General features: G+C 32.1%; 5 protein-coding genes across 8 annotated transcripts in view; 1 reads left to right on the top strand and 4 right to left on the bottom strand.

Moving 5' to 3' along the window:
- LOC103492655 (late embryogenesis abundant protein D-34) overlaps positions 1 to 941 on the bottom strand; it is a 2,142-nt gene extending 1,201 nt beyond the window's left edge. Inside the window, exon 1 of the mRNA XM_008453111.3 lies at positions 587 to 941. Within this exon, the coding sequence (XP_008451333.1) occupies positions 587 to 913 (327 nt within the window). The 5' untranslated portion in view covers positions 914 to 941. The remainder of the gene's footprint in view (positions 1 to 586) is intronic.
- Positions 942 to 27,698: 26,757 nt separating this feature from the next.
- Positions 27,699 to 29,035, top strand: LOC103492654 (uncharacterized). Of its 2 annotated transcripts, none has more exons than XM_008453110.3 (2): positions 27,699 to 27,868; positions 27,972 to 29,035. In XM_008453110.3, the coding sequence occupies exon 2, from the start codon at positions 28,012 to 28,014 to the stop codon at positions 28,573 to 28,575; it is 564 nt and encodes a 187-aa protein (XP_008451332.1). In that variant the 5' UTR covers positions 27,699 to 27,868; positions 27,972 to 28,011; the 3' UTR covers positions 28,576 to 29,035. The 2 variants fall into 2 exon arrangements, with proteins under 2 accessions (XP_008451332.1, XP_008451331.1); XM_008453109.3 differs by having other exon boundaries at positions 27,968 to 29,035.
- Positions 29,036 to 39,949: 10,914 nt separating this feature from the next.
- On the bottom strand, positions 39,950 to 42,298 carry LOC103503283 (FCS-Like Zinc finger 8-like). Its single transcript, XM_008467421.3, has 3 exons — positions 41,674 to 42,298; positions 40,815 to 41,589; positions 39,950 to 40,202 (listed from the first exon to the last, which is right to left on the bottom strand). The coding sequence occupies exons 2-3, from the start codon at positions 41,546 to 41,548 to the stop codon at positions 40,124 to 40,126; spliced, it is 813 nt and encodes a 270-aa protein (XP_008465643.2). The 5' UTR covers positions 41,549 to 41,589; positions 41,674 to 42,298; the 3' UTR covers positions 39,950 to 40,123.
- A 3,328-nt stretch (positions 42,299 to 45,626) lies between these two features.
- LOC103492652 (uncharacterized) lies at positions 45,627 to 57,883 on the bottom strand. Of its 2 annotated transcripts, XM_008453108.3 has the most exons (10): positions 57,657 to 57,883; positions 57,309 to 57,473; positions 56,899 to 57,082; positions 47,951 to 48,007; positions 47,801 to 47,871; positions 47,597 to 47,675; positions 47,460 to 47,519; positions 46,834 to 46,934; positions 46,649 to 46,709; positions 45,627 to 46,178 (listed from the first exon to the last, which is right to left on the bottom strand). In XM_008453108.3, the coding sequence occupies exons 1-10, from the start codon at positions 57,788 to 57,790 to the stop codon at positions 45,795 to 45,797; spliced, it is 1,296 nt and encodes a 431-aa protein (XP_008451330.1). In that variant the 5' UTR covers positions 57,791 to 57,883; the 3' UTR covers positions 45,627 to 45,794. The 2 variants fall into 2 exon arrangements, 1 of the variants encoding a protein (XP_008451330.1); XR_007823260.1 differs by lacking the exons at positions 45,627 to 46,178; positions 46,649 to 46,709; positions 46,834 to 46,934; ... (1 more) ...; positions 57,309 to 57,473; positions 57,657 to 57,883 and adding exons at positions 52,173 to 53,360; positions 54,524 to 54,588; positions 54,661 to 54,736; positions 54,835 to 56,214 and having other exon boundaries at positions 56,899 to 57,046.
- A 3,217-nt stretch (positions 57,884 to 61,100) lies between these two features.
- On the bottom strand, positions 61,101 to 63,808 carry LOC103492651 (F-box/kelch-repeat protein SKIP30-like). Of its 2 annotated transcripts, none has more exons than XM_008453103.3 (2): positions 63,636 to 63,808; positions 61,101 to 62,381 (listed from the first exon to the last, which is right to left on the bottom strand). In XM_008453103.3, the coding sequence occupies exon 2, from the start codon at positions 62,306 to 62,308 to the stop codon at positions 61,280 to 61,282; it is 1,029 nt and encodes a 342-aa protein (XP_008451325.1). In that variant the 5' UTR covers positions 62,309 to 62,381; positions 63,636 to 63,808; the 3' UTR covers positions 61,101 to 61,279. The 2 variants fall into 2 exon arrangements, with proteins under 2 accessions (XP_008451325.1, XP_008451326.1); XM_008453104.3 differs by having other exon boundaries at positions 61,101 to 62,356.
- Positions 63,809 to 72,089: the final 8,281 nt, after the last annotated feature.

The following is a 72,089-nucleotide window of genomic DNA, read 5'->3' as shown; positions in this document are numbered from 1 at the left end:
TATTCAATTTTAGTTTGAGGTTAATTTTTATTCAAAATTGACCAAATAATTATAACAAATTTCATGCGCAAAGAAAAACCCAACATGGGAGTGAAAATGTGAATAAAAAATAAAAAATAAAAAATAATGAATAAAGCTACAATAAAGTACGTAAATTAAGGGCGGGGACTAAATTTAAAATTTATAGATAATTAAAAATTTTAAATTGAATATTTACTAAAATTGAATAAATTATTAAAATTTATGTGCGATTCAAGGACTTAGTAAATATTAATAAATTGAATATATGAAAATATAATGATTAAAATTGAATGAATTCTAAATCAAAATAACTAAATGATATTTTAACCAATAGAATAAAAAAGGTTGAAAATACTACTAAACAAAAAAAAAAAAAAGAAAATCGTTACATAATTCAAATATAATCAAATCAATTGTTAATCGGAGTGGAAGTGCCATAACACTGCAAACCACATCCAATTAAATTTCTTCAGAAGATAACCCAATCAATATGTTAATACACATAATTAAAATCACGTTAATCAAATACTTAAAATTAAAATAAAAATCAAAACCTAAAATTTACCTGCCCGCCCACCGACTCAACCACGAATCGTTGACCGTCAACGACTGTTTCAGTCACATTCACACCTTCGTTTACAGCAACATCGGTCACGTCGGAGTGACCAACAAGCCCAGCACGTTCGTTGAGATTGGCAGCGGACTGCATAACCGCAGCAGGGCCGCCACGAGGAGTCTGGCCGAGGACCATATTCTCAGCGGCCTGCAAGGTGGCAGCATCACGAGGGGCAATGGGCTTGGAGGCCAACTCGCCGGAGACGTCAAAAACGTCGCCGTATTTGATCGGATCCTGGTTATCTTCGGCAGGCCTTTGAGGCTGTGCTTGACTCATTTCTTTTCTTTTTTTTTTTTTTTTTTTTTTTTTTTTGTTTATTGGAAGTAATGATTAATTTAATGAGTTTAGTATAATATATATACACACATGAGAGTGTGAGAGAGGAAAGGGTCTTACAAGTGTTGAAAGGAAAATGAGAAGCTTTTAGAGAATGGTTGGAAGAATTTACATGTGGATATGAGAACTATAAATGGCAACATGGCTAATTGACACTTGGAATTGATGAAGAGGTTAAACCATGGAATAATCTACATGTGTTTGTGTGTGATTCTTTTAAATATAAAATTGAAATGAATTGAAAATTGTATTCAATTTTATAATATTTTTGAAAGATTAGTTTAACATAATTGTTACTCAGTTATTAATGACTATAAATATGAATGTATAATCTAAAGAGGAGAGTTTAAATAACACCGTTCATTCTTTAAGTCAATCCACGTGGATAGTTTTTGTTAGACGTATTTAAATAATTCGTATAATTAGAATATGAAATATGTATATAAATTAATACTTTATCACATTAGATTATTTTATTTAATTAGGTCTGTTATATGATTTATTTAATTAAGACCTATGATTCTTAATTGAGTATGAACGAAATGGATAGAAGCCTATTCCTAGGATTTAATGAGATCCTAATTAAACTAGTATAACCTAGAGCCATGGTCCCCAATATACCAAAACAATAAGCGTCCAGTCTTTCTTTTATTCCATTGGGAGAAATATCCCATTAAAGACATTCAAGGTTTTGGTTGAGGAAGATAATAGTCATTTTATATTCATCAGTTTATAACCATCATCAATTCAAGGAGATAGATACTGGTATGTAATTTATTCTTAACAATAAAATCTGGTAGGTAACTTATTTTTGACAATTTGGCATGAATGATCTTGGGTTAATCTATTATATAGATTTAAAATATTTTATTCTAACAAGTGGTGTTGGAGCATGAATTTCATGTAAAATTATTGGAACTTGTTTGTTTTCTATTGGGTTCTTGATTCAAGATTTGATTAATCTTGTTGGGATTATGTTGTAGTTTTCAGATTTGATTAATCATATTGTAGTTTTAAGTTTAATTGATCTTGATTCAAGATTTGATTAATCATGTTGTGATCATGTTGTAGTTTCAAGATTAAATTAATCATATTGTGGTTTGACGTTTAATTATTCTTAATTCAAGATATGATTAAGATATAGTGGTTTCAAAGATTTGATTAATCATATCGTGGTTTTAAGTTTAATCATTCTAGATTCAAGATTTGATTAATCATATTGGGTTTTTTTTTTTTTTTTTAAGTTTATTTATTCTAGATTGAAAGATTTGATTACTTAATCATGTTGTGAATTTAAGTTTAATTGATCATGTTGTATATTCAAGATTTGATTAATTATCATTATGTTGTATTCACAAGTTTAATTGATCATATTGTTGATTCAAGGTTAATAGACCTATGGATTAAACTTGAATTATGAATATTTTTAGGATATTCACATGTTTATGTTGCATTAATTCAAGGATCCTTAATGCATATTAATTGAATGATGAATATTTTTGGGATATTCATTATGTTGTGAATACAAGTTTAATCGATCATGATTGGAAGGAAACCTTGGAGATACTTCTCGGGTGTATGGATCTAGACCTTGCATTAAGGATCAATAAACCTGCTTCTACTAAGGAACGGTCGAATATGACTAATATTGAGAAGTGGGAACGATCAAATCGCATGGGTCTGATGATTATTAGGCAACATATTCCAGACTCTTTTTGGGGTTTTATCACTGAAAGTGAAAATGCGAAAAAAGTTCCTTGTTGAAATTGAAAATATTTTGCTAAAAATTAAAAAGGAGAAGCAAGTAGTCTCTTTGACAACTTTAACTTTCATGAGGTATAAGAGCATTGGAAACATCAGAGAGTACATTATGGAAATGTCCAATCTCGCTAGTAAACTAAAGGCACTGGATATTGAGATAAATGAAAATTTTCTCGTACATTTGGTACTTATCTCTCTTCCTGCATAGTTCATGCAGTTTAAGATAAGTTATAATACTCATAAGGATAAATGGAGTATTAATGAGCTTATCTCACAATGTGTGCAAAAAGAAGATAGAATTAAGAGAGAAATGACAAAAAGTGTTCACTTGACAATTAACTTTCATGGTAAAAAGAAAAGTCATCTCAAGAAAGATTATCCTAAGTACGCCAAATGGCCTGTGAAGAAGGGTAAACTTCTTACTTTGGTTCATTCTGAATTAATTTATTTAGCTTCTGTACCTACAGATACTTGGTGGGTAGATTCTGGTGTTACTACTCACATAAATATATCAATGCAGGGTTGCCTTTGGAGCCGACCGTCAAATGATGCTGAAAGATTCATCTATATGGGCGATGGCAAAGCAGTTGAAGTTGAAGCTATTTGCAATTTTATATTACTTTTAAAAACTGGTTCTTTTTTGTATTTGAATGAGACTTTTATTGTATCGTCATTTAAACGAAACTTAGTTTCTATTTCCAATTTGGACAAATTTGGATTTTCTTGTTCTTTTGGAAATAATAAAGTTAGTATTTTTCAAAACTCCAAGCTTATTGGTACCGGTTCTTTAATTGATAACCTATATATGCTTGATTCTTATGCTTCATCTAACAAGGTTCTGTTGTCTAAATCATGTGATAAAGCGTAAATAAATGAAAATTCTGCTATGTTGTAACACAAGCGTTTAGGTCACATCTCTAAACAGAGAATTCAGAGACTTGTGTTGATGGAATTCTTGATTTGCTTGATTTAAGCATATTTGAAGTTTGTGTGAAATGTATTAAGGGAAAACAGACAAACATAAGAAAATTAGGTGCCAACAGATGTTCAGACGTCTTAGAACTAATACATACAGACATTTGTGGCCCATTCCCTACGGCTTCTTAGAATGGACAACAATAATTTATTTAATTCATGAGAAGTCTCAATCTTTGGACGTTTTCAAGTATTTTAAAGGTGAATTTGAACTTCAACTTGAAAAGAAAATTAAGGCTGTCAAGTCCGATCATGGTGGTAAATACTACGGTAGATATGATGGATCAGGTGAACAACATCTAGGACCCTTTTCCAAATACCTAGAGGAATGTGGAATCATCACGCAATACACTATGCCAGGGAAACCCTGAAGGGATGAAAGCCCTTTGCACAACAAAAGAATTACAGATACCTTAACCCAATTTTAATTGGAACCTAAAAATACCAGTACATTGGTAAAATTTAAATTAATTATGGCTAAACATGTTTTCAAAAAAAAATACAGAGAAGAATTTATGATCGTTGACGTTTCTGAATTTACCAAACATCAATTTGGAGCACCACCAATTGGAACCTTTCTATTCTCTGTATTGAGATGGTTTGTGGGAACCAAATTGGAAGAGAGAATTTTTCTAGAGAAAAAAAATTTCAGATAGAATGAGAGAAATTTTTTCACATAAGAAAACGTTCTGTGTATGTGTACCATTAACTCCCTCTTCTGAGGAAAGTTGAGAGAAAAATGGGGACATGGAAAAACCACCCACATTCCCTATTAATTTAATAAATTAATATTAAATTAATTAATTAATTTAATTAAATCATATTTAATTAATATTTCATTTAAATCATATTTAATGAATATATCTCGCATAACCTATAATTTTAATTTAATTAATTTAATTAAATCAAATTTAATTAAATCAAAATAAACTAGACTATAAATTAATTCTCCAATTAATTAATTTCTAAATTAAATATCTTATATTTAATTTAATACAAATTTGAATAATATTCAAATATGAATTTCTCTCATAACTTATAGTTTTAATATGTATCATATACACATTAAATTTTAACATATATTTTTAGTATGAATCTAATTCACATTAAATTAATATTTGAACTTATTCAAATATTTTATTCTCTCACAAATTAATTTTGAATTATATCCAAAATAAAATTTATATATTAAAGCCTAATTAAAATATAAACTTTATATTATGATGTATCACCATACATTATATTAGTTCCCAAAGTAAATTTGAATATTTCAAATTACAACCAATATAAATAAATCTCATTACCCTTTACGAGCTAGGAAGAGGACCTAATGAACCTACAGATCAGAAGCTACAACGGTATGAGATTAATTAGCTAAATTCATTAACCACATTAATTAATATTCGTTAACTGTGTGTACATTCCATTAAAGACTCACAGTTGAACTCTTCTCACTTTAGATATATTTCTGTGTCCATGGATATAGACCAATATCAGTAAGTTAGTCTTTTGCAAGTGTTCGTAGCACCAGCTAGGTCAAATTATCGTTTTACCCCTAAGTTACTTCTAGTACTTAAATATCAGTGCTCTTTTAATGAACAACCTGTTTATGGTCCAACCTGGACCATAAACAGAAATCCCTCTCGTGTCATAGAGAGGGTAGGGCCCTTTGTTCAAGTTCTGGAGACACCATTTAAGGGAACACTTATCTACTTACCCTAAAGGCAGAAATGAGTGAATTCTGTCTTGTGTGATTATGTTTCCAGCTCCCCACTCGGTCTTGTTCCCAAAATGATAAGTATATTGAGTCGTAAATTTGGCCACTCTCACCCATAAAAATCAAAGGACAATCTCTCGTAAACAGGAGTTCATAATATACTCAGGATTAAGATTAAGTTACCCAGGTCATTCTAATGAAATAGAAACTCAACTAATTAACAAAGTTATTACATCTAGTGATTACTATTTCATGGTCCGGTTTTATGCAAACTCATTGCATAAGATACCCTCACTCGCATGTCGCATACATGAACGCATTGGATCAATGCGTTTGGATCAAATACAAAGTGAGTCGTATCCATAGTGTTATCATGATAAGGTACCTAGCCTTAACCCTATACTATAGACCCTTTAAGTTGATTCTTGAACATTGATCCTCGTATGTCGCTACATACTGTTCGAGATTCATTAAACAGCTTAAGATGTTAGTTTATTGGATTTAGGTTATTAAGAAAAAACTAATAATATAATCAATAACATTTATTGAAATTATAATAATAAAATAGTTTTATGATTATATTTACTTCTATCTACGAGTTTTAGGATATAAAACCCAACAAACTCCCACTTGGACTAAAACTCTAGTCCTTATGGGATGTACATAACAAAGTAATCCTTAAACATTGGAAATGGTAAAATGTACAAGTATATATATGTATATATACAAATACAATAAACTAGAGCATCATCATACCTATTACACATCTCTCACTTGCCCTAGATTACCTAATGTATATATCTCGTAGACTTAGACTTTCTAGATGACCCTCAAACACTTTAGCCATGAGAGTCTTTGTAAATGGATCAGCAATGTTGTGCTCCGAAGCGATCTTGGTGATGATAACATTCCCTCGTTGCACAATCTCCCGTATCAGGTGATACTTTCTCCTTATGTGTTTTCCTTGTTTGTGGCTTCGAGGTTCTTCAGAATTGGATACTGTCCCACTGTTATGACAATATAGAGTGATGGACAAGTTCATGTTTGGAACAACTTCCAAATTATGTAGGAACTTTCTGAGCCAAACTGCTTCTTTTGCTGCTTCACAAGTAGCGACGTACTAATCCTCCATAATAGAGTTTGCAATGCATCCTTTCTTGATGCTACGCCATACTACAGCTCTCCCATTCAGGGTGAACACTGATCCCGACGTGGATTTCCTAGAATCCTTAATAGTTTGAAAATCAGAGTTAGTATATCCTATAAGGATCAAATCCTTAGCTCCATACTCAAGCATTTAGTCTCTCGTTCTTTTAAGATACTTGAGAATACTTTTCACCGTCATCCAGTGGTCCAACCTTGGGTTGGACTGATACCTACGGACTATTTCCACTGTATGACAAATGTTTGGCCTAGTGCAAAGCCTAGCATACATTAAGCTGCCCACACCTGAAGCATAGGAAATACGTCTAATATCCTCAACTTCTTGAGGTGTCTTGGTGTCTTAGGACACTGTTCCTTAGACAAATGAGTCACATGCTTGAAAGGTAATAAATCCTTCTTAGAGTTCTACATCGAATATCAAACCAACATTTTGTTGATATAGGTTGCTTGAGACAGTGCTAGCACTTTGTTCTTACGATCCCTTATGATTTGGATCCCAAGAACATATTGTGCCTCTCCTAAATCTTTCATTTGGAATTTAGGCTGCTAGCCAAGTTTTAGCGTCAGTTAGGTATCCTACATCATTCCTAATGAGGAGGATATTGTCCACATAGAGACTAAGAAAGCTACTTTACCTTTGTTGATTTTCTTGTATACACAAGGTTCATCAACATTTTGGTCAAAACCGTAGAATTTGATTGTCGTATCAAACCTAATGTTCCAATATCTAGATGCTTGTTTCAACCCATAAATGGATCGATTCAGCTTGTAAACTTTTTTATCCTGACCTTGGGTTATGAACCCCTAGGGCTGAGACATAAAGATACCATCTTCAAGATTGTCATTCTGAAAAGCAGTCTTGACATCCATTTGCCACTGATCCATTGACTAAAAGTACAATACTAAAGTTTTCCATGAGCATGCTACTCATATTGGTGTTGGTCAATTTTTTGATTCCATAGTTTAGTGGGAGTTTGTTATTAAGGATGTTCTTTGACCTTAATTTGTTTGTTTTCTAGAATAAAGTTGATGGATTATGTTTTATTATCTGAACTTGTTTATCATGCACGCAGTTTTGCATATGCGATTTAGCATAAAGATTTTTAAGAATGATCTCACTAAAGAATTTGGATCAGTTGGAAATAGGCATGATCTAGATCACTTGCATGTAGTTTCCATGCTATCCATCCATACTTGATATATGTCATTGAATGTATTGGAATTGGTGATCAAGGAAAGTTTAGTTACAAGGATAGTGACAAAAGCTGCCTTGGTTCCTTGCTGATACTAGAGATGGACCAGATTGAACTAAGGAGGAATTCTATTATTGAAATAACATGTTTATGCGCACTTAAAGTTTATGTGATTTGATTATATCAAGAATACAAATATAGCCCAAGTGGGAGATTGTTAGACGTATTTAAATAATACGTATAATTAAAGTATGGACTATATATGTAAATTAATAATTTATCACATTAGGATATTTTATTTAATTGGACCTATTATGTGGTATATTTAAGGGATTTTAACTAGAATAGCCTAATTTGCTACATGATACTACAGAATGAGTCTTTCTTTCTAATATATTACATAAAAATCTTAAATGAGCCAACATTTTTCACATAAGAATGAGCGAATTTATCTTATTACCTAAATTTCATTAATCTTGAATAATATTTTCTTTAATTATCAACAACCATATTTATGATATCAATTGTAACTTCCTTAATTATTAATACATATATATTTGTATTTATTAATGTAATATTTATTACCTTTAGAATGATTTAAATATGGTATAAATTATTATCTTATATGGTAATAATAATTTTAATTATCCTGCAAAATAAATAATTTCAAATTCATGTCCAACCAAAAGTTATTTTCCCACGATCATGAATTCCGACATCGACATTCTTCTCTGATCTCAATTACAAAAAAAAAAAATTGTTCTTTCTTCTTCCCTTTCAGTTTGCTTCTTGTGATACGGTTAGTCTTTTTTTTATATTATTTATTCTTCCGTTTCGTAGCATATGTTTTTTTTTCTTTCAAAAATTTGTTCTTTCTTCTTCCATTTCGTAGCATATATTTTTTTTCTTAAAAAATTTGTCCTTTCTTGCCTTGTTTCGTAACATATATTCCGGTAATGTTTCTCATATTTTGATTTTTCACATATTCTACTGAATAATATATTTATGTTTTGTGATTTGTTACATATATACCACTACATATATTCAATAATGCTCATACACATATTTTTTCTCATGTTCTGTAATTTTTTCTTACTCAATTTATATACTACTGCATATATTCAGTAATTACTGCATGTTCCGATCATCTTATTCATATTTTTGTTTAGTAAAGTTTTCGTGAACAATATATACATTTATATACCATTGCTTAATCTACTTCTATTATGTGTTTTATCATATATACTCATTTTATTCATATTTATGTTCTATGATTTACTACATATATACTACTACATATATTCAATAATACATAAATTGTAGTTGAATTTCATTGTATATCACTACATACATAGATAATATTATCAGTATATACATCTGTATATATACAATAACAGGTATTTAGTGACACATATAGTTAAGTTCTTTTTCCTTCATGTTTCGTATTGTTTTCTTTATTTTTCTCGATTTGATTAGTATTTTCTTTGATTTCGTACATATATGCTACTACATAATACGTTTATGTTCTGTGATTTGTTACAAATATACTACTGCATATATCCAATAATACAGAAATTGAAGTTGTCCTTTTTCCACTGAATGTAAAACATTCAGTTGATCGACCAAAGAAGATTAGAATTCCTTTTAAAATAGAGTTCAAGAGACGCGTTAAATGTGGCCGTTATGGACTTGTTGGCAATAACCGAAAGAGATACAAGTTTTTCTTATTGAATTAATTTTTCCTTCTTTTATTAGACTTTTAGTATATTGTTTCAGAATTTTATTTGAAATATTCATATTTTAGTTTTTAGTTCAATTATTTTATTTCCATAAATTTTCAGCGCACTAATCAAATTTCCTTAATTTATTATATTTAATATACCACTCTTTATACATAATCACTATTGTTTCAAACATAACTTATTGTTTTTTACATATAATATGAATATTTGAAATAAAATACATAAATCAATTTAACAAATTGAAAACACAACCTTTCATTCATAAAATATAAAATGTATTATTTCATATATGCTATTCACAAATCAATTTAACATATCCTATTTTTCGACAAATGTAAGTTAGTTTATATGTAGGGGTATATATACACTAAATAACAGAACCGATATATCTTTTTTTTGGAAACTATATGTCAACATATATTTATATAAATTGTATATATCAAGTGGTATATATCTAAATGCAATATTACGGAATCAAAGTTTAAAATGTTCTAGGAAATCTACGATGTTATATATGAATTGTTATATATATGAAGTGGTATATGTCTAAAACAATTCTTTAGGAATAAAATGTTAAACGTTCTAGGAATATTACGATTTAATTGAGTACATAAAAATATAAAAAATTGAGGAAGACAACTAACCGGATGTATGAGGCGAACGAAAGGATGAAAAAATTGAGATAATGTGCAGGCGGATGGATTTGGTGAAGAAATTCAATTGATTTCCGACGGATGGGATTGGTGAAAATGTTGAGATAATGTGTACGCAAACGAATGAAATAACGAAACTGGATGGAATTGGTGAAGAAATTCAATTGATTTTTGGCAGATGATGTAACAGAATTGGTGAAGAAATTAGATAATGTGCAGGCGACGGACGACGAAGATGAGAAGTTAAGTGGAGATGATTTGGTTAACAAATAGACTTTTGAAAAATATTTCCATATTCAAAGATATATTATAAAATAATTAAATATATGATTTGATTATAATTTAAAATCAATTATATAAGGTAACGTTTCTGGTGGAATAATAAATATTTTACATTAATTAAAAACATAATTAAGGAAGTTATACTTTAGACAATAATAATAAATATAATGTAAATAAATATAATGTAAATAAGGTAAAAATACTTACTAATTATGAATTACTTATATAATTAATGTTAATTATAAGGATAAAATTGTTCTAAAAATATGTGAATTCATAATTAAGTAAAAAAAAAATGTTATTTTAGGATATTTATGAAATTCCATAGTCAAATTAGGTCTTTTGTCTAACTATTTCTATATTTAATTAAGGCTCATGATTTCTAATTAAGTATGGACTAAATGGGAAAAAGTATATTCGTAGATTGATTAGGATTTAATGAGGGTCCTAACTAAACTAGTATATAAAGAACGTAGGGCTATGATCCCCAATATATCAAAACAATAAGCACCTAATATTTCTTTTATCCCATCAAGCTAAGAGAATGATCTCACTAAGCGCATTCAAGGTTTTAGTTGAGGAAGACAATAGCCATTTTACAGCCATCAGTTTATAGTTATCATCAATTCAAGGAGATGGATTCTGGTATGTAATTTATTCTTGACAATAAAATCTGGTAGGTAATTTATATTCTTGACAATTTGGCATGAATGATCTTGGATAAATCTATTATATAAATTTAAAGTATTTTATTCTAACAATTTTTCCTTTTTTTCGTGAGGTGTGACTTTACTAAGAAACGCGAAAGAAAAGGAAAAAAAACGTCATTTGAACTTTTAATTTATTTTTTCAATATTTTACATCACAATGGTATTTAGGTTGTGAACTAAGTGATACAATTCTTCTTATGATAATTATTATTTGTTATATTATTCAAGACTCTCAACGCTTTAAGAAACTAATGTCTTGATTTTAAAAAATCAAAATCAACGATGTTATAAACAAGTTATAAAGAACGAGAACAACACGCGTTCGTTAAAAACAAAAAAAACATGAAAATTAGTTCATAAACCACGTAACAAGGAAATTGTTGGTTGGAAATGAGGGTTTAAAAATTAAACGAAGTTCTGACGGTATGACTGCTAGATATATGGTCTCATTTAATCATCATGAGTTTCATTAAACCCTAAACTCTAAACATGTCCTAACCTACATAACTCTTTCCCCAAATAAATCTTATCATAACACTATCATAACCCTACTCACATAACCTTTATCTCAAACATATTTTATCATATCACTTCCTCCATAACCCTTCTCCCAAACACATTTTATCATAATTCTAGATTTATCCTAAAGTTAAGTTTATCATAACCTAAATCTCATAACCCAACCATTCTCCCAAACGGATATTGATTACTGATAAGACTTTTAATTCCGATGGTAAACTCATCATTATTGGTGCATTGTTATATCCTCCTACTTTAATGGAGGAATGATCAGTTACATTGTGTATATAAAACATGTTTACTAGAACTAAAAAAATAAAACAAAAATAAAATTGTTCAGTGTACCCTCAGCTCAACAAAAACGTAGAAGCTCGGATATAAACAGACTATAAAACAAGAAGGAAACAGAAATTGTATTCAAATTAAGAAGAAGAATCCACCTCCTACCCCAAAATGAAGCCAACCTTAATAAACCAGTTAGACCGCTCAAGAGAAGAAACAAACCAAAAATGATTTTCATAATTATTAATAATTAATCTGTTTGGAACATTACATATATATTATTACACGATCTAACTCGAAAAATAGAGCTTACAATTCTAAAACTGAAAGACTATCGTCTTTCCCATAGCAACCCCAATAAGAAAACAAATAAAAATAAAATATGATAGTCAAACTTATTATACGGAGATTTTTCTACTTTCCATTCTGCCTTTATCTTTTTTCTAGATTACTATTTTCTTCTTAATGTTTTCGATTTTGCAACCACGTCAAACCATATTATACGGTCAAATATCACACCTTTTGATAGCACACATCACTTCATTTTATGCAAATATCCTTCTACAATATGTCTTTAATTTACATTATAATTACCAAAATTTTTAAATAATAAATACAAACTTTTCTATCTTTCTTCTTCTCTTATGTAATTCTATGGCATCCCGAGCAATAGTATGCCTATCATTATTTAGTGTTTTTTTATTATCAGTTGATTTCTGTGCAAAGTCAATTGAAGACCGAGAGGTTGTTTTATCTAGAAGACGACAGACAATTATCTATTTGACAATCCAAAACAGAGTCACGAAACATCTTAAAGAGAGCGTGTTCCGCAACTCAGTCGTCCATTAACTTTGTTTTTGTTTTGTAGCTTCTATTCAAGTATTGATCTACTTTACTTGTAACGACCTAACTCTTTATACTAAATTGAGGTCATTTTTAAAAAGAAACAATAACAAGAGACACTTTCTTGAAAAGAGGAAGACTAAATTTTCATTAAAAACAGAATATTGAAACACTAATACATAGACGCGGAAGCAAAATTGAGTCTCCATATGACATGTCACGGTCCCTTTTTGTCGCTCGCCAGCTTTTCTCTACCTTTATTTTTGCCTGAAATATTAAACATAGAAATAGTGAATATAAACATATACTCAATAAGAGACCCATTACTAGTCTCGCTAGATGTCTGTTAACTTTCCATTAAAGTCTCGTAAGGAAGTACCCCTAAACTGACGTGTTCCTGAACACACGTAATCTAGTGATCCCGTAGGAACACATCTGGTTTTCGGTGAACCCAAAGAAACACCTAGGACAAAAGTGGTCTTCGATGAACTCGAAAGAACACTTAGGACAAATGGTCTTTAGTGAACCCAAAGAAACACTTAATTAGAACAATCGGGCTATAAGTAACCCCATCAGACCACTCATATACATAACACCTCATAAGATAGGTGATCCCGTCGGACCACACAATCATAAAAAGGTGGTGATCCCGAGAACAGACACCCATATAGGTACGACTCTTATAGACAAAGTTAATAGAACGCTCATCCATAACATGTAATATATCATAAACATCATAAACATGACATGAATATTAATTTTAACGTCCTTAATCATGTGATTAATATACCAATCATCATCATCAGTCATCAACATCATCTTAGTTACATCAATGCATAATGAAAAATTACATGCAAGTTCTTAACTTCAGTTTGAAGGCCTAGTAGAAGAATCTCTTACCTAGAGATTTTAGCCAAACAAAGTACTCCTTACTAACAGTAAAAATTCTTTAATTAATTTGATCCTAATCATCAAAAGAAATTTCAGTATCTTATTTAATAAAATTAGCAATTGGCTATGATAAAAAAATTCTTCCAAATTAATTAACTTCCAAAAAACTTGGAGTTGAAACCAATTCAACGGAAAAAATCCAAGATTAAATCTTCAAAAATTAACCAATTGAACATTTAAAGAAACCTCAATTATATCCAAAATTAAATTAACAAATTATTTATTTAATATTCTTAGCTTACCAAGCTTACTCAAATGGAGGTTGAGAAAATCTCTTATTGAGAAAATTCATCATTTTAAATCTTCAAGTTTTGCCAAAGGGACCAATCATAATTAAAACCGATGAGATGGATGCAACAGAGGGTTATCTTAGTGAAGAAGATTAAAAACCTTTTTCTTTTTTCTTTTGTTTACAACTTAAGCATTCCAATGCTATTTATAAACCCAAATAATAACAATAATATTTATTATTATTATTTGCTTTTCCTTTTAGTATATATGTATATATAATACCAAATATACACATAAATTTTTATTCTCATTATCTTTTCTCAATAAATTTTTTAAATGTACAAAATCTTAAGCATTTATAACCATTAATAATAATAATAATCTCACCAAAATATAAACATATATGTATACTTATTTATTTATTTATTTAAACCATCATTCTCTCTTTTAAATCACTACAAGAAAAGTGACTTTCCATGACATTTCTAAAGAAAAAAAAAAATTTGAGAGGAGAGAAGAAACAATTGTCATAATATGTGAAAATGCGCTTTTTTGGTGGGAAAAGACGTTGTTTTCGAATATTGTTTTCCATGACAGTTATTTGGTGTCATAAAAGGGTATAGGATTTTTTAATATAATTTAAATAAAAAAACCCAAATTTATTAAAAAAACAGCACATCAAATCCCTAATTTTTCTCTTCATCTTCAATCTCATTTGCAACTCCTTCGATTCTTCTGTCGATGCAGACGACTAGTCTTTCCATTCCTTCCGCAGACGCTCATCAACCGACGGCCGACCACTACTATTTCGATTCTTTCGCAGACGCAAAGTCGCCGACGCCGACATTACTCTTTCGATTCTTCCACAGACGCAAAGCCGCCGACACCGACCAGTAGAAATATGTTTCTTCCGCGGACGCCAAGCCACCGACACCGACCAGTAGTCTTTCGATTCTTCTGCGGACGCCAAGCCACCGACGGTTGATTCTTTCGCGGCCGCAAAGCCACCGACGCCTCTCCTATGCGACTTCTTCCTTCTTCTTCACGACCAAAAACCCTATCCATGGCCATTTCAATTAATTTTTATTCATCTTCTTCGTCTTTTTTATCAAATTACGAGTAGAGATGTGATTGTGTTCACTGTTCAGGGTGGTTGTTCTTAGTTCTCATCACTTTGTTTCTCTTTCGTTTGTTCTTCTTTTGTTGGATTGTAGATTTCCCCTACGCCTGCTTCCTAGAAAATCTGACCAAAAATGCTCTCCACAGGCTATTTCTCTGCACTGAATTCAAATAGTAGCGACGAACTTGGGGTTTCAGGACAGAAACGCCTAAAAAATCCAACGGAATAGCTTAGTTTGCCCAAATCGGTAAGTAAAGATCTTCGAGCCATTTCATTCCTCTTTTATTATGCCTTCAAGTAAATAACACTCCATTTTTCTTGCTTCATCAATCAATGAGGAAATTTTTTTTGCTTTTTTTTGTTTATTCAATTTTCACGTGCTTTCGCTCCATGCTTTCATTAACTAATTTCTAATTATTTTTTTAATGTCTGTATACTTATGAACTCACTAGTTATTTTTATCTGTACCTCACCGATTTTGACTGTGGTGTTTATCTTTTATCTCGTTGCTTTTGCACTTGTTGTTGCAGCAGGGCGGAGGAGAGCTACTGTAAGTTATGTGTATTTGTTGCAACTCTCTATTGATTGTTTTTATTGTTTGATGAATATTGTTTTTCTAATAAGAAGTATTATTGAAATTTTGAAAGGGTTTGTGATTTTCATACTAGTTGTGCTGAAATGGCTTGTTGATTTTTTGTTTAAGTTATACTTTTGTATATAAATGCTTTAGGTCACTAGTTTGTGACTGAATAGAAGAAATTTATAGAGGGAATTTTTAGCAAACACATTAGATTATTTATTTTTGCACCATGTGGCCTGAAGTAATTTTTAAGACTTAGGAATCCCATTTTTGTGTTGTTCTCTTCTTTCCTCAGGTTAGACAGATGGAATTAGGTCACTAGTTTGTGATTAAATAGAAGAAATTTGTAGAGGGAATTTTTAGCAAACACATTAGATTTTTTTTCTACACCCTACGACCTGAAGTAGTTTTTAAGACTTAGGAATCCTATTTTTACGTTGTTCTCTTATTTCCTCAGGTAAGACAAATAGAGTTAATTTCTTTGTATTTTTAGATTCGATGTCTGTCCTGGTTTGATTTGTTTCTATCAATTTTTAGGTTAATCCTATGTATATGTATCGTTCTCAAAAGTATAATATGCGATGAAATTTGATTTTTATGTACATGTCTGATTTTATTTGTTTCTCATTAACTATTTGGAGCTTAACGCATTTCTACTGTGTAATTTTGTTCTTCTTCTTATTATTTTTAAATGATGTTGTTCTTTGATCATTCTCTTGAGTTTTGAGGAATGTTATCCATTATTGCAGACTAGGCTGATGAATTGTGCTTTTAGTAATGCACTTGAGTACGGTAGTGTAGTATTGAGTCACTGACAGACGTGATTTTCTTATAAATTTGTTAGATTCAAACAAAGGATGGGTTTTCTATCTTTCTTTGCAGGGAAAAATTATGTCTTTTGCTGCTCTTACCTAGCTAGAAATTAAATTTCCTAAGGATGCTATTTTTTAATGCTGCAGATGAAAATTGTTGCCTCAGTCGCTCACGTTTTAACTTATTTCTTGAATATGAACCACATCCATCGTCAACAAAAAACCTGCACCATCTTTTCCAGAGTATGCTCTGCAATATCTTCTCTCTACTTCAACTTCTATCATACTATGACTTTGATGAATCTTTGAATTTTTTACTTCCATGTATCTCTTGGAAAGTTAATCATAGTGGTCGTCCCTTCTGAATTGAAAATCTTTAAACATTTGATCATGAAGCTTTGCATCATATATTCCAAACTCTTTTAAGACTTGAAGATAATCTGATCTTCCCCACATGACACTTTTCTAGAAACCTCCTAAAGATATCAAAATTAACTCAACCTCAACCAAAAGGATACTCGACTTTCCACAAACAGATTTTTCATTCAGACACCAAATTTGGTAATATTCTGCAACCTTAAGTAGTTTTTTCTTCCTTTGGCTTCCTTATGCTCATTAACTTCTTTCGTTCAATCTCTTTCTTGAATGACTTTACATCTTCTATCAAATCCCTCGCTTTCCATTCAATTTATCTATAGTTAAAGCCAACCCTCTATTTCCATGGTAATTTTATCAATTATAGAACTCATTTCCTCTTTTGACTTCCTTGTCCTTACCTTCATTTTTCACCTATTCCTTTCAATCAAAGCTTCAATACCGGCTTGCTGCACCATAACTTCTCTGTTTTCTTTCACGTTAGGCACAAACAACAGAACCAAACTTTGCTTATTATTCCCAATTCGTTTTTTCTTTAGTAGTTCATTTTTTTTCCATCTTGTACTTCAAGTCCGAACATTAGTGATGGTTTAGGATCAACTTTTTTGTTGTTAGTTTTGTTAATTTTATTAGAAGACACACACGAGAGTGTATAATGACTTCAACACATGGTAACAATTTACTGCACTGAAGCTGAATTATTAGTTTATGGAATTTCTTTCTATTTGTTTTCATCTTTTAGTTTTAGGGTTTCAGTTATAATCCGATTTGCAAATCTGTGGTTTGCCTTATCAGAGAACAATAGTTGTCATTTAATTTCTTTCATTGATTTTCTCAATGCTTTTGGTTTGACCTTTCAGTATGATCTACAAATCGTTGGTGATTGTGAATTTGAATTCCAGTTTAGGTATCTAGTTGGCCTGCTGCAATTGTTCACCAAAGAATTTGATAATGTGCATTGGGATTGTTGGTAATGACAATTTTCATCAAATAAGTATGGATTTGTTAGTGCATTGGGATTATTTAGCATTATCTAATTTCTCATGTGTCATCTGGATTGACTAAACTCTCGCCGAATGTCCCTTTTTTTATGACTTTAATGTTCTTCCAGGTTGGTTATTTTTATATTGCTTAGTTAGATTACTTAATGCAAGCACATATTACTTCATGTTGTATTCTCTATATCTTTTCTCTATTTTCTCTGCAAAGAAAAGGGATTGTCTATCCTCTTATCGTGATATTTAAAATGAGATTTTGCTTGATGTTGATGAAGAAGAGAAGGAAAGTATTTTTTTTAGACATAGTGAGAAGCTAGCCATTTCCTCCATTTTTGTAAGTGAAAGAGTTACACTTAGCCAAATTCCAAAATCAAAAACAAGTTTTTAAAAACTATTTTTCTTTGGTTTCCAGAACTTAGTGTATTTGGTCATTTTTGCTTCTGCAGTTGATAGAAAAAGATCCGAGTAGGACTGTTTCTCTGTTTGGGTGGCAATAAATGTCGATGATCGAGTGGACAGTGCACTGAAAGACATGGCTGTAGTGATGAAGCAGCTGAAGATTTGTGTAAGTTGTAAAAGTTTATAATGGTAATGCATGTCCGCATTATTCTTTTAATAACTGTGTCGAAAAATACAGGATGTTACTGTTGGGGTTGATGCCCTAAATCTCGTGGTCTTGTAGTTTGTAATTGTATATATTATACAAACTTTTTATTTATCTTATTTGACATTTAGTTGCATTAACACACAAAACAAATAAACTAACATCCAAGGTTATCTTTTGTAACCTAAACATGTATGTGGAGACATACAAGTGGATCATGTTTAAGTGATAACCTAAATGGTATGTAGTAAATGGATAAGGCTGGATACCTTATCTTGGTGACACTACGAATACAGCCTACTTTGTAGTTGTTACAATTGTTCTAAAGTGCTACAAATGATTTGATCCTAATCATTCATGTCGAGACATTAGAGCGGGGGTATTCTATACAAAGAGTTTGTATAAGACCAGACCATGAAATGAATAGTCTCTCTTATTAACACCGTTATTAGTTGAGACTACATTTCACCAGGATGACTATAGGTGATTTGACTTGAATCCTAAGTGAGTTGTGAACTCTTGCCTATGAAGGCGATCCTTTGATTTGTATGGGTGAGAGTGGCCTATGTAGCCGACTCAATATGCCTACCATTTTGGGGATTCGTCTTATTGGGGAGTTGGGAACACAGCTACACAAGAAGGAATTCACTCCTTCTCTATAGATAGAGTAAGTAGAGAAATTGCTCTCTTAAGGGTTGATTTCAAGGCTTGAACAATGTGGCGCCACACCCTCTCTTGGTCTGAGAGGAGTTCAGTTATAGTAGGAGTATAATTATTGTTCATTAGAGGAATCAGTGGTACTTAAGAAATTAGATGTAACTATAGGAGCAAAACGGTAATTTTTGGCCTAGTTGTACTTACCAGCAATTTGTGAAGGGTCATTGCACTGTTGATTGGTTATATCTAATTGACACAAAAATATATCTACAGTAAGAAGAGTACAACTATTAGTCTTTAGTGGAATGACTAATAGTTAATGAATAGAGATTAATTTAATTAAAGAGTTTAATTAATTAATCTCATTTCATTGGAGCTTCAATCTGTAAGTCCATAAGGTCCCCTTGTTAGCTCAATAAGGATAAATGAGAATCAAATTTATTTTGGTTTAATTTGAATTGTTCAAATTGATTAAAGGGAATAAATTGTATATGATACAATTAATATAATGTATTTGATATATTATAATGTAAAGTTTTTATAAGAGAAGTTAATATTTGAATATGATTAAAATAATAATAATAATATGAATAAAATTCATAAATAAACTATAGGTTAAAATTGAATTCGATTCATATTAGAACTATAGATTATATGAGAGATCTAAACCATTAGTTATATTATATATGATATAATATAAAGTTTATATTATATGAGATATAATATATTTTAATTAAATTTATATTGATTTTATTTTATTTAATTAATATATATATATATATATTAAATAAAATGAATAACTCCAAGGGAGTTATTCTACGTGGGAAATAAGGGGAAGTTATTTTGATAACTTCTCCCTCCATGGTTAAGATTTGTTTAAAAAAAAAAAGGAAGGAAAATCTTACGATCTCTCTGTATTTTCAAAAGGAAACAAAATTTATTTATTCTTTTCAAAGTTTCTTTTATTTTTATTTAATGAATATTTGTACCTAATAGCTTATACATAAATTTTCTAGGTGAAATTTAAACTGAATATTTGTTCATTGTTTTAAACTTTTCTATTGCGCAATTTAAAGGTGAATGGCAGCAGCCCTGAGATTTACTATCCATTTCAATAGTGAGATTCTTTTGTTTTCAACGCACTAGCTAGTCGATAAAACTATTGAATTCTGGTCGAAAAGCTTGTCTGCTGGGCGTATTTGAGATGGAAATATTTGAGCTGTAAAATATTTCATTTACACAAGTAAAATATTTTATCGATGTGACTAATGGTTAAAAGTGCCCAACTGTTGTGTTGATTTACTGCAGTGCTGATTTTCTGTTGTTTTACATCAAAGGCTTGGCTTTAAATGGATTTTAAACCGATCATTGTTGGCGTTTTTGTGCTTTGTACTGATAATATAATGGAGAGCTCATAGATAGTATACTCAGTAGAATATGATCTGATGAATCCTGACCTGCCTTAAAAAACTGGTATTTAGTTCTAGTTGTCTGTCTTTATTCGGTTCTTCAACCATTGAAATGATGATTGCATCGAATTTATAGTCAATAGTGACAAGCATGTGGTCATGTTCATGTTTCAATTTCAATGTGGATTAGTAGGATTTGGACTTTCTTGTTTGAGATACACGATCATTGTTTATGATTTTCTTTACTAATGCTTATACTTATTCTTTTTCTTATTATTTAGATTTTTAGAATCTATGTTGAAAATTACACTATATCTACATATGGAAATTAATTGGTTTTGTTTTATTTTCTTATGTGTCCACAGCCTTTTAGACTCACAATTAAGGTACACTTTATGAACTGTAAACGACCATGTTTATAAACTTAAAAGATCTAGACGTCTCTTTTCATTTTTATCATTTAAATGACTAAATGTAGGGATGTATATTATCGTTTCTTTGTCTTGTTATTTTCCACTTTTTGTATCTCCTGGCGTCATACAAAGAGAGAAAGATCATATTTAAGATAGTCATATTTAAGATGCGTATACGGCTTTCCATTTGAATACCCTCTATATTTCCAATACCAAGCTTAGAAGTTATAGAAAAGAATAACTTACCGTCAAGCTTAGAAGTTACTATTGTTGAAGTATGTATGTGTTGTGTTGTTGAAGTGAATGTGTATTGTGTTGTTGAAGTAAATGTGTTGTAGTATTGAATCAATTTTATTTCCTTTTACTTTCTTACTAGGTTTTGTCAAAATCCATTGGAGCAGTGAAGTCATATTTGCGGCAATTCATTGATGTATAGGCATTTTTGTAGGTTTGGTAGGAAAATTTCTAGTCTAAATGTAGTTATTTAAATAGCTTGTTCGTAACAAACCATATATGTACCAACACTTAAAGCGATATTATAAAGTGTATGTTTCTTTATATTAAAGCGTCCACCGTTTCTTTCCATATGTGATTGTATTTATCTGTGTAATGGTAGGGCAACGTGAAAAAAAGGATTCAATAAAAAATAGTGCAAGAAAAACAATGACTAAAAACAAAATTATGACATTTAAATGTAAAAAAAAACTGTCATCGAAAAAGTAATATTGACAGTAAATTAATATCATGGAAAGTGAAATGATGACAGTTAATAAGTGTCATAAAAGATAAATAATGACATTTAATATCTGTCATACAATACTAACAATGACAGTTATTTGCTGTCATAAAATGTAAATAATGACAGTTATCCGATGTCATAAAATATAAACAATGATAGTTATTAACTGTCATCGAAAATAAATAATGACAGTTATACTCTGTCATAAGATATTGAATTCGTGACATTTATTCTATGTCATGAAAAACCACATTTCGTGATAGTTTTGGAGAACTGTAATAAAATACTTTCCATTACTGCCGCATCAATGACTGCAAAAAACTATCACGAAAGCTTTTTATGACAGCGTTTAACTGTCATCATAGGTCATTTTTCTACTAGTGAATAAATATATCATTTTTTTCGTCCAATCAAATCAATCATCTCTCTCCATGAATTATTTTCTTTTCCAAACAAATATAATTATATTCCGTCATCTAATTTACTTCACTTTTCCATATTAATTATTTATACAAAACCAAAATAATTAATATCATATTCCACAAAAAATCCAAATTATTAATTAAATAAACCAACTTTTCCTTCCAAGATCTCAAATTAACTTAAATATTCAATTCTTTTAATCAACCAAATCTTCTCCAATAAATCACTCATAAATTCCAACATGAATTATCTTAACCCAAAAATTAAATTTTAGTTTCAATCTTTAATATAACACCCAAATAATTTAACATAATTAATAAAGCTACTTAAAGATTTGAGATGTTACATTCTTTTTCAAATAATTATATTTCAATATATAATTATCAAATTTTCTTTTAAATAAATTCAATTCCTTCTCTTTCCTTATTTACCCAATCATATCAACTTCTTTCCAGAATCAATATTTATTTTTCTCCAAAATAATTAATTATCTTCCACAATAACTAATTATTATTTATCTTTATTCAAAATAATTAATTATCTTTCACAATAATTAATTATTATTTATCTTTCTCCAAAATAATTATCATTTTACAAATAATTATATTTTCCCCAAATATAAATATTTTCCTTTTTCTCCCTTAATAAATATCTTTTCTTCAAAATACAATCATTTTAGAAAAATTTTCATAAATGTAACAAACTATTTACAGCCCGTGTAACAAAGCTCATAAAGTTAGTCATTTTCTAAATATTCCTGATTTGCCCTTCCATATTTCTTCTCTTCCTCGCAATTTCTTTCATTGTCTTTCTTCTTTTCTTCTTTTTTTTTTGGTACGATTTGTTTCCATCGTATTTCTTCTTTGCCTCTTCTTTTTTTTCTGCTACAATTTCTTTCTATCGTCTTTTTTCTTTTCTAATTCTTTTTTTTTTTTTGCATTGTTTAATCTTTCCATCGTATTTCTTCTTTTTCTCTTTTTTTTTCCTGTGATTTCTTTCAATTTTCTTTCTTCTTTTTTTTTATGTCGTTTAATTTTGGGTGCCGTATACAAAAAAATAGCAAAATCTAAAAGATCGTGTATAAAGAATTTTGAAAAAAAATCATTTAGATTGGAGTAGTCAAATGTAAACAATCGTGTAAAAAAAAGTAAACGCTTGTGTAAAAAAAATAAAAGATCGTGTATAAAGAATCTTGAAAAAAATTATTGTAGCCAAATGTAAATGATCGTGTAAAAAAAAAGTAAACGATCGTGTAGAAAAAATAAAAGACCGTGTATAAAGAATCTTGAAAAAAAATCATTTAGATTGGAGTAGCCAATTTTAAATGATCGTGTAAAACGTGTAAAACAAGTAAACGATCGTGTACCAAAAGAACTAAAAAAATCGTGTACTAAATTTTGAAAAAAAAAACAAATCTAAACGGTCGTGTAACCAAATTTAAACATAACCAAATTAAACGATAGAATTGAAAAGATATATTGTAGCCATATCTAAATGATCGCGTACCAAACAATAACCAAATCTAATCGATCGCAAATATATTACGCGTGCTTTCTTGACGGCGTGGTTGACATGACATTTTTTGTATTTTACACGGTGGGCCTCTGTGTTTTTTTTTTTCGGAATTATTCTATATAGTGTAAATACTTTGCCGCTTTATCATATTTTTGAAACGACCTCTTTATCTTATCCTTAAATAATTATATTTCAACAAATATAATTACATTTTCTTTTCCCACAATAATTATATTTATATTTCCACATATACATATAACTATCAAATCTCCAACAAAATTTCTCCTCTACAATTTAATTAAATAACACGCATAATTATTTAATTTAATTCAATTTCAACATCACTTAAAAATCCCCAACTTTACTCAATCCTTATAACATACAGTTAATCAAAATCTCAACAAACACTATAAGTCAAAACCTCTAGTTAATTAAATATTCATCCAACAAATATTTAATTAATTTTAATTTTGGCAAAATCAAATAATTCTCAATAAATGAATACAAAATAACGTCTAATAAATTAAATCTAGTTAAACAAAGCTAAGATAAATAACTCCAAAATTATCTTAATTTTAAGGTGTTACAATCTTTCCTCCCTAAGAAACTTTCGTCCTCGAAAGTTCTAATCTTTAAACAACTTGGGATACTAGCCTCTCTTGTCATAATTAATTACAATTTCTACTAAAATCCAAGACCGTTAGCTAAATAGACATACCCATATATATATTCGATTAATCTAACTCATTACACCAAATAAATTCCTTAACTTCTAATTTTAATTAATTTAACACCAAATAAATTCTATAACTTCCAATTCTACTTAATGTAATACCCATAATAAGTTCTTTAAATTTTTGGTGCGTTACATTACTATTGTTGTTCTAATTTCTACATACAAGTTTGTTGAACTGACCGAACCGTAAATTGAAGACCGAAGTGCAACAACATATATGTTACTTAAATATACGATTGTGTACCTATGAAATATACCATATTTCATTAGGTAGTTTCCAAAGCTTTCCTATAATCAATTAGTACATCCATCCATCTCATTTTCATTATATATTTTAGATTTCACTTTTATTTATTTTGATAGATTAAATTTATTGTTATACGGTCATACGTACCCTTTTTACATTTTCTTTAATTAATGAAATAGAAGATTTTCATAATTTTAATTTTAGGTATTGCTTTTGAGCTCTATAATTGATATTAAATAAATTTTGTTATTAACTTTTTGAATCAAATGGAAAATAAAAAGATTTGTGATGTTTATAAAAATTTGTAAAGTATCAAATAAATCTATTTTTCTAATAAATAATAGGAAAAAAAAAGTTCATCTCCACAAAAAATATATATAAATGTTAAAATTAAAATTACAAATATTTTTTAGAGTTTAAAAAGGTTGTCAACTGTTCTAGTCAAAAATTCTTAAATGAAATATTTATTTTATCATTTGAGATATAATATAATATTAAAACTTCGATGGAGAAGTATTTAATAAGACAATATTTATGAGTTGTGTTCTCTTTTGCATTGTGCTCCGCCTTTGCATCTTCAGGTGTAGTTGCAGCCCACGTTGTTGGTGCTCGTTCTGTCGGGTGCAGTACATTTGATGGCATATATGCTCGAGAAGTCTCTTGAACGTGTTGTACCTTTGCTTACTGCTAGAATGAATGACACTCGCTCCCCGCGTTGCTCTAATGCCATACAAATGCCTACATGCATGCAGGTTGGATCGTGGTTGACAACGCGTGCTTCTGGCAGGCTTTGGCAACTGCGCACTCTTGACATCGGTCTGTAGGCTTCCCATTGACCCATCTTAAAACACGAACCAAGGAGTCTAACATGTGTGTTTGGGCAACGCGGGCCACGACGACACCCAAAGATGCCAAGGTAGAATGTGATGTTGGCTATGGGGTTCGCTGTTCACCCGAAGATGGATGCCGACAAAAAGGGGTCGATGAGACACGACACTTCCATTGCGTGAGGTGATAGCTCCAAGTGGGCCATTTTTGTAAGCAGAATTGGCATGCCGGGTTACGGTGCCTAATTGTGTACTAACCTAGATTTCACAAAGGGTGTTTGGTCGATTAAGACAGTGAGAGCATTTGTATTTCATAGTCAGAGGTGAAATTCTTGGATTATGAAAGATGAACAACTATGAAAGTTCATTTCCCATGAGTGTTTTTATTAATTAAGAACAAAAGTTGGGATTTGAAGACAATTAGATACCGTCCTAGTCTCAGTCGAGCTGAACAAATAAAACTACCATGATTGTTCTAATTATTACTTAGTTATAAAAATTAAATATTTAATAATTTTAAAAGTTAAACAAGATAAATTGTTAAAATTATTTGATAAGAAAAAGATTAGTTTGTTTCGGAGAGATTATTGATTTGTATATTTTTTTAATCTTGCTTAGTTAATTAGCAAGGTTGTATTAATAAAGATAATCAATTATATCCCCAATAAAGTTTCGCTTCTTCTCTAAGATTTCACAAATTTAATTTCACATTTTTTAATTTAATATCATTTCCACCATCTTCTCTTTTTATGGAGTGAGGCATAGGGCATTGAAACCTTGAAATCATACATACTATAAGAAGTTTTATATAACTATCTTATAATCTTATTTCTTGATCATATCAATGAACTTCTTTCACTCTGGCTAATTAAATATATGTTGGTTAATAATATCTTTCTTGGATATTGATCTTTTATTTTCCTTTTATTTTCTATGTTTCTTGACTTAGGAAAGAGCTCAGAATTAGTTTTTATAGTCGATATACATTGATAAATAAGAAATTTATATGTGTGCAACTCGAGCTAGCTAGCTAGGGCTTAATTGTCTTTATAGTGTATAATTTTGTTAGGTTAAATAATTAGAAACAAAATTTTAAAAGAAACATTAGTCATTTTAATTTCTTTCATCAAATAAATGAAATGTATATTTAAGTTTTTTTTTTCTTTTTGCACTTTTCTACATTTTATGATTCCAATGAGTGGAGGTAAAGACTCATTTACAGTGAGGTAATAGCGAAATTTATAACTCTAGTTTTACATAAAAGAAGAGAAAAATCTAAAACAAAGATACATGATTTCACAACTTTACTAAATTATCTAATACTATTATCACCTCTATGTTCATGTTAAACAAAATTTTGGTGTATTTTAAATTGTTTGATCGTCAATGATCATGTGATCGTGTGAATGTCTGTCGTCATACATCAACTACTTGAGTTGTTAATGGTTGATCGTGTGGTTGCAGATAATTACTTCGCATATGATTGTATAACCTTTAACGATCGTTTGTCATAACATCAATGAAAAGGAACTGGCGAGCTTGATCAACGGTGACAGATGATTGACCAACCGTGATTATTGATCGTTGGTGCCTTTTTTGTCTTTCTCTTCACCACCCATTAGCCATCAATCATCATCGATTACCCTCAAGCAATCATCGACGACTAGTTTATTTTTGTTTCCTCTCTTCCTTTCGACTTATTTTTTTCTTTACTTTCTTTTTCATTTTCATTGTACCAAAAAAATATGGACTAAAAATGTTATTTAAAAGCACACCTCAAAAGTAAAATTTCATTCTTAATCATAATTGAAAGAAAAATTCATCAAAGACGAGAGAGAGCCAAATGATAATACGTTAAGGCATCATAAACAATGTTATGGATCATCTAAGTTTAAAAGAATGGAACTTTAAGTATAAAATTGAAATAATAATAATCACATTAGATTAGAGCCAAATGATAGTAGGAAACAATATTTTAAATATCATTTGAATTTTAAAGTTAAGGCAGGAAAAAAGAATAAACTATAAAGTTATCTAAGAGTTAGCAAATTACAATATTTTCTCATCATTCATGCAAATCAATGAATATTACAAATGAAATAACTAAACCAAGAAATTTACTATTACAAACAAACTTCCCATTCAAATTTCAAATATCCAACTGCAAATCAAGAAACAAAAAAAAAGACAAATATACCCTTCCAATCCTGCCACCTATAATGAATAAATTCAGTCAAAAGAAGGACAAATGCCGTAAACTTCATAAAAAGCCGTGCCCGGTTATGGCTTCTTTAAATTCCGACGATGATGAAGAAGATGAAGAACAAACCCCCCCGATTCATTGAACTTCCCACTTCAGTCGCTCCTAGAAACAGCAATTTATCAATGAAACCCACAAACCCCATTACCAATTTCAGGTCAGTTCATGTTTCATCACTTCCATTTTCCTTTTCTACGATTCTGTTTTGAACCATTTCTGTGTTGTAATTTCTTTCTTCTTCTTTTTGTTTCTTTAGATAGATTAAGGATTTCTCGAGTTCATTGTTGAGGTTACAATTGAATGCTTTTGGAGTTTGGTTCTGCTATGGAAACATTGGTGATTGTAGAACAGTACAGAGATGAGTTTTGTTATCGGGTCAAACCTTTAGAATCGAGTCGATTTGGGAATGTGACGATTAAAGATCATAATCGATTGAGATTTCGCCCTACCCCATTGGAGATTTCTTCAATTCCTGTTTATTATTTTTCTTCCCCCAAAACACCACCCCCTTTTGCTCCGATTCCGATTAATGGAAAAATTTGTGTTGACGAGAGCATTGATTTTGATGAACATTGCTGTTATAAGAGACTATCTTTTCCTGAGCTTTGGGCTGGACCAACTTACTCAAATTCACCCCCTGCAAGTTCATTGCCAATCCCCAAATTTTCAATCCGAGGAAATAGAACAGTATCACTCGAATCACCCACAAATTCAGTTGAAAAAGTTCACCAAATTGTGAAATCTGCACCACCATCCCCAACTAGGGGCAATACTCATCCTTCTTCAAGAGAGCCATGTCATTGTGCTGATTCTGCTACAAGAACACTTAGACGAATCCTTAACCTTGATGTTAACTCTGAGTGAGTGATGTTTTTAGTGAGTATCAAGCTCACTTGTGTGTTCTGATGTGGCGGGGGGGTGGGGAGGCGGTTTAGTGTATGTCTGTAAAAATATAATGAAAAATCATGGTTGATATGGGTAGGATTTAGAATTTTGATTCTCCTTTGTAGTTTTTGAGAAGTGGGATTTGTAGCTGATGGTTAATATTCTCAGTTTTATTCGATCTCAAGCGTCTTAAAGCCTGCGTATGGTTGCTTAGATATGGAGGTTGATTCAAGCACAGAACAAGAGTAAAGCAGCAAGGAATCCACCTGTACCTTAAACTTGTTAGAAAAAGAAGATAGAGAGAAAAAGAGAATGTAAATTCTGTACTCTTATCTTCTCACTTATTCTTCTTGTTCATCATACAACTTTAGAGCTCTGATATAGGCTTGTAAACTTAGATACTACTACTCAAAACGAAATGAAATGTAGCTTGCAAGAATTCGAGGTTTCATTTCGATTCCTTCAACTTTGTTGATGATCCTTGTTCATCTCCCATCTTGTTCTAAGGATAGTCTATATCTAACTATGTATCAGTCTAATTTTTTTCTTTCACAATTTCTATATTTGAATATCTGCTTTGTCCCAAAATCTCACCCCTCTGTCGGTCCTCGACGTTTTTCATCTTATACACCATTTGAAGAGAAGTAGATGGCAAGAGAAATTATAACATGTTATTGCGTTCTACTCTGTTTGCTTTACCATGCTAGATTCCCTTTGCACTGTTTGTTTAGACTTTTAATCGATAAAGTTCATCTAATGACCTCTCGGTAAGGTAAAATATACTCTTGAATTCCAACTTTTAGGAGTATTGTAAAATTGCTTCCCCCTTTGAATTATTGTATTTTAAAAAGAATTTTATCACCACCCATGTAATAAAATTTGTGGTTGGTTTAGGTTTGGTTTAAACATAGTTATGGCCTCAATAGTAAAGTCCATCAAACTTGGCCTGATTGTGAGAGCTTTATATGAAATGCCACTGTGACTCATCCCTGTTTTATTTGACATTGCCAAAATGCTTTTAGTCAGATTTTCTTTCATTTCGATTTTCCTCTTTTTTTTCACCTTCTATTTAACTAAATATTATCATATGTTCACTCTGTTCTTTTTTTTCTTTTTTTTTTGAAAAAAATGTAAACCCAGTGATGGTTTACTGTTATTATAGCATAAATAATCATTCATAGAGTAACTAACAATTAAATAACAATTCGTTAGTATTAAAAATTTTCTGACAGGTTGATATTTTTTTTATTGATACGACATTTTTGTTATACCATACAAAATTTGACGAAATGTTAAAGAATATAAAAAGAAAATGTTAAAAGTAACGTAATGGTTAATTTTCATAAATATAACAAAATACTTAGTAAAGAAAGTCGATAAAGTTAGTAATTTTTTAAATATTCCAAGTTTGTCCTTCCATTTTTATACTCTTTTTGCTTTTCTTTATTTTATGTTTTTAAATTTGGATAATTAAATCTGATTTCTTTTTTTTTTTTTTCTTTTCCTTGATTTCTTTCATCATCTTTCTTCTTTTCCCCGTCTTTTTTTATGTCGTTTAGATTAAAGTAACGAAATTTAAAAAATCATCTACAAAGAATCTTGAAAAAGATCGTTTAAATTGAAGTAGTCAAATCTAAACGATCGAGTAAAAAAAATAAATCATCGTCTACCAAAAAAATTAAAAAGAAATCGTTTAACCAAATCTAAAGTACCAAAAATTTTTTGAAAAAATAAACGATCGTGTAAACAAATCTAAATGATTGTGTAGCAAAAGAATCTTAAAAATAATTTGTTTAGAACGATCATGTAGTCAAATTTAAACGATCATGTAACCAAATCTAAATGATCTTGTAACCAAATTATACTATCATGTAATCAGATTAAACGATAGAATTAAAAAAATAAATCGTTTAGATTTGGCTATCCAAAATGATCGTGTACCAAATATATTTCGCGTGTAGATAACTACCTGGTTGATGAGGTATTTTCCATTGTAGACTTTTTCCGTTTTCGGAATTATTGTATACAGTATAAGTATTTTGCTGTTTTGTTATATTTTTTAAAAGACCCTAATGTAAATATAATTTTTCATGAGTATTTATTATTTTAGATATATTTTTAAAACATTTTCAAGAAATATCTATCAATCATTTTATTAATTTGTCCGTATTAATATTTCCTAACAATTGAAATTTCGATATCTTTTTGACATCATATTGATGTTTTTTCATTATGCATTTAGTGAATTTAACCTTTAAATTTTAAATTTGTAAAGATCGTGAATTTGAATAATATATAAAATTTACGCCATTGTTGACTTAGTTGTCAATTTCGTATAGGGTTAGGATGTTTTTATTTTCATATTTTAGTTTATGAATCTCAATCGTAATCATAACTACATTGCTTTTATCCATGTTTATTTAGGTTTTCTGTGAACGTAAATTGATTTTGAACCAGTTTGTTTACTCTAGCTAGTATTATTAGTCCATTTTTAATGTTATCATTTAAGGTCATTTGGTAATTGTATTTGTAACCATAACATTGACTATGACAAATTCATAATTCTTCTATGGTAATTGTAACAGTAACAAAAAAATGGTACTTGATGAAAAAATTGGACATCGTTCAATGGTTTTCTTAGAAAAGTTAGTGAGCCCTACTAATGTTCAAACGTAATCAAGTTATTACTATTTTTAGCTGTGAAAATTGGATTGTGTTTGTTTATTACGAATTTGGTTGTAGGATGTTATTTCATTATAATTACAAAACATAGAGAAACAATAACAAACACAACCAAACTGTGTCCATTAATTTTTAGTCATTGATGATTACATTTTCAAGGAAATAAACATATAACCTAACATATTTTCTTGTCTAAAATTTAAGTAATCAAATAACACTTCATTTTTTTAGTCATATAACACGAGGACATGAGGGATAATTCAAATCTTTGGCCATTTAATCGAAAGCTAAACCAATTGAGTTATATTTACATTTGACAAATTTAAACTTTATGATTAAAATTGGGTTCTAACAACAGTTATCCAAACATTCAATATGATTGTAAATTGGGATAATCATCCTAACAACAAACCTAATTGACATCTTGAAGTTGTATTTAAGTTTGTACCATCTTTTTCAATCTAATAGATTTTTTTTTCCTAATATATTACAACTCATCATATGAATAATTGAAGTATAATTAAAGACTCCATAACTATTCAAACTTAATATAAAATGCATTAAATTTTGTGAACTAAAATGCCTTCCCTATATGCCTATATGTTTCATTAAGATTCCATTTTTATTTTACGTGAGAACTCTAAAGTGTTACAAGTTCTGTTAGTTTTGAAGGTTTTTTGTGGTACAAATTAGATTTGAAGGATAAAAAATTTTATTCTTAGTGTACACGGATATCAATTGAGTTAAATTGTTATCGATTTGGAGGTTTGTGTGTGGTTTTCATTCTTCCTACTTATATTACATTATGTCAAAGATAGAATCAAACAAAGTCGAGCAAGCTAAGGAAAACATTTAGGTACATCTATGACCTTAAGCTTCGTTATTTATAGAATCATTAATAGATAATTAATTTATTATTACTACCATGTCTAACTTCACAAGAAAATCATAATATCTAAAAAACGTGTCATTCATTTCCTATACTTGAAGATGCTAATCTTCGAAGTTATCTCAAAAAAAGATAGTCCATCTTAAGTATCTAATCGAGTTGTTATTTAATGAAGCTTTAACTAGCCTCCCCTACGACTATTGTATGGCTTTTCTCACTACACACTACTAGAATATGTTTTCTCGTCTACTTTGTTAAGTCTAGTTGTGTGTTCTATCTTACTTTATTTTTGTATAGTAGTATATAAATAATTCGACAATCGAACAATATAATCCAGATTACGCATGCCCAAGTTATTAATGTTGGGTTGGATTAATTTTAATTTCGGGTTGAGTTTGGTTGAATTTTTTTTTTCTTGTTGGGTTGAGTTTTGGTTACACTTTTGAAATTTCGGGTTGACCCAACCTAAATTTCTAATATTATGAAAATATTTGTATATTATAACTCATATATATTGTTATGATGTTTGTTTGAATTTGTAATAAATATGTTGAATTTTGATATCTAACATTTGAGTTTAATGAAATTTAGTTATTAGAATGTGTAGATCACAAATGTGAGTATTTTTAAATTAATAAAAAATTGTAAATAAATAAATAGCTAGACAACTCATCATAACCTAACTCAATTCGAATTTTAAAAATTGGGTTGGAGCCTTGTTCAGATTATTCATGTAGTCAATCAAACCAATGTAATTTTTAGATTGACCGAAAAGAGCATTTGTCTAACTCAATCTATGTGCAAACCTGATTGTAAGATCAAGGTAGACCAAGAATGCTTATTACATGTTATGCAATACTAACTATATCTTGATCATGAAAATGACAATTCTTACGCAAACAAAAATTGAAGATAAAAATGTTAAAGTTTTAAATTGTGATGAAGGTAATTGAATGATGAATATGATGAGAAAAATATAAAAGTGGAGGTTGAGAATTTTGGATTTTATAAGTTTGGTGTTGGAATAAAAAAGGAAGAAAGAGACAGGGAATCGACGATTGTTAGTGGGGAGACCCCCTTAATCCTCTTTTCCCTTTTTTTGCTCATTTCCAAAATGATTTCGAATCCCACATTTCAATCATTATTCTCTTTTCTTTTCTTTTTAATTATTTTACTTTGTTGTTTTTTATTTTAGGTCATTGATAGATCTATAGTCAAAATTAATGTACTCAAGAACTAATTTAGTCGTAATGAGATTCTATTAACAGATTATTTGTAAGAAACCACAATCGTCAATGTAATTGGATAGTGAATCATAATCATTTGTTATTACCATTATCGTTAATGTTTTTATTTATTGTTTAAGGTTAAAGATCGGTGGCATCTATAATGGTAACAATAATTAAGGGACTGTAACGCCCCGAATTAAGGTAATTTGTTTTAATTATCCTAAGTTTAATTTTGACTAATCTTGAAATTAATTTGGGTGTTAATTAATTTAATTGTTGAAATATTTGATTTGTGGAAATTGGAATTTATTAGTTATTTTGGAAAATATCTAATTGTTTAAAGTTAGAATTGTTGATTTTAAAGTTGTTTGTTTTAAGAGATTTATATTTGGGAGAAATTTGATTAATTATATGTGATTAGATAATTAATTAATTTGAAGTTGAAATAATTATATTATGTAGGCAATATAATTATGTAAGAATATTTATTTTGGAAAAGATAAAAGTGATTTGATTAGAGAGAGATTTAAGTTTAAAAAGTAGATTTGAGGGGTTTAAATGAATAGAGAGAGAATGAGTTGTTTTGTTTGGAATAAAATAAGAAAAATATAAAAGAAAAGTAATAATAATTTTATTATTATTAATGCATTAAATAGGCTCTTTGGGAAAAGCACCATTCATCATCTTCCTTAAGAAACCCTAATCACACAACCAAGAAACCTTAGCCATCCCTTCCACCGCTTATTTACGTCGTTCTCCGCACTCGACTCATCGGTCGTCTTCGTTCGACAGCCACCGCAAAACACCGTCGCCCGTCGCATCTTTTCCATCACAGCCAACCGTTCGCTCCACGTCGTCATCCGCCATGCAACAGCGCCGTCAATGAATCGTCTTCGTCAGTCGTTGCGTGCACCATCGTCGAAGCTCCATCCAGTCACGTCGAAGATCGCCACAAACCCGAGTCGCACCTTCGCTCGAGTCGTCTGAAGCTGGGAACCCAAGTCGCTCGCAGTCTTCAGCCGTGTCCCTGCAAGGTGTACCCGAGTCGCGCGCACACCCTAGCCGAGACGCAGATCCGAGCCGCCCGCAGTGTCGAGTCGTAGCGCCCAGCCATTTCTGCATCCTACCCGAGTCGTTTCCCTACCTTAGCCGAGCTATTTCCTCTCTATCCAAGCCATCTTGAGCCATTTTTTGTCCTTTTTCCCCATATTTCGGTAAGCCTTGGTAAGTTTGATTGGGTTTTTGGCATACCCAACAAATATTAATTTTGGACTCTAATTAAATAAATTTTTTGATTTAAATTAGTTAGAGTTTAGCTGGAATTCATGAGTTGTGGAACCTTGTCCTATTTTAAGGTTGAGTTGGATCCGACCTCAACTTTGGGTAAGTTGAATTAACTAGATTTTTGGATCCTAAATTAACTGAAAATTGAGTTGTCATCTCAGTCTTTATCCTTACTGTTTAGGATTTTCTTAGAAAGCTTGACTTTGCTATCGGGATTGTATTTCTGTGAATTAAGCTAATCTTCAGGTAAGAGATTCTCCTACTAGACCTTTAAATTGAAGTAAGAGCCTGCATGTAATTATTTCCATTATGCATTGATATATCTAAGATGCATAATGAGTTTATGTTAAGCTGACTGATAATCAGGGCAGAGTTTATGTTTATGTTGACTGTTAGTTATGACATGGTACTTTGATGATAATCGTGTGTGATGGATGTTGATGTTTATGCATGAATTATTAATCTCATGGTTAAGACTACTACGATTAATATTCATGTCATGCTTATGATGTTATGTTATGCTATATGCTATGGATATGGTGTACCATTAGCTTTTTCTATTAGAGTCGTACCCACATGGGTGTCCTTCTGGATCACCACCTTTTTATGACTGTGTAGTCTGACGGGATCACTAGTCCAGTATGAGATGATATGTTTACGAGTGGCTCGATGGGGTCACTCACAGCCCGATTGTCTTAGTGTTTCTTTCGAGATTCACTAAAGACCAGTTTGTCTTAGGTGTTTTTTGTGTTCACCGAAGACAAGTTTTGTCCTAGGTATTCCCTTGGATTCGCCGAAGACTAGAGGTGTTCCTACGAGATCACAGATTCCACGTATTCGGGAACGTGCCAGTTAGGGGTACCACTTTATAGGACTTTAATAAGAAGTTAACAGCCACCTAACGGGACTAGTAGTAAGTCTCTTACTGTGTATATTTTTATACTCACTCTCTTATGTTTTAATTTTTTTCAAGCAAAGGTAGAGATAAGAGCAGAGGAAAGCTAACGAATGACAAGAAGTGACTGTGACATGCCATAAGAAACATTTTGCTTCCACCATTATGATTTTACTTTGGTTTTTAGTATTTCTGGTACTTTTATTATTACTTTTTAAAACTAGATAGGGTCTGAACTAGGATTTTGTTAATTAGAGATTTATTTCTATTTATTTATTTATTTATGACTTTAAATGAGTATTTGAAGTTTTGCCGTGAACTTTTGTTTTATCTTCCAAGTCAATTTAAGAAATTTTATTTTCCTTTAACTAGTAATAACCTCAGCTTAGTATAAAGGGTTGGGTCGTTGCAGGGACGACTCATAATTCTTATATTATATTTAACTGTAAAGATAACGATATTCGCTAGTAGATTCCAAGTAATTTTCTAAATCCAATTGAATTAGTCACCCTTCACTCATTAATCAGGTCGTATTTTTTATTATAGACTTGACGGTGAGTCCCACGTGAAACACAAGTAAAAAAACAAAAATAATCAAATGGGCTATAATTTACTATGTTTTTTTCCTTACATAAACATCACTTAGTTTAATTATAAGTTTTGAGATTTATGTAGAAGTTTTTTTAGTTAGACTAAAATGTCAAAAATATTATTGAATTGTCAAAAGTTTTAAAATATTCAACTTTCCTAAATATATATATTTTTAACCACTCTTATTATTAATCTTAAAAGGAAACTGATGAGCTTTGTTTAGAAAATACGACATTTCAATTTTGAAAATCAAAATACTCTTTTAATTTTCAAAAGTTTCAAAAATTATCTTTTAACTAAAAAGAAAATTATTGAAATAGAATGTGTTTACCATACATACAATCATTTCCCTCTTTCATTTTGTCTCTTCCATACTTCATTCTATTGTCTAACACTTCATTGAAGAGTTTAAGTTTAAAGGGTATATCAAAAGAAAGAGAAAATTGGTTATCTTTACCTTTCAACATGAAATTTATCGAGATTTCATTTAAGTTTTTGTGTGAGAAAATTGGTGTAAAATTGGTTCTCGAAAAATCAAAGCTTAAAATAAATTGATCACTATATTAATAATTAGAACATTTTCGTATCAAATAAAGTAGATTTTGTATTAATGTTTTTTTTAATAAAAACGTCAAGTATGTAAAAATAACCAAGTAAAGTAAATTTTTTTAGTAGAGTTTTTTATTTATTTATTTAAGACTAAGAGTATTGACACAACATTTAAAAGTTCAATTATGTTTTTTAATGACTATTATCGTTTGCTATTCGTATATACTAAAATTTAGGAGTATTGTGCATAACTTAACTGTAAGGATTTTTTTTCTACTTTTTTATAGTTCAAAGGTATTTATACATAGTATAGAAATTTAGAGGTATTGTGCATAATACAACCTAGATTATTCATACTACCTTTGTTCGTTGTTTGCCAAAAATAATACATATCAATAAATGACGTATTTCAAATTTTTGAATAAAAAGCGTATGTTCTTATGCTCATGCTAGAACTTTTTTCTCAACTTATCTCTTGCTCTTGTACTTCGAATTCTTTTCAATAGATTTTTGAAGTCTTATTCGATAACTATATGATATTTTTTTTCCATTAAAAAAAAGGAAAACACTATACCTTCTTGCTCATTTTAAAACCAAAAGATGAGTAGACCAAATTCTCTTTTTCTAAAAAAAATAATAATTCTAAGAAAATTAAACATGAAGTTAACCATGAGTTTTCTTTTCTAACAAAAAAATATGTTTCCTTTAACACAATAGACATTTTCCTTATCAATATATGTAAGCATTAGTTCTAAAGGTAATGCCTTTGAGGAAAGAAATTCAATTTCATTCTTTGACACACATCATTAAGATGATGATGATGATGAAGAAAAAGAACTTAAGCTCTCCCTTTTTGTCATATTCATGAAATCCAAATTCTTTTTTATTGAGAAATACCAACCTTCCACAAATTTTATCATTATGTAGGGGCACAATGTCCCCTACTGCTAAACTTATTTTAGTAACACTTTCATTTTGTAAGACATTCATAGAAAACTTAATTTTCCTGAAGGGGAATTATTACAAGTGATATAATTAATTTAATTGGCTTTGAATTGATTCAGGTGTGTGTTTTAAAATACATATTTTCAAGTGTTTAATTTAAAAAAATGTATCATTTTATATATAAAAAATAAATCAAGTGTGTGTTTAGAAAACCTTTATAATGGATTTTGAAAAAGAAGGATGAGTTTATAAAATAAATTTGTGGAGAATGAACACTTGAAATCAATATTTAGAAAAAATTAATTTTGAGTATTTTAATGATTAATCTCTCCCTATATTGTATGATAAATCCTGGCCACTACTATTTACAAACTTTGTCCAACCTTCAGCCACCACTTCTGATGACGACCAATTTCAAAAACCACTTTTTCATACGATCAATTCTGAACAACCGTTTAAGGTTTAATTCAACATATAATTCAATTTTGCATTTAATAATAGATGGATCATCTTTGCAAAATTTAATATACTAAAAGTCCTATTATATCAAAATTTACCATTCAAAGAATGGTTAGATATAAAATTATAAGTTTAAGTTTAAGGACTTATACAGCATTATTTGTTTAATTTTTTTTATTTTTACTAATAATTAAAAAGTATAATATTTTTTAAAAATCCAATTCGAAAATACAAAACAGAGAATACAATTTATCATAGGAAAATTATAAAAAATAAAACATAATTAATTTTATGTTTCAATGGTTTCGTTCAATAGAGTGGTTTTATCGATTGTTGTAATTTTTAAAAGAATTATTTATATGATTTTCCCTCTAACAAAATATAATTATAATGATGCAATACGTTGAAAAACTTGTGAAGGAAGGAAATTTAATTTCAAATTTAAATTTAAAAAAAATATATAAAATATAAAATATAAAAAAAAAAAACCCTAATGTTATCTATTTTTTTCTTCTTCTTCCTTTTCTTTTTCCCTTTGGAACTAAATGAGTTGTATAGTGACCAATGAAAAAGATGGGTTGAATTTAGGGATGAAACTAAGGGAAAAAATTGAAAAAAACCATTATTATCCTCTCAATTTGTCTTACTTTAAATTTGTTTTTATTTTTCTCCAAGTTTCCTTTTTTACCCTCTTTTCTTTTCTAAAATTACAAAGGTTAAACATTGAAAAAAATTCAAGTTATATGCTTCTTAATCTCCAATGTTGTTTCACTTGTAAAATCTTGAACTAATCCTAAGGAAGATTTTAAATGATTTGCTTATGGAAATTAATAAAGTTCATTCCAGTAATAATTGGTCAAAATATGAAGTTTCAAATTTCAATTATTTATTTACTCTTTTTAATTAATCTTAGGTTTGTTTGAAATATATTTTAAAGTACTTAATTTAATTAAGTAATTCTTTTTTAAAAAAATCAGAATATTCAGTACCATTTAAAATAGTTTTAAAGTGTATTTTAAACAATATTTATCAAAAAAAAATTTAATAAAAATTAATTTACTGTTTGTTATATTTTTTTTAAAAAACCACGTAAATAAAAATGAGTTTTCTAAAAAAATATTTTTGCTTCAAGTTTAATCAAAACGAACCCTTATTTCGATAGTTTTCAAATTTTCAATTTTTTTCGACTATAGAGTTTTAGGTTTCACTTAAATATTTATGATTTTGAAACTTCCAATCATTCGACTTTCAGTATAATTTTTTTATTAAACACTCACTTCGAATGTCATATTAGATAAAAATTGAGTTATTTAAAAGAAAAAATTGATAAGAAAATGAATAATCTAGATATAACTTTAGAAAACTTTAAAGTAATATCATCTTTTTTTTATGTGAAGTCCTCAACCTGGAGAAGGTAAGAAAATTTTAACTAAACTAATACAGTTGAAACTAACAGAGACCCCACCCAATTAGTCATTAAACCCCAAGGTGTACTTAACTTGGTAATTAATTAATTAATTAATCTTAAACCAATTAAAAAAATGACAAAAGGAAAGGATAAGTCATCAAGATATGAAAAATAGGAATCTTATTCCCCCAATGTAATAAAAATACAAATGGTCCCAAAAGGTGTAATATATATATATATATATATATATATATATATATATATATATATATATATATATATATATACATACATATAATCATTAAAGTGAAAGTAGACAAAAGTTAGGCTTGCTTTCAATTCCACATTATCAAATACTATTTAGAAAATAATAAATAACTCAAATATTTTTTTTAGTAAAAGAGCCAAAGCAAGCAATCATATTAGTCAAAATATTGAACATATTTTTCTAACCATAATTTATCTCTCTCTCTACAAACACCTCTCTCTCTTTATCTCTATCTGCATGAGAGGAAAAAAAAACAAACAAAACCCAAAAAAGAAAAAAAAATCATGAATTTTGTGAAAATATAATGGAAGAAGAAAAATGATTATAATCAAGATGAATCTTCATCTTCTTCATCCAAAAGCATTTCTTGGTTGCGACATTCATGGCTACAAAAACCTTTTTCACCTCTGCAAATTCACAACAACAATTGCGGGATAAATATTTTATAATTCATAGCCACAAAAAATTTCTGTTCGTAACGATAATCGGTAAAAATAAATCCATTCTTTTTTCTTTATAATATATATATATATATATATAAAATTGAAACTATATCAATACTAACAATTAATTTAATGGTAAAATTATCTTCTATGACTCAAATTCAACTATCATACATATATAACATTAATTTTTTCATATATATAAGCTAACATTTTTAGTTTCTCATCTAGAAAAAAAATCTAGATTTTATTATTTAACTTGTATTATTATATCTAATTTTACCTATAAATTTCCTAATAAATATAAAAACAATAAATTAAAATTTAAATATATGTTATGTAGAATTTATTTCCATGTGCAAAGGAAGTAAAATAAAACAAAATAATATACTACTACTCAACACAATTGTACTTTTTACTGAAAAAATGGTAATGGTCGATTTAAAATTATACTAATTTTTCATCATTTTTAATTACAATACTTTTCTTCGTACAACTTTAATCTTCTATATTTTCTAAGATCTATCAAATAAAAACAAAAATAAGAAACGAAATATATAAGTTTTGTATATTTACCTGTAAATATAGATATCATTGGTGAGTTGAAGATCATTCTTGCAAGTATAACAAAATCTAAGAAAGTCATTGTTGTTCATCTTCTTCTTCTTTCTCCGATCCGCCATAGAAAAATTACAAGAAGAACCATAATGACAATAATCATCAACCAAGGTTTTAACCACAAAATTATCAAAAATATGAGTGATTTTAGCATTAGGCCCATGTCTTTTAACACAAGTATACTCTTCACAAACCTCCATCTCCTTCACTGTCATCAACGTCCCAATATTATCATTATTATTATTATTATGATTACCGCCGCCGTCCACTGTGGAATCCGGTGGAGGGATTTGTAAACGAAGTTTAGCACTAAAAATCACACTCTTGGTGGGCTTGGAATCATCATTTTTGTCCTCAATCAAAGCAAGCCCAATGGGCTTTTTTGGGCCTGAAATTATTTCTTGGGAAATTTTGGTAGTTTTGGCAATAACTTTGGGATTTGGTAATTTGATGAAGGGATTTTGTAAAGAGAAAAAGGATTTATTGTTGGAATCAAGAACAGAAGTTGGGCTAATAACAGAAGTATGATCATCAATTGCTTGTTTCGTTGGTGAAAAAGCTTTGTATTTTGGTGATCCAAACAAGGAATTTTCAAGTGGTTTTGTATATGAATAAGAAGAAAATCTTGAGATTTGACTATCAGCCATTAATGCTTGTTTTCCACTTACAGCTCTAGATCTATTCCTCAACATCTTCCTTTTCTTTTCCCCCCTATTTTTCAAAATTCTTCCACCTGAAAAAAAAAATTAAAAAAAAAAATTAGATCTCATAATAAATTAAACAAAACCAAACCCAGAAAAAAATCAGTAGAAAATACCTGAAAAAGTCCAAGCTTTCTGGGTTTTGGATATGGGAAGTGGGCAATTAATTTTGTATTTTTTTTCAGAAGAAAATCTTTTTTAAAAAAGTGGATATTGAATTAAACTTCAGTGGCTTCCATGGCTGTTTTAGGTAAAGAGGTAGAAGAAAAAGAACAAGAGAGAACTATTTACCACCGTTGATCAAAACCAATCCAACGGTGTGTGGAAGCCTTAGAATGATGGACATGGAAATTAATTGAGAAAGTAAACAGAGTTTTACTTTTTTTTTCTTTTTCTTTTTTTTTTTTTTTGAGAATTATATTTTGCAAGAAGAAGAAGAAGAAGAAGAAGAAGAAGAAGAAGAAGAAGAAGAAGAAAAGAAGAGTTGAAAATGGGAGAAAAGAGAAAGGACACCAAAAAAGAAGTGGATTTAGAGTGAAATAAATAAAAGAAGAGAAGAGACAGTCCCACAAAAAAAAAGACAACTCCAAAAATGGCTCCTTTTTTCACTCCAAAAGTTGGGTAATTAATTTGATATAATTAGTGGAATTATTAAGACTAATTCAAATTTAAAAACAAACCTTATCTCTTTTCTTTCATCCCACTCTCTCTCTCTCTCTCTCTTTCTCTAACTTCTTTTCTTTTAATTAATTACTTTCTGACTTGGTTATTAATCTATTTATATAATATCTCAATGACCCGGAAACCAAAACAAACCAAATCAAAACAAAAAAAAAAAACTCACTAACCAATCTTATCTTTGTTGCTAAGGTTAACCGTATATTGTTCATTTTATTCTCTAACTTTTTGAAACTCACTGCCTATTTTAGAACTTGTGAAACTGTGATTGTTAATCAAGTTAATGAATTTGATAATTTGTCAAAACATAATTCATTTGACATATAAATGTAATCGTGATCGGATCAAGAGGTTTGTAGTTCGAATTTTAAGAAGTAATTTGATGTTTGTAATATATGTTGGGGGTTTTTGTCGTGTAGCAGTAGTGTGAGAGTTTATTCTCATGCTTATATCACGTGAAGTGTTGTCCTCACTCTCTCACTTTTTAGATTAGTCCATCTTTTGGTGGGGACATATCTAAATATATTTGTTCAAATTATAAAAAATCGCCCCCCTCAATTTTTCTATTTTCCAAACACATCTCTATACTTTTTTAAAATTACAATATTTGCTTTTTAACTTTTAACTTTTTAATTAATTTCTAAAATTTAGATTATATTGCTATGCTATGTTGCTTTATCTCATTGTTCCAATACAACAAACAAACTTGGATTATTGTTTGAATATTATAAAATAAAGTTCTACTAAACACATAACAAAGTTATATATATATATATATATATATATAACAAAGTTATATACATATATATATATATATATATATATATATATATATATATTACTTTTTTATAATGGATTCATCTCTAAACCTATAATTTTGAATTTAATACATTTCTTAACTTTAAAATTATATAATTACCCTTTTAATTTTGACACCAAATGAATCTTGATATATTGAAAAATAGTAATGAATCCAATCTAATAAATACAAAACCAACCAATGATCAAAATACCGTTATCATTATAAGTTTATCAACGATTATTTATAAGATATTAATAGATATTCAAAGAAAAATGATGAATATTACAGAAATTTGTAGAAATATTATAAATTTTTCAATGAAATCTTAAAACAAATTTGCTGAAGTAATAAACTATAACTTTAATTTAATAAAATTATAGATAATAGTGAAAACAATAAAAATTATTATATATTAAATGATTAGATCATACAAAATGAAAGTTAAATACAAAATTCAACAGTAAGAGATGATATAGGAGATACTAAGCATTAGCGTAATTTATGGAGTAGTAACAATATTTTGTTCTCAAGTCATGGTAAATATTATTTTTTAAAATTCAATTTAATAACAGTAATTCTTGGATTAGAAATTGCAATTTTGGAAATCAAAGGTAATAATGATTTTGGAATATATTGATATTTTATCTGAATTTTGGAATCTAATAAAGGTAAGTCTTCAATTTAATAAATTTGAAATATGTTGATGTTTGGAGAAAAAATATATACAATGATAGATTTTAAAGAAGGATTAATAAAATGGCATATCAAACAAAGTATATTGCTTAAAATCCGTATAATTTTCACGATACTTAGTCGATATATCCATGATATTTAGCGATGTTTCTACCTCATTTTTTGATATATCTATATATGTAAATTTCTCGATGAATAATATTTGTTAAAAGATATACCTATAATATTTTGCCGATATATCAGTAACATCGACCCCTTTTTCATGAAAACAACCGTCACATCCATTATCTCTGATAAACATGTCACTTTGACGATATATGAATAATATATTGTTTGATTTTTATCCCAACTTACAAATATGTTTTTAAAAAATTATAACAAATAGTTCTATATATATTTATATAAAAGGAAAAATAAATAAAATAAGAAAAAGAAATGAATAATAATGTTGAAATCTTAGAAGTAAACATAAGAAGTTGTGAGTTTCTGACAGAGCTCGTGCAAAACACTGAAACGCAGAGATGAATGAAAGGCACGCACTTATAGGTTTACATAATTCCCATTCCTTTTCTTCTTTTTCTAAGAATCATCCTTTCTTAATTTCAATTTTACCCCCACACTTCTTTTCATTTTTTAGAGTTTTGCGTCCGGTAGTATTTACATTGCGTAAAACAATTTTAAAAACGAAAGAACTCTATAAATCTATGATACAAAATATAAAAAATGTCTTATTAATCATGTCGTCGCATAATATATTTAGTAACATGATTTTTTTTAATTCTTTGTACTCATTTAATTTGGTACATGATCATTGTTTAAATTTGGTAGTTTAGATTTGGGTAGCTAAATATATACAAATTTTTTTCAAGATTTTTTGCCCACTATTTTTATGTTTGACTAAACGAATTTTTTCCAAGATTATTTTTTTGTATAGATTTGAGTTTTCTTTTTAATTCCTTGTTAGCTGACGTTTTTTTCAAGATCATTTATATTTACTATACAATATTAAACAATCAAACAATAGTTTAAAAATATATATATATATAGATAGATATTTTAAAGAAAGATGATGAAAACGAACGACAAACTTGAAACATTTAAAAAGAAAATGAGCACCTATATGAAATTTTTCATTTTGTTACATGAACTTACGATTAGTTATATTGATGAAAAATTTTCAGTTTTTAATTATTATAAAATCTTAATTTTAACCCTAAATTTTAATATTTTTATTATTAAGTTCCACTTAGTCAGATCTGTTTGTGTTTATTAATTAAATTTAATATAATGATTAAGTGACCCGTCTTCACAATATTCTTCGCGATTTTCATTGGTCATAATACATTGGCAATCATGTTAAATTTTAATTGTTATAGTGAAATATTTTCTAGTACAAAAATTATACGGATAGAAGATCCAACCATCTACCATTACTAGCAAAATATAAGATGACCACGTAAATGGGGAGTGCAGTTTGGTGTTACGTGAAGAGATATGGGTGTTATTAATTATTAGAGAAAGTATAAATAAACAAAATGAAGATTGCTTGCTTGTCCTTTTCTCATTCAATTTCACCTACTCTTATGTTTTAATATTTACTCAATTATTGACATTTGATGTAGATGGAATTTCAAATCCAACTAAACTCCATAATTAATTGCTCTAAATCATTACAAAATTTTTTGTTAATTATTGCTTACCTGCCCCCTTCAAATTGGTGTCCTTTTGCAAGCTGAGGTTCAAGTCCCCTAAATTTATTATTTAACAAAAAAGAAAAAGAAAATAGTTTTCATCCACTGAGGGCTATTTTGGTAATTGAACAAAATCTCCTTCAAAATTAAACTTAATTTCTAATTTCCTATTGGGTATTACTGATATGGCTTTGACAAAGAAAACTGCGGCTAAAGCACGTCAAGTCACTTTTGAAGAATAAATTAAAAAACATTATCACAATATAATCTAAGAACTAAAAGGCTTCTGTTAAGCCAAAAAAGGTGAATAAAGAGCAAATTTTACATGAAACGGGATGGCTGTTGTTGATGTGAACACTAATGAATACTCATATCATTGTTTAAGCTTCCTATCATTTCTTGTTCTCTTTCTGAAGTCGCGCTTCTCCATGGAGTATTGTTTCTTAGTCAACAAATTACTCATTGCAGTTTTGACAGCTTCAGCAGCTGCCAAGAACACTTTATCGTCGAATGTTACACCTCCCTGCAATTTTTCGAGTAGCTTTGTTTCCCCAGGTATTGCATCATCTTCTACTACAGATACGTCATTTGCAGTGTAATTGTCCTTGTTGAAACCACTCATGACCTTAACACGGGCTAGAGAGGAGTGCCCCAAATTGTGCAAACTGGATACACCCGTTACCATCCATAGATACCCAGTCGAGCAACTGGTCGATAGGCTAGTAGGAATGAATGTCTCCTCACTTATAGAAACCACCTGAAATGAAATATCAAAATTGTAACAAATCAATTTCATCTGGAAACATGGAGACTAAATAAATTATGCCATGTGCCCGTCACTAGACTCAAAGGCTCACAAACATCAAGAAGATGCTTGAGACAAGGCGTGGAATTCATGAAATCCAAAGAGTTTGAGAAGTTTTGGAGTCTGACAGTATAAGAAATTAATAAAAGATAAAACTAATGTTTTGTAGTCATCAGGCCCATGAACTCCTTGAACCAAACAAGGAGTGGAGTTCCACTTCCACTCCCCCAACTACTCAAGGAGTGGAGTTCCACTTCCACTCCCCCAACTACTCGGGCAACCCCCCTCCAAAAGAAGTCTTTAGGGAGGGGAAAGGGCAAAAAATTTCATCAGTGTAGATCATCCACAAGTTCGTAAAATATTAATCTGGAGAGCCCCCAGTCACAATAAGTATAAAGATTGCCCCGCTTCCCATGAGTTACCTTGACTACCGATAGAGTATGATTTGACAGGTCACAGTTCAGCAGAATGATTCCATGCAGGCTACAAAGAAAAATAATAAGGTTAATTAGGACAGAAATTCAACGGTAGATAATGTTAATTAGGACAGAAGTTCAATGGTAGACTCCACCAAAGAAGAAAAAAGAGCATAGAGGGGGAAGATTGCCTTTGAACCGCCACTGCAACAAGGGCACCATCGGCTATCGTGCAGAGACTTGTGACAGCTGAATGGCACCCCTCTCTTTCTTTGGAATCTAATAGTTCTACCTTCAGTAATTTGGTGAGAAAAATCAAGTTGTGAACAAGGAAGTCAAAAACCATACAACAAAGGCACAAAAGAGAAGGATGCACACTTTAGTTAACTCTTCTAGTGACAGTCACGGAAGAGAGAAAACCCAAACAATCCAAAGATATTTCACCCCAATCTTAACATAGAATACAATAATCTCTTGTTTAAGAGTCCGTTTGGAATACATTTTCAAGTGCTTAATTTTAAAAAATAAATCATCTAAGAAAACAACTGAATGTTTGACATCACTCAAAATAGCTTTTGAAGCGTGTTTTAAATAATTTTTATCAAAAGAGTTTAACTGAAAATGAGTTTTTTTAAAAACATTTTTCTTCCTCAAGTCAATCCAAATGGGCCCTAAGTTAACAAGAATCTTCTCAATCAAGGTAATAACTCTCAGAGAAATCTAGTATTATTCAATGTCGAATTCATCAAATCCAATTTTAAAAAACTATTGAAGTGAGAGTTGAAGGTTCAGAATAAGCTCATGACAACGGAAACACCTTATCTCCAATGTCGCAAGTGTCAAGGAGTGATCCACAGAGAATATCCCACAAGCGTACCTGAGGAGGCCACAAAATATGATTATATTTCACATATTGCACCAAGCAAATTAGGAGTTCATATAAGACTGTCTTACAGTTGAATCACCACTTCCAGAGATGAGAAAGCCATGTGAGCACTCCAGGTTGGAAATGAAGGCTATGCAGGATACGAAACTTGAAAAGGCACATGGAATAAACATATGAATCAAAATCAAGGAAATGCCACTTAAAATTGCCACCACTACTGACCATCCACCTCTATCTTGTAATAATATTAGAATTAGATCGTGGAAACTCACTCAGTATGGCCAAGACAAAAACTTTGAATCTCATGAGCTTCATTCACAGGTTTTGTGGGAAACGTTGTAACCTTCAACAAAAGCAACACCATTTTCAAAAACCCGAACTTCAATGAGTTCCTGTCATAATTCATGATAGAGTACGATTACCCGAATTTTGAAATCACGGTCTGCACTGACTAAGAACCGGCCATCCAGTGAGAATTTCTGCAAAAATAAAGACATTATTTATGAGTGTAATTGCACGAAAACCGTACAAACAGAAAAATAGCAGGAACATTTCCCGCCCTTATAAATATCTCATAGCATGATAGCATCGTATGAAAAAACTGTTAGACCTCCCATTAGATATGTCTATAGTAGAAGGAAGAATAAAGAGCATGTGCAATAAGCATGGTTAGTTAAGTCGGTTAGTTACTAGTATAAATAGTAGGTGGTTAGGCGGGAAAAATATCAGTCATTTTGTATGAAGTTAGTTGTTGATTCTTGAGAGAAAGATCAACAAGAGAGTCTTCTTGAATTGATTCCATATCAATGCTGTTTGTAACACTGTTGGCAAATAAATAAAAGATCCATACCAAGATAGAGTTCTATCAAAAACCTCATCACACTTTAGTTTTTTGGCTTTTGAATATGTAACAACCCAGCTCCTTATACTGAGTCGAAGTCATTACTAAATGTAGAACAAGTGGTTTAAGTCATAAAATTTAGTAAAAACGCATAAGGTTCGAGAAATTTATTTATGAACATCCAATCGAAGTAACATGCAAAAATGATATTTCGTTCTAAAGTCCTACTCGGGTCCTATCTACTTTTAAAAAAAAAATGGAAAATCCCAACTTTAATAAACCGGAAAATTCAAAATGATAAGATTCTTCCAATAATTTGAATTTTCCAAGACCATACATAAATATTAATAGTAAAATGAACAAAAACGAGTTTGTTGGGGCGTTACATACTCCCTTCCTTAGAAAACTTTCGTCCTCGAAAGTTCTAATCCTCGAACAGCTCGGGGTACTGAGCTCTCATGTCCTCTTCTTTCTCCCACGTGGCCTCTTCCACTCCATGGTTCTGCCAAAGGACTTTGACCAGTGGAATCTCTCGACTACGAAGCTTCTTGACCTCCCTTGCCAAGACCTCGACAGGCGGCTCCTCATAGCTCAAGTTCTCGCTGACCTGCAGTGGCTCGAAGTCCACCACATGCGTCGGGTCTGCGACATACCTCCTCAGCATGGAGACATGGAATACGTCATGCACTGCAGAAAAAGATGGGGGTAGCGCCAAGCGATAAGCCACGGGGCCAATCCGCTCCAGTATCTCAAACGGCCCTACGAAGCGTGAACTCAGCTTCCCCTTCTTCACGAACCTCAAAACACCCTTCATAGGTGCTACCTTCAGAAAGACCATGTCTCCCACTTCAAACTCGAGATCCTTACGTCGTACATCAGCATAACTCTTCTGTCTGCTCTGTGCTGTCAGCATACGAGCTCGGATCTTCTGTATGGCTGCATTGGTAGTCTGCACTAACTCGGGGCCTAGCATCCCTTGCTCTCCAACCTCGCCCCAGCAGACAGGAGATCTACAGCACTTGCCATACAGAGCCTCAAATGGTGTCATACTGATAGTAGCCTGGTAGCTGTTATTATAGGCAAACTCCATCAGATGCAGATGAGAGTCCCAACTTCCTGAAAACTCTAGCACGCAGGCCCGCAGCATGTCTTCCAAAATCTGGTTCAATCTCTCTGTCTGACCATCAGTCTGAGGGTGGAATGTCGTGCTGAAGTCTAACCTCGTACCTAAAGCAAGTTGAAGTCCTTTCCAGAACTTCGATGTGAAACGAGCGTCTCTGTCTGAAATGATGAATACGGGTACTCCATGTAGTCTCACAATCTCTGTCATATATAACTGCCCCCACTTACTGGCAATGTAAGTGGATTTCCCTGGCACGAAATGGGCCGACTTCGTGAGTCTGTCGACCACAACCCAGATCACTGTATAGCCCTTTAGGGTCTTGGGCAGTCCCGTAATAAAATCCATCGACATACTCTCCCACTTCCACCCTGGCACACTCAAGGGTTGTAACAACCCGGTTGGACGCTGTCTAGGTGCCTTCACCTGCTGGCACACCAAGCACCTACTGACAAAGTCTGCCACTTCCCTCTTCATGTTCCTCCACCAGTAGACACTCCTCAAGTCCTGGTACATCTTCGTACTTCCAGGGTGCATGGTAAATGGAGAACTGTGAGCCTCAGTCAAAAGTTCTGTCTTGACGGCGCTGTCTTCCGGCACACACAGGCGTCCCTCGAACATAAGACCATCGTCAGAGGATATGGAGAAGTCCTCACCTTGCCCTGTCTCTACCAAACGACGCTTCTCGACCAAGTAAGGATCATTCAGCTGAGCAGCGATAGTCTTTTGCCTTAAGGTTGGCTGAACTGACAACTGAGCCAACTGTGAGGTAACCTCTCCTACTGAGACTGCAATCTCGGCTCTCTCAAAATCTCTGAGTAAGGGGGTTTGCTTGGTGATCAACGCTGCTGAATGTGCAACCTTCCTACTCAGCGCGTCAGCCACTACATTTGCTTTACCTGGGTGGTACAGAATCTCGCAGTCGTAGTCTTTCACCAACTCGAGCCACCTCCCCTGCCTCATGTTCAACTCCTTCTGGGTGAGAAGTACTTCAAGCTCTTGTGGTCAGTGTAAATCTGTATCTTCTCACCGTACAGGTAGTGCCTCCATATCTTCAGTGCAAAGACTACAGCTGCCAGCTCTAAGTCGTGGGTAGGGTAGTTCTGCTCATGACTCTTCAACTGACGGGAGGCATAAGCAACTACCTTACCTTGCTGCATCAGAACACAGCCCAGTCCTTTCTTGGAGGCATCACTATAGATCACAAAGCTTCCCGACCCATCAGACACTGTCAGGACTGGTGCAGTCACCAGCTTCTGCTTGAGCTCCTGAAAGCTACTCTCGCATGCTGGGCTCCAGACAAAAGGGGTTCCCTTCCTGGTCAACTGGGTCAACGGGCTGGCTATACGTGAGAAGTCTTCCACGAACCTCCTGTAGTAACCTGCCAAGCCCAGAAAACTTCGAATTTCACTAACTGTGGACGGTCGAGGCCAGTTGGTCACCGCTTCAATCTTTGCTGGATCCACAGAAACTCCCTCGCTGGAAACCACGTGGCCAAGGAACGTCACCTTCCTTAACCAGAATTCACACTTGGAGAACTTGGCATACAACTTGTTGGCTCGAAGAGTCTCCAAAACCTGGTGCAGGTGCTCCTCGTGCTCAGCCTCAGTTTTAGAGTAAATCAAGATGTCATCAATGAAGACTATGACGAACGAGTCTAGAAAGTCCTTAAACACCCTGTTCATCAAATCCATGAACACTGCAGGAGCGTTAGTCAAGCCGAAAGACATCACAACGAACTCGTAATGTCCGTACCTCGAACGAAAGGCCGTCTTGGGAATGTCACCGTCCCTAATCCTCAACTGGTGATAGCCTGACCGCAGGTCGATCTTGGAAAAGACAGTGGCTCCCTGCAACTGATCGAACAAGTCATCAATCCTGGGCAAGGGGTAGCGGTTTTTAACTGTCACCTTGTTCAGCTCTCGGTAGTCAATACAAAGGCGCATCGACCCATCCTTCTTCTTCACGAACAACACTGGGGCTCCCCAAGGTGACACACTGGGCCGGATGAAACCCTTGTCCAGCAACTCCTGTAACTGGACCTTCAACTCTTTTAGCTCGGCTGGAGCCATTCTGTAAGGGGCCCTCGAGATAGGGGCAGTGCCCGGCTCTAACTCGATGGCGAAGTCTACCTCCCTGGGAGGCGGAAGTCCTGGGAGTTCGTCGGGGAAAACATCAGGGTACTCCCTTACCATTGGTTCGGAAGATAGGGAAACTTCTGGCTCTCTAATATCTACTACGCTTGCCAAGATGCCCCAAGTACCCTGGCTGAGTAGTTTACTAGCCTTCATGGCTGAGATGACCTCGGGTATACATACCATGCCTGCCCCCCTAAATTTGAAACTAGTCCCGGAGGGAGGGTTAAAGACAACTTCCTTACCAAAACAGTCTATACTTGCATGGTTAGCTGACAGCCAATCCATGCCTAAAATCACGTCAAAATCCTACATGTCTAACACTAGTAAGGTCACGTCTAACATATGATTCGCTATCTCTACCCGACATGCCTTTATTTTTTCTTTGGACAACAGGACCTCCCCAGATGGAGTAGAAACAGACAAAACACTACCCAAAGGTTCTACCTCCAAACCCACATGCTGAACGAAAACAGAGGATATAAACGAGTGGGATGACCCAGAGTCAAATAGTACAAAAGCATAATGCCCCAAAATTGGGAGCGTACCTGTCACCACGGTACCAGCTCGCTCGGCCTCCTGCCGGGTAGTGGCAAAAACTCTCCCCTGCTGGGAAGCAGAAGGCTGGGGCGGTGTCGTCTCAAAGGGTTTCCGAGGACACGCGTCAGCAGTGTGCCCCGGCTGTCTGCACCTGAAGCAGACTCCACTTCCAGCCAAGCAACGACCTCCGTGGACTCTCCCACAGGTAGTACAAGCGGGTAGCTCTCTCAGAGTCCTCCCGGCTGCTGCAAGCTCCCGTCGGTGTCTCTGAAAGACACCTCCTGACCTCAGAGTTCGCTGCGGTATTACGTCAGGCTGCGTCTCCACCTTTCTCTTCTGTCCCAAGGCTGACCCTCTGCCGGTAGCCTTAGACAAATCAGCTCTCTCATGCAGGCTCAAATCCAGTGCTATACGTAGTGCATCAGCATGAGTGGCTGGCCGAAGAGCTCGGACAATGCCCTGAAGGTCTAGCCTGAGTCCTCTAACGAATTTCTCCGTCCTGGCAGCCTCATCCCTTACCACATCGGGAGCAAAACGGGACAGCATGTCAAACTCGGCGTCGTACTGCTCCACAGTCATATCGCCTTGCTCCAAGTTTAGGAACTCTTGCAGCTTAGCGTGCTTCACGTTGGCAGAGAAGAACTTAGCATAGAAGTTCTCCTTGAACTGCTCCCAAGTTATCTTGCTGACGTCGCCCCCCAGCATTCTCTCAGCAGTCTCCCACCAGGCGGTGCCCCTATCCTCTAAGAAGAAGACTGCACACTGCACCTTCTGGTCTTCTGGGCACTTCATGTATCGGAAGATAGTCTCTATTGACGTCAACCACATTTGGGCCCTTGTGGGGTTGTCCATGGATCCATCGAAGGTCTTAGGATTATACTTCCTAAAGTTCCGTAAGTGTTTAGCCTCGACCGACAGTTGAACTGGTACGGGTTGAGCTTCCTCAGGGGCTGGAGGAACGACGGTCTGGGCCTGAACAGGGGCGGCCTGGTTCTGCTGGGCGGCGAGGAAAGGCGCCAAAGAAGCTTGCAGCATGTCCTGATAACGCTGCTCCATCGCGGCGAGATCCGCCTGGGTGACCGGTGCGTTAGGGTCGACCGCCGGCACAGCAGGTTGCGCCTCCGGCTGGCCACGACCGGCTCTTCTGCCTCCCCTACCACCTCCTCGGCGTGCACCTCTACGTGGCGGCATTCTCCCTAAAATTCACCAACAAAACTTTTCACCACAAGGACTTAACACACCTATCTCTAGGTCTAGTCTATTCAGGCAAAATTGTAATCTTAACATTAGCAAGGCTTTAGACATACCTGGCGAGTGCCGAAGGACCGTATAGCCATAGGGTGAAGTAAAACCAAAACAAAACAATGACTTACATCGTAGGTCAGTCTACAGAACCTAAAACATTGTGCTCTGATACCAACTGTAACAACCCAACTCCTTATACTGAGTCGAAGTCATTACTAAATGTAGAACAAGTGGTTTAAGTCATAAAATTTAGTAAAAACGCATAAGGTTCGAGAAATTTATTTATGAACATCCAATCGAAGTAACATGCAAAAATGATATTTCGTTCTAAAGTCCTACTCGGGCCCTATCTACTTTTAAAAAAAATGGTAAATAGTGAAAAATACTCAAACTCGGGTACTAAAGTCGAAAAACAAGAATGAGCAGAAGCAGAAATCCCTATGGCTCGCCACGGTCACTTCTGGTCGCTCGCCAGCTTGCCTTTGCCCTTACCTCGTCCTCTACCTGAAAACGTGACATGAAAAGAGTGAGTACAAAATACTCAGTAAGGGACCCACTACTAGTCCCACTAGGTGCCTGTTAACTTCCTATCAGAGTCCTGTAACTGGTACCCAATCTCTGGCACGTTCCTGAACACGTGCAACATGCGCTCCCGTAGGAACGTAACTCTGGTCTTCGGTGTCCCGGGGGACACCTAGGACAATCGGGATGCGAGGACCCCGTCAAGTCACTCGAGTCATATCTATATCCATGCTAGACTGGTGTCCCGTCGGACCACACAGTCCTAAATAGGTGGTGATCCCGAAGGACACCCATGCAGGTATGACTCTAATAGGTTAAGCTAACAGGTACCCTAATCACAGCATACATACACACGGCATCATCATATAATCACAACAGATTAATCATCATTTCACTCTCTATCTCAACATCCGTCGTACAGTCATAACAGTTCTCGTCATCACCACATCATGCTATAATATAACCATATCATCAATCGCATCATACTATCATTAATTTCATGCATCGTACAGCCTAGTCCCCAACATGCACAATTGAAGGTATACGTGACCTCATAATTCTAAACATGGAGCTAGTAGTAGAATTCTTTTACCTGGAGATTTACTTGGCGAGTTCTGATCGCGAGGCAAGTGTGCTTTCCAAGCAACAAGGTCCTAACTGTTTAATACGCCAAAATTCGTAATTAAGTCACCAACAACTAACGGTTCAAAACTCAGTGAAATGACTTACCCTAGAAAGAGGTTGCAATGCTAAGCCCCTACTGAAGAAATCCCACGCTGCAGCAGTTACTTGGTCCAAGACGTCCCTTAAGGAAAATAATTTAATTTAATTCCAAATTAAATTATTTAGTGTCCAAATACATTGAGTCTTACTGGGTAATGCCAAAATAATTAATTTAATTACCAAAAATTGGATGGGAGGAGCCAAATTAGTCTTGGCGGCTCGGCTGGAAAAAGGACAGGGACCGGCTCGGCTTGGAGGTTGAAGACCGGCTCGGCTCGCGGCGCAGACAGGCGCGACTCGTGGTGCAGACAGGCGCGGCTCGGCTCAGCACAGAGGCTACGCACGTGCGGCTCGCACGCGGGCGCTGCTCGGCTCACGGGTGCACGCGGCTCGAGTTCCGGGTCGGAGGCGCGCGGCGCGGGCCGGGCTTCGGGTCGGAGGCACGCGTCGGTTTGGGTCGCGGAGCGGGGTTTCGGCCAGGTCGAATCTTTGCGCATGAGGCGCTGGCTCCCGACGCGGCTGGAAGTTCGACGATGGCTCGGGTGGACTGTAGACTCGGCTGCGCTGCTGAACAGAGAGGGGAAGGCTTGGCGGCTCGGGTTCGCGGCGGCGTGCGGCGGCTAGGGTTTTATTATTATTTTTTTTTCTCCCTTTTTCTCTTTTCTTTTCCCCTCTTTCTTTCTTTGATTTATCTCTTCTTCTTTACGCACGAGACCCAAGGCTTTTATAAAACAATATCTCTTTTTCTTTTCCTTTAAATAACCCAAACCAACCATCTCCTCTCTCTCTCCAAATCTCACCAAAATCAACTAACCCTCCTTTCAATTAGCAATAATTCACTAAATAATTTCTAAATACTAAAATAAGTAAAATAATAGAAAAATACTTAATAACAAAAAAAAATGGAAAATCCCAACTTTAATAAACCGGAAAATTCAAAATGATAAGGTTCTCCCAATAATTTGAATTTTCCAAGACCATACATAAATATTAATAGTAAAATGAACAAAAACGAGTTTGTTGGGACGTTACAGAATAGAAAAAGGAAATTTCACAAAAAGGAAAGTTAATATGTACGTACAAACAAGAACTATATATATGTGAACCTCCTGATACCCTGCACCCATAAACAACTCTGTAACATAATATCCTCCAGTTATGTGTCATATGTATCAAGGAGCATCAAAGCCCTAGCTCTCCACGTAGAAATCAGTCCTTCAACGTTGAAATGTAAAATTTCAATGTAACTTCAAAATAACCTCACCACATTGTTGGCGATGAAGCTTTATATATGCAACCTGACCATAAATCAAGAAAGGGCGATGGTCCTTTGAAGCTACTTTGCAGCAAATGCCCCACCCCACTAGCAATGAACCAACAAGGACGCATTCCTCCTCTAGAAGAACCAATCCCCTTGTAAGCCATATAAAGATATCTCATTTATTTTTCCTTTGGATCTTTTACGTTGCAAACCTTCTCGCAATGAAATATACGATGGTGTTTGGATACCCATGTCCTCCAATTGCCCCATATTGGTATTTGGTGTAGGAATATTTTACACTACATGCATAACCCCACATAAATTTGCTTTCAAACAATCTAGAAAGTCTCATGCAAAGGAAAATATTATTCACATAAACTGCTCTTCCTTACTTCTTACAAATAAGTGAAATTGATCACGCCAATCACAATCCTCTAAATTTTCTTCCAAAAGAGAACTATCAAGGCTCTCTTTAAATAGTCATTTACTTGCCCACTCTCTACGCATTGAATTTTTTTTTAATCCAAGTCCACAACTTTTTTAATACCATGCAATTCATTGGATAAAGCTCAAACCACTTAGTGAGATGACCAACGATGAGCTGCCCAACTTTATTACTCCCTTAACAATTTAACTCTCAGAAAAGGAAAATTGAGTCTCTCTGAAAACGAAACATATAGAAGGAAATAATGAAAACAAACATTATAATTTATAAGTTAGAAGTTCATTTCTCTGTGTATATAAGTATGAAGGCCCTTACATAAGAATATGTCGATTAATATTCTAGAAGTCAGAGTATTAAGCATTGAAAGAAAACATAAAGACAAGTCAGCGAAATGGATTGCAGGAGAGAAGAAAAGTGACAGATGCACCATAGCGAAAATTGAAATAATCAAGATAAAATAGTTCACTTAGTTTGCTGGAGATGCCAAGAAAACATGACTAAATACAGAAACCGGGATGGGTAACAGAGAACTGCTTACCAAGCTAGTTATTATACTGCAATAATGCGATAGCAATGACATTGCCTTCTTACTGACCAGAGGTTGATTTCCATCAACTCCTCCATCAAGATCCACAACCCAGATAACCCCAAACTTGTCGGCAAAACAAACGTGCAGACCATTGGAGCTAATGGCAGCTGCACTCACCCGTTTTTCAGAAACCCTGTCAGGAGTATTGCGAAAATTCCAGTATTACACAAGGAAAAACCAATCGAGAAAGCACGCAGCTTCTGTTACAAAATTTCCAGATAATCCAGAAGCTACGGTACGCATTATAATAACAAAAAGCAATAAAATTTGCACAATATATAAGTCACAGTCAATGAACATCCCCGCAATAAATCGCCCAGAAAAAAGAGGCAGCACAGAAGAGGAAAAAGAAAACTTACACATTATAAATACAGCGCCAAGACTCAGTAGACCAAATCTTAACAGTCTTGTCATCACCAGCAGACACAAAAAGCTGCCCTTTCGAACCATAACAAATCGTTCTAATGGAGTCTTTATGATACGGTACCCCAGATTCATCAACCAAAAAAACCGCACAATTACCTCTGCAGTTAACTCAAAACAACCCATCAACAAACGAGAAAGGAATTCAACAGGGCCACAATGGCAAGTACAGTTCGATTTTAATTTTAAATTAAATTAGTAGAAAGACAGTGAATATAATCGTATTGTACCATGAATCCAAGTTTTTAGAAGATAAAATTAATGGAGCCGGAAAAGAAACTCACACAAGATCGAATACACGCAGGTCGGAGCCAACGGCGACGGCAACAGAATTCTCGGTTGGGTGAAGTGCAATTAAGGCCGGAGCAACCTCAACATCTTTGTTGGTATCTCCTTCTTCTACCGGCGTTTCTTCCATCCTTCCGGTGAATTGAAAGTGAAATTAGGGCGTTTTGGAGGAGTGCAAATTAGGGGTTTTCTGAGAATTGGGGGGAATTGTTTGTATTTCAAACAATGAATTTACTAAAACACCCTTGCATTACACATCATGAGGTTAATGTTTTGTTTTGCTTAAGATACATAGCTTGGGTACACCCTATTATCTCAACTACATCTATTATCTCAACTACATTTATATTACAGTGTTCTAATCATATATTAGTATTTGGAGTAGTATGAGAAATGAGAGCATTTCAATTCACACAAATATTTTGAATCAAATAATTTATTAAAAAAATGTTAAGTGTTCAATGTTTAAATTTAAACTAACGAGAACGAGTTACTTTACTCCTAAATTATAATAATCTGAGTTTTAGTATAGATTATTTTAGTTACATGTGTTTGGCAGGTAAATTATTTTAGTTTGATAAATAAGTAGTAAACACTATAATAAATAATAAAGAAAATGATAAATGTCAAATACAAAAATCGATAATGAATGGGAAGTTTGAATTAATATCTATTGTAATTAATCGAAAACTTTTAAATAATATTTATTGTAACAAATTTTAGTTATTATAGTTTTAGATATTCTTTCTCTCAAACTTTTAAATAATAAAAAATTGCAATTTTAACCTTTTATTTAGTTTTGTTTTGAAATTCATGGAAGAAATCGTGTTCTTATGTGTATTTCTTGAGTCTTAAAATGATTATGAGTCCCTCCTTTTGTGTTGAACTAAAAGTATAATTAAAATATACACAGGGGTCTTTTCAAAAATATAAAAGAGCGGCAAAGTATTTACATTATACAATTCTAAAAATGAAAAAATTCCAAAGGCCCACCGTGTAGAATACAAAAAATGTCTCATCAATAACGTGCGTAATATATTTGGTAACCTGATTTGCTACACGATCGTTTAGATTTGACTATTATTTGGTACACCATCATCTAGATTTAATCTAAACGATTTTTTTCTTCAAAATTTGGTATACAATCGTTTAAATTTGGCTGTCTCATATCTAAACTATTTTTTTTTCTTCAAAATTTGGTATAACTGATTTTTTTTCAATATTCTTTATACACAATCTTTTAGTTTTGGTTGCCCTAATTTAAATGTCTAACTAATTTTTTCAAGATTTTTTAATTTGATTACCTAATCTAAAACGTAAAAAAGAAAAGAAGAAAGATGATAGGATGCATGTAGTGAATGAAAAGAAAAAGAAGAAAGAGGAAGAATGAAAAAAAAGAAAAAGAAGAAAGACGCGTATAGAGAAAAACAAGAAAGACGATAGAAAAAAATAGATTTGGTTACCTAAATCTAAAAACAAAAAAAAGAAAGATGGAAGAAATCCTATGAAGAGTCTAGAGGAAGACAATAAAAAATTCGCGAGAAAAAGATGAAAGAACAAATCTAGAATATTTAAAAAATGACTAAATTTATGGGATTTTTTACCCGAGCCGTAAATATTTTACTAGTTTGTTATATTTAGGAAAGTTAAAACTGATATTTTAATTGGAAAATTTTCATAAATATAACAAACTACTAAAGTTAACCATCTTTTAAATATTTCAGGTTTACCTTTCTATCTTTTTACGTGATTTTTTATAGCCTTCCTCATTTACTCACTTTTTTAGCTGCTATTTCTTCCATCTTTATTATTTATTTTACGTCGTTTGATTTAGGTAGTCAAATCTGATTTCTTTTTCGATTAATATTGTGTATAAAAAATCTTGAAAAAATGTACCAAATTTTGAAAAAAAAAATCAAATCTAAAGACCAAATTTTGAAGTAACCAAATAGCCAAATCAAAAAACTCTAAACAATCATATACCAAAATTTAAAAAAAAAAAAAAAAACTGTTTAGATTTGGGAACGAAAACGATAGAATTGAAAAAATAAATTGTAACAAAATCTAAACGATCGTGAAATCAAATCTAAACGATTGTGAAACCAAATCTAAACGATCATGTAATAACCAAATGAAACGATAGAATTGAAAAAACAAATCTAAACGATCTGTACCAAATTTTGGTATTTTTCATAGCGAGTTTGTGAGCTTTTTCCGTTTTTATAATTGTTTTATACCGTGTAAATATTTTACTGTTTTGTTATATTTTTTAAAAGATCCCTATCTTAATTTTTCTTTTAATTATGTGTAAAGTAAATAAATAGTAATAAAGTTGAAGAATTAAACTTAAAATTTGGAAGAGTTAATAGATTAGATAGAAAGAAAGTTTAAAAATAGCTGAATTAATTTTGTAATCATGAAGTATTTCTTTATTTAAAAATAACCTTAAAAAGAATCATGAAATATATGTTTCTTCCAAAATTAACCTTGAAATGTTTCTTTCTTGAGAAATGAACTTAAAGAGTATTTCTTTATTTAAAAATAACCTTAAAAAGAATCATGAAATATATATTTCTTCCAAAATTAACCTTGAAATGTTTCTTTCTTGAGAAATAAAGAAAGAAGTAATTTAAAAACTAATCCAAGCTAATGGGTGGTTAACATGGTTTCTTCTTACTATTTTTATCTTGGTAATTTCTTATAAGATCATACAAATAGGGGATGGATTGGATTCAAGAAAAAATAAATGTATCCTCCAAAAGAATTTGTAATTAAACTTTTTTATTTTATTTAAAATGCTTTTGTACTTGTTTTTTTCACAATAGAAAAAAAAAAGTACCAAATAACCGTTAAAAAAAATCCATTTAGAAAAAACTGTTAAAATACACCTCAATTGATGTATTTTGGATGAAAAGATCATATATAATTGGTACATTTATTCAATAATTCAAATAAATTTAGATAACTTTTCTAAGTTTTTATCTTTGTCTACCACTTAAAATCAACTTTTAACAAAATGGCACTTAGTTTGATATCTCCTTAATTTGTATGATAATACTAACCACCTCTCACAATTACCATCAACATTAGCATCTCAAGCAACTAACTTCAACAACAACCACTTGAAGCAACCAACTCACTCATGACCAATCAGATCAATCATATGTTAAAGAAAATCAACATAAAAGTATATTTAATTAAATATTTATTTGAAGTTTTTATTTAAAAAAGTTTAAATAAAAATGAATTTTTGAAAACTTTTTTTTTTCTTTCAAGTAAATATCCAGAAAAGAAATTAATAGTAATAATAATAAAAAGAAAACTTAGTCAGTTTACTTTAAGTTAACCCTTCAATCAAACTGCTTATAGTACTGTTGCTCCTAATTTTAAAAACACTCGAAGCTTTTAGAAAATAAAACCCCCTCCAAAGCATAACAATATACCTAATTTGTAATTCTGAATTTGCTTTCAAAGTGAAATCCTCCAAAACAAGCCTCCCATCCCCCCTCAAGTTATTTTCCATCTATGCAACCATACATAACAATTCTAGTGACAACAACATACCAAATCCCACTGAGTCATAAAATCACTAGGAAACAAAGAAAAAGGCATATAAATCTTAAACCCTCAAGGCTGCACAACCAAGAACACTTCCATATCCTCGACTCATTGGAGCAATATCAATCCAGCATGTTCTGAAATCGCTGCTCAGTGTAAGAACATGCACGTCAGACAGATATTCATAATCGTGGTCGGTGTAAAGTGTTCCTCCAATCACATACAGTTCTCCTCTGAAACAAATCATCCCCATCCCATCATTCAGATGAAACTGATCTGCTGAAATAACAACTTTGCTGTCTAGTCCAATCTGCAGGAAGATATATCCTTGGCTCATGATGTAGATTCTATCTCTATCAGCAGTCATCAACCAGATGTGGGAAAACCAATTGTAATCCTCAACTGTCCACTTCCACTCCACAGTATCAAATGTTTGAACTATGGGCAATCCTTTGTATATGAAGTGCATTTTTCTTCCAACTACTACTCCCATACAAATGCCCGAATCACAGATTCGAGGCAGATCAGGCAATTGAGTCCAAACATCCTTCACAGGATCATACATTTCTGCCTTCGGAGTTGCTTCGAATTTTTTATTCATGCCACCTACAACAATGATCATTCCATCCAAAACACCACAAGCAAACAATGAACGTGCCTCGTGCATTGGTGCTTGTATTGACCATTTTCGAGTCATAGGGTTAAAAGACCATACCTCGTTGCATGAAAAATCTTCATCGGCTGATGGATCAATAGGATTTATCAAGAGACCACCAAGAATAAACAGCTTTTGATAAGTGGAGACAACACCAAAATAATGCTTTCTTCCCCCTGGAAGTTCAGGGAGGGTGACCCAAAAGTTTTCAATAGGGTCATAAAACTGCCATTTATTTTCTTCATCATGACAGCATACGAATAGCAAATCCTCCGCCTTACCACACTCATGTCGAACTCTATAAATTTCGCCACTACAAATGGCATCTCTCCACGAACGGCAAACTTGCTCCAACGTGGGGTGGAGGTAAAATGGAACAAAAGCAAGGCATCTAAGGGCAACGTCACGAGGAAGACCTTCAATCAGGCTAGACATGATCTTCAATTCCAGACTATCTTCTGTACGTACTGATCAGTCTCCAATCTCCACACAGTAGCTAGCTAGTTAGCTAGCAAGCCCAAACATCAACAAAAATACAAAAATATGATATGAATAAAAGTAAATCAGCATCCTCTTCTAGTCTCAAAAAGGACATATAAATTATGGAGGATCTGAGATTATATAAGATATCATAAAGAGTAAGCATAATCTTCATTGCTGGATGTCGACCAATGACCGATAATTATTTTGTTCAGTGTATAGAATGAAACTAAGTGAATTATAGGAAGCCCTGTAACAATTGGTCATCTCTCTATTTATCTCTGAGTGGTTACAAAAGTAGTTTTAAGTGAAAAAAAAGAGTATATAAGCACTGAAACGTCAATCCAAACAAAGCCTTAATTTGCATGTGAGAAAAGATTGTGTTTCTTTAGATGAAACCTTTGCCCATTTAATAAGTTATTTCTTTCTTTCTTTTCATAACAACTTTCATTGAAATAAAAATGAAATAATACATGGAAATACAAAAAAAAAAAAAAAAAAAAAACCAGCCTACAAAAACAAGGGCCGTAGTATAAGAAGCTAGAACCTGTAAAATAGTAACAAAAAATCTTCAAAAATATAAATTATTTCGATGAATAGAGTATTGCATGCAAGGACTTTCCCGGTGTTTTGAAAAAGCCTATTATGAGAAACCAACAAATACATTAGGGAAAAAAAAGGTAAACAGAATGTCTTTTAGATCTTCTCCACAAATCTTTGATCCCCTTTTAGCACTAAAAAACAGAAAATAGTTTCTAAGTCTTCAATGTGTTTAACAAAATTGACAAGCAAAATAAGAAAAACAGTGTCAATATTTTCATGCACTAGATGGGCAAATAAGAAAATGGAATAACATAATATAATCCATTTCCAGAATATTAGTACATGTATAAGCCTCATATAGTTCAACGTAGGCGCAAGTCTGGAGTTTAAAAGATAGATTTTTAAAATATTATATCTAATGCTTTATCAGACAATTGAGGCAAGGCCCAGGACATAATTCAAAATTTCAATATACAAAGATAAACACAAAAATAAATGATACAATGGAAACCCCACAATCCATTCAGGTCATAAAACAAAACCAAACCTAGAAAAACTAACGAGTTGGTGGTGTAAAGTCACATTCCAAATTCAAAGCAGAAAATGAGTAATCCATAAGACTAAAAATGAACAAGTATAAACAATAATGGTTTTGGTGGGAGGGATGTAATTTAGGTGTAAATATGATTTGAAAATGAAGTGAAGGAGAAAAAGAGAAACAGAGTGATTAGGAATTCACCTGAAAAACAAAACCATGGAAGGGAAATGGTTGAGATAGTTGAGGAAGAAGAAACAATTATCTGAAGTCCACACTGATCCAGAGAGACGATGATCAACTTGAACAATTAGGTTAATAAGGAAATACTAAAGCAATTCCACCTTTTTATGTCAATTTTACAAATTGAAATTACCATATAAATACATCCTTCTTTTAGGGCATGTTCGTTTCGTAGGCAGTTTTGCCATGAATTTTATTCATATATATATTTAGGCTGATTTGGCAAGATTATAATGAAAATTTGTGAAATTAAAATGAGATTTTATGGATGTTGCATGGATGAATTTTAATACAATAAATAAATAAATAAATATATATATATATATATATATATATATATATATATATATATATGGCAGACACATTTCTAGAAACTTTATTGTTTGTCATGTGAAATGTCATATCTACCCTCAATTTTAAATGGATATCGTTTTTCATATACAGTTGTTCCATTTCATCTTATTGTCTCTCACTTGTGCACTTGTATCTCTTGTTCTCTTGTTGTCTCTCTTCTTTGACCTTCGTCATAGCTTTACACCACCATTTCACCAATCGTTCTCCACATTTTCCATATTCTTGTGCCTAGAAGGTATGTTGCTCCAATCCTCTAGTACATGTTGATTTTTTTTGTTTTGCTAAATTTAGTTCATCAATGTACATCACCTAATTTTTTTAATAATTCTAACTGTTATTAAACAATCGCCTATATTCTATTAAGTCACCTCTCACATTTTACTATAGGGTCTCCCGCTGATCTTCCAAAATTCATTGAGCAACCTCCCCCCACAGTTGATTACGTAATCTTATGGGTTTTCCATTACATATCATGTAACCTGGATGAACTTGTACAAGGAGTTATTAGTGTTTGTTTGTATGTTTTCTTGTATATCAAATATGCATGGATCGATATTCAATTGTTGATACAAGATACTCACTAATTCACTACATGTTATATCATTTATAACATTTTGACCTTTCATATGACCTCCAACATAATTGCTTTCAAAATGTCCCCTTGTCCACCAAAACGTACAAAAATGTGTGAATGATTAATTGTTTCACAAATTCGACAATTATAGGAGGTCACTCGGTAAACAATGGGAGATCGTGTAGTAAAATGTGAGATTAATTTGTAGCAAAATGTAGGAGATCGCTTGGTAAAATGTCGGGGATCACTTAATAAATTATCGGTGATCGTTTATGACAGTTAGGTCATTTAAAAAAAGTTAGACAATGCACACCTCGACAAACTCAACAAACCCTAGACTCATGCTTAGTGGAACAAATAAATGAGAACATATATTAAAGGATAAATATAACATACATTTCATGATGCGAGGACGATGGAACATGCGTATAAATAGTCTTTAAAATGGTAGAAGAGCTGGGATGAAGAACGAAAAAAAGAGACAAGGAAAGAATAAGAGATACGATCACAATAAAGATAATAAAAAAGAAGGGGAACAACTAAGATAAGGAGGAAACAATCTCATTTTAAAATCAGGGATAAATATGGTATTTCACGTAGAATAAAATATTTAAGAATGAGTCGGTCATGAAAAAGTTTTTTTTATTATCGGTTTAGAGACCATATGGTTAAGGAATATATTAAAGCAATTCCACCTTTTCGGTTACTTTACCAAATTACCATATAAATACATCCTTCTTTTACGGCATGTTCGTTTCGTAAGGCAGTTTTGTCATGCAATTTTAAATAAATATTCAAGACTACTTTTTGCCAGAACAGGATGAAAATTAGTGTAATTGAAATAAGATCATATGAATACATGGATGGATCCTAATAGACCAAATATTTGTTTGACTACCTAAAATTAAGAACTTGTCACATTTTATTTTTACCCGTCATTCCAAGGCTTCAAACAATATTCATAATTTCATTATGTTACAATAATAATATCTATAAGGGTAACAACAATGATAAAGGTAATGAGTTTCATGTAATTTTCAATACAATCACGTTGAACATCCTCCATTCCTTTGAGCACATAGCTTGTTACGATCACAAAATTCACGTAAAGAAACAAAAGTAATTATATGGGCCGACTTTTTAGATTTATCATTGATAAATTACTTTTTCACTTGGGGTAAATGTGGCCTAATATTATTCTTATTTACCACCCAAAAATTTTATATAAGGAACAAGATCATGTGGATTTTAATATAAAATAAACAAAACTTAGCTATCCAAATAAATTTTTAATTTAAAATATAACCTTTGTCTATCAATATTTTATTGAAATAAATTGATATATTATATTGAATAAAAGTTTGAATTTTTATGTGTAACAACATTATGTATCAAATATCAAAGTTGAGGGAAGTAAATAATTGGTGGACTAATTAAATACAAGGGGTCTTTTCAAAAATATAAAAAACAACCAAGTATTTACGTTATATAGAACAATTCAAAAAATGGAAAAGGCCCAGAGGCCCAACATATAAAATACAAAAAATATTTTTTCAATTGTATCGTTTAATTTTCATAGACGATCATTTAATTAATTGAGTTATAAGATCCCAAATCTAAACGAATTTTTTTCAAAATTTGACTAGATCGTTTAGATTTGAAGCTTCTAATCTAAATGATTTTTTTTTTCAAAATTTGGTATAGGATCGTTTAGATTTGGTCGTTTATCTATCCCAAATTTAAACAACTTTTTTTTCAAAATTTGGTATAAACTAATTTTTCAATATTCTTTGTAGACAATCTTCTAGTTTTGATTACCATAATTTAAATGTCTAACCAATTTTTTCAAGATTTTTATACACCATCAAATTTTAGGTAAAAAAGAAAAGAAGAAAGACAATACATGCATGCAGTGAATGAAAAAAAAAAGAAAAATAAAAAAAAAAAGAAAGACAAAGAAAGACATGTATACATATAAAAAAGAGAGAAAAACAAAAAAATGATAAATAGATAAAAATAGATTTGGTTACCCAAATTTTAAAAAATAAAATAAATCGCTTTTAAAAAAAATAGAGAGAAAGACATGAATATTTAAAAAATGGCTAACTTTAAAATTTGTTATAAATATTTAAGTTTATCGTTAAAGAAATTAAAATTGTAATCTTACGTGGAAAAATACACGGAAAAACAAAAAACTACCAAAAGAAAGTTTGCTAAATATGAGGCCGAAAGCCACGTTTGCCAATATCCGCCGCCCCCAACTTATTGTCTTTTATTTTCTTTTTTTGGACTTTTGTAAGATTCAAAATATTACATTTTTAATTATTAAATACTCATTTTGATTTCAATTTATCTTTAAAATTGCTAAGGTAATTTTCTTTATCTATAATGTGTTAATTAAAAATTAGAAAACAATGAAATTAATTAAGTAATTTATTTTTAAATTATATGAAATCGTGTAAACATATTTTAGTTATAAAAGTTCTTTTTAAGTAGATATATGATTTGAAATCATTTAAGATTTTAAAATATTTATCTTCTATGACAAACAACCAAATTCATTTGAAATCTATTAGGAATTGAAATCTCTTAAGATCTCGAGGTTCTAAATAGAGCATTAGTCTCTAAATTATAAAATGTTATAATTGTATTTCCAAGATTTGAGTTTTGTTTTAATTTAATTTACACTTTTAACCTCATTCTTCTACTAAATACTCACTCCTACCTTATCTATATTAACTAATTTAAAAATAATTATGATAGAAATTTTAAAATAAATTTCAAGAGTAATAAAAATTGTGAAAGTTAATTAATGTGTGGCTTTTTTTTTAAATACAACCAATAGGTAAAATATTCGCATTTTATAGAATAATTTTGATAATAGAAAAAACCCACAGGCCCAAAAATAGAAAATACCAATAATTTTCCAGTCACCACGCAATTAATTGTCCACGTGCGAGTAATTTCTTCTAAACTATCATGCACCAAATATAGCCAAATCTCTGAATGATCGTATACAAATATAGCAAAATCTAAATGTATCAAATCTAAAAGATTTATATTTGGTACAATATCGTTTAGATTTGACTATATTTAGTATACGATATTGAACCAAATAACACTTTGAAAAAAATAATACAAGATTTGTAATTGATTGAAAACAAACATCACGATTTCAAAAACATATAAAAGAAAAATTACAGAAGAATTGAAGAAAACAAGATGGAAAGGATTGAAAACAAAAATCATGATTTCAAAAAAATATAAAAGAAAAATGGCAGAAATAGGGAAGAAAGAAGATAGAAAGGAAAAGAAAAATTATAGGAAGAAAAGAAGAAAGAAGAGAGAAAAAAAGAAAGAAGGAAGGGTAAACCTGGAATATTAAAAAAATGACCGACTTCATGAGCTTCTTTATTTTGTTACATGGGTCTGTTGAGCAAGAAATGTTGGCCAATTAAATTCTGCCACCTCATCACATCAAACTTTATGATAGTCATATTTTGATTGAGTTTGGATACTTAAGTTTTCTCCTACCCAACCCAATTCAAGCTCTAAATATAAAAGTTGGACCAAAGAAATAATGGGACTGAGCCCGCCAAGCAAATAAGCCTGAACCTAATAGGAAAATGGGCCCAAGCCTATGCCCAACAGGGAAATGAGCCCAAGCCCATCTAAAGCCCATGAAATTTCTCTATAAATAGAGAGCTTTGCCATTCATTTTAGGATCTTTGTATTGAAGGAAGAATTGAAGCTTTGAAGAATTGAAACTCAAACTTCTAAAAGCTCTCAAGACGTGCAAGTTCTTATCAACCTCGAGATCATCTTCTGAAAGATTGAAGACTTGAAAGATTAAACTTTCCCAGAATTCTAGAAGATTGAAGCTAAAATTGACTTGCAACTACAACTTTTTAAAGATCGAGGACCACAAAGTTATAAGTTTAAATTGTACACGAGAGAAAGAATCAAAAGAGTAAATACTAGAGATTGTATCCACAATACATAAATCTATACAAAATTCAATTCCACGAATTACATTTCTCTTGAAATCTCGTGTGAACAGTTTGGCATATCCGGTGGGACAGTCTCTACCTTTCATCTCTTTCTCTTTTTGAAGAACATCTAAAGAAATCATGACATCTCAGAGCAATACTTCCAAAGCTCTCAATGACATCAGCAAGCGACCAAATACTCGTGCCGCTCAAGGGAGATTCAATCATCAAGGATATGCTACCCTTTGAAGTCGCAAAGAATATTTGGGAACAAATCTCCAAGCCACCAAAAAGTGGAATTATAATCAAAGAAAATCATGTGATTGACAAACACAACTCGTCATATGAGCGCCCAAACGAGGAGGTGCCTCATCCAAATATAATATCAGTTATGGTGATTGACATGGATACAAGCGAAGACAGAATGGCAACGCTCGAAAAAAGGTTAATATGCTTATGAAGACGGTTGAAGAAAGGAATTTCGAGAATGCATTGCAGAAGAATCATATCAAGGGTCGCGATGCTGCTGAATCAAGTCACAAACACACTATCAAGAATGTTGACAAAGGGAAGACAATTATGCAAGAAAGTCAACCATAAAATCTGACCTCAATTACATCATTGTCTGTTCAGCAGTTGTAAGAGATGATTGCAACTCCATCGAAACTTAATACGGTGAACCATTTTAAACTTTCTCTTTATATTCCAAGTCATATACGAAGAGGATTGACAATCTAAGGATGCCACCTGGATACCAGCCACTCAAGTTCCAATGGTTTGATGGAAAGGGCAACCCAAAACAACATGTTGCTCATTTCATCGAAACATGTGAAACTGCTGATACACGAGGAGATTAGTTAGCCCAACAGTTCGTTCGAACTCTCAAAGGAGGTACACCGATTTAGAGCCTGAATCCATTGATAGTTGGGAGAAACTTGAGAAGGACTTTCTCAACCATTTATACAACACCTGACGTATTGTTAGCATGATAGAGCTAACTGCCACTAAGCAGCGAAAGGGTGAGCTAATCATTGACTATATTAATCGTTGGAGAGCATTAAGCCTTGACTGCAAAGATAAACTAACTGAACTATCAAAAGTTGAAATGTCAAGGAATGCATTGGGGGCTCCAATACATCTTGCAGGGAATAAAACCCCGCACCTTTGAAGAGTTAGCAACCACAGCTCATGATATGGAGCTAAGTATTGCTAATAGAGGAAACAATGATCTACTAGTTTCGAAAATTAGAAAAGAAAAGAAAGAAGTGAAGAGAATCCAGAAGGTAGTGAAGGGTGCTACCAAGGAAGCTATGGTTGTCAGCACGACCCCTTTAAAGTTTGTCTCCAAGGAAAAGAATGTGGAAAATTGCCAAGATGAAGGTGAAAAAAGACGCACGACATTGAAAGAGAGACAAGAAAAAGTTTTACACTTTTCTAGACTCTGACTTACCTGATATGTTAGAGCAACTATTGGAAAAGCAACTCATTCAACTTTCTAAATGTAAACAACCTGCAGAAATAGGGAGAGTAAACGATCCCAATTACTGCAAATATCATCGGGTCGTCAGCCATCCCGTTGAAAAATATTTTGTATTGAAGGAGTTGATTTTAAAGTTAGCTCTGGAGAAAAAGATTGAGCTAGATCTTGATGATGTGCACAAACAAATCATGCCACAGTAATCATTCAGTCAGAGAGTCGATTGCCTGCTACAGGGAGTCTAATCCAATTTGGATCGTTGGAGCATGTTGTTATATATTCTTTATCGGAGGCCTTACAAAATAATGACTTCCAGACTGTTTGCTCCAAGGAAGAAGAAAAGCAGTTAAATGATGCTGATGAGGGATGGATACCGATAATGCTACAAAAGAAGCACAAAAAAATTTCTTCCAAAAAGAATCCCGCTTGTACCGAGAGTATAGGAGGAAGGGTAAGTTTCAAAGAAGAAAGACAAGAAAGAATGCGAGAAAGCTTCAATTGATCATTGAAGAAAGTGAGGAGCTTTCTCGACCATGACAACCAATAACTTTGAAGGACTTCTTTCCTGAAAACTTTCCAATGGAAATCGTCTCCTGCCACACTATCAATACAACTGAGGACGACGCTTCCCCCTCAAATTCGATGAAGGTGACACCCAAGCTAGAGGATTTGCTTTTTTTAGGCATAAATGATTTGTTGTCATTATCGCGAGAAGTCAAGGATACAATTATCAAGATATTAAAAAATGATGATATCTCGACTATTGCTGCATCACCAACGAAGGTGTGTGATTCCTATTGTATATCGAATCATTCAGTGATGAAGTTTTGCTACTTGGGTCAACAGACCTTTATATGTATCAAGATATGTTTGAGAGAAAAAGCTCAATCAAATTCTCATTGATAATGGTTTGCCACCAACATTCTGCCAGAGTCAACAATAAATCAATTAGGTATCTTGGTTGAAGAGTTATCAAACAGCAAACAGGTGATCCAAGGCTTTAATCAAGGAGCACAACAGGCAATAGGCACTATTCGTTTTGAGATCGCCATAGAGGATCTGCAGGCAAGATGGATTCGAGGATTACTTATAAAATGTTGAGTTTTTGTAATGTATAAGAGTTTTTGTATAAAATATTAAGGATATGACAATTCATGAAACAATTTGCAAATATAGCAAATTGATGATTTTTTTAAAATATATTCCAATATTACCCTTGTTTTAAAAAGAATCCTGGAGCGAATTTCTCCTCCTCCATTCGTCTGCGTGATTTTCTCCCTCTCCAATATATTCTCCACGATTTTTTCCCTTCTTCCGCCTTACCATTCTCAAGAACGCCTTCTTCCGCACGACGCCTTCTTCCGCACGACGCCTTCTTCCGCCTCCAACGACGCCTTCTTTCGCCTCCAACGACGCCTTCTTCCGCCTCCAACCAGTCGTCATCTTCGGTCTCCAACCACAACTTCTTCCGCCTCGAACCAGTCGTCATCTTATTGTCGATTTTTTCTTATTTTCGTTAAATCATCTGGTATGTAGTCTTTGATTTTAGTTTTGTTAAATCTCTAGATTCTTTCTTTTTAGTATTTTAGTTTTTCTGTTTGTAATCTTGGATATGAATTCATCTTCTTGCAGAATTACATGTCTATCATTTTCTATTAATGATAGTGATAGACTTGTATCCTAGTGTATCACTGATAGAAGTCTATCACTAATACACTATGATACAAGTCTATCACTGGTAGACACTTTGTCTTCTAGCACTAATACACTATTTTTTTTAATTCTTGCAGAATTACATGTCTATCATTTTCTATTAATGATAGTGATAGACTTGTATTCTAGTGTATCACTGATAAAAGTCTATCACTAATACACTATGATACAAGTCTATCACTGATAGACAATTTGTCTTCTAGCACTAATACACTACTTTTTTTAATTCTGCAGTAATTTGAAATTATGATTAAGCTTCCAATAGTAGTGTTTCATAGTGGACAGTGGGATGATACAAATAGTTACTT

Source organism: Cucumis melo, chromosome 1, assembly GCF_025177605.1.
Source record: "Cucumis melo cultivar AY chromosome 1, USDA_Cmelo_AY_1.0, whole genome shotgun sequence".
In the NCBI taxonomy this organism is placed as follows: Eukaryota; Viridiplantae; Streptophyta; class Magnoliopsida; order Cucurbitales; family Cucurbitaceae; genus Cucumis; species Cucumis melo.
The sequence above is the reverse complement of the archived record's forward strand: the minus strand, read 5'-3'. Positions and strand labels throughout refer to the sequence as shown.

What these genes read in the sequence shown, in the direction of transcription:
- LOC103492652 (XM_008453108.3), bottom strand. Translation starts at nt 57,790, where the DNA reads ATGGAAGAAACGCCGGTAGAAGAAGGAGATACCAACAAAGATGTTGAG. An exon ending in CTGGAAGTGGTGATTCAACT is followed by an intron (nt 47,520 to 47,596) that starts GTAAGACAGTCT and finishes TGGCCTCCTCAG; the next exon opens with GTACGCTTGTGGGATATTCT. An exon ending in CTTGCGACATTGGAGATAAG is followed by an intron (nt 46,935 to 47,459) that starts GTGTTTCCGTTG and finishes AAATTACTGAAG; the next exon opens with GTAGAACTATTAGATTCCAA.
- LOC103492654 (XM_008453110.3), top strand. Translation starts at nt 28,012, where the DNA reads ATGCTTTTGGAGTTTGGTTCTGCTATGGAAACATTGGTGATTGTAGAA.
- LOC103492651 (XM_008453103.3), bottom strand. Translation starts at nt 62,308, where the DNA reads ATGTCTAGCCTGATTGAAGGTCTTCCTCGTGACGTTGCCCTTAGATGC.
- LOC103503283 (XM_008467421.3), bottom strand. Translation starts at nt 41,548, where the DNA reads ATGTTGAGGAATAGATCTAGAGCTGTAAGTGGAAAACAAGCATTAATG. An exon ending in AATGATATCTATATTTACAG is followed by an intron (nt 40,203 to 40,814) that starts GTAAATATACAA and finishes GTGAATTTGCAG; the next exon opens with AGGTGAAAAAGGTTTTTGTA.